At 32.6% G+C, this 72,089-nt stretch overlaps 1 protein-coding gene across 1 annotated transcript; it reads left to right on the top strand.

Moving 5' to 3' along the window:
• Positions 1 to 57,254: 57,254 nt before the first annotated feature.
• LOC124889654 lies at positions 57,255 to 58,119 on the top strand. The gene is made up of 3 exons (XM_047401629.1): positions 57,255 to 57,348; positions 57,445 to 57,603; positions 57,950 to 58,119. The coding sequence occupies exons 1-3, from the start codon at positions 57,255 to 57,257 to the stop codon at positions 58,117 to 58,119; spliced, it is 423 nt and encodes a 140-aa protein (XP_047257585.1).
• The last annotated feature ends 13,970 nt before the right edge of the window (positions 58,120 to 72,089 follow it).

The following is a 72,089-nucleotide window of genomic DNA, read 5'->3' as shown; positions in this document are numbered from 1 at the left end:
CAAATTAAGTGTACCTTTTCCAAGCTATCCTTGTCACACCAACTAAAGCTAAAGTCACAGTCCTAGCAAAACAATCTAAGACAACATGATAAGGATCCAAACAATCCATATCCAAAATAACATCAAAATGGACCATATCTAACACAAGCAAGTCTACCAAAGTTTCACATCCAGTAAAAGTCACAACAATAGATCGGTACACCCAATCCACCACTAAAGAATCACCTACCGAGGTAGATACACCAGTAGGCATGAGAAGAGGCTCCCTAACAGAATCAAAACTCGAAGAAAAATATACAGACACATAGAAAAAAGTCAATCCAGGATCAAATAATAACATGCAGGTCTGAAACAAATAGAACGGTATCTGCGATCACAGCATCTGAAGCATCCACCTTAAATCTGACTGATATAGAGTAGCACTATCCATGACTACCATCTGGCTGAGTGGCCCCATAACCACCAACACGGGCTCTACCATCTCTACCTCTAGCACCTTTGGTAGAACACCTACCTCTCACAGCTAAAATAAGGTTATCTCTAAACACGCGGTAAGAACAGTCCTTGACAACATGGCAAATCTCATCACACACATAACAACCTCTATGACTAGTCTCCATAGAAGAAGGTATAATTAGGCCTGAACGGTCACCCTGAACTACTGGACTAGAAGGTCCACCACCTAAACTCTGTAATGTTTCCTGTACTGGCCTACCATAGTATCCATGAGAACCTCTAAAATTTCTGCCTTGAGAGGTCTAACTCCTAAACTCACAAAAATATCGTGCCTTGTTGGGGCCCCCCTGGGATGCACTAAGAACATCCTCTGTCATCTTAGCATGGTCCACAGTACTCTAAAAAGAAGCCCCAAACACAACTATATGAAATGTAGCCAACAGAAGAAAGATAACCCAACCCTTCACAAACTTTTAAATCTTATCAAACTCAGTGGAAATGCTATCTTAGAAATATCAAGATAGGGTACGAAAGCATGCCTTATACTCAAAAACTGTCATGGAGCCCTGCTCCAAATTATCAAACTTGTCCCACATATGATCTCTCAAACTAAAAGGCACAAATTTCTCCAGAAAGGCATCAACAAACTGGTCCCATGACAATTCTGGAGCATTAACAAGCCTAAAACCAACAAATGATATCCAATAATCGCTCACTACATCACTCAACTGATAAGAGGTATAAGAAACTCTATTCGCATAGAAAGAGTGAAACACAACTTAGAATACATGGTATGGAAGAATTTCGCATGATAAAGAATAAAATGAGAGAATTTTCCTAAAGACATCCTATAGCCTCTCGAAGATAGATATGAATGTCTATGTACCGATCCGCGAGACTCTATTAGATATCCCGTTCTTACACTGTTGAGATGAATGAACCTGGCTGCTCTAATACTAATTTGTCACGACCTCAAAACGAGGGTCGTGATGGCACTTGTCATGGCGTACCTTGACAAGTAAATCGATCCCCCAAATTGATACGAATAGAGAAAAAGATAGAAATACCTAAGGTAAGGCTTCTAGAATGAAGTCAAAATAATCATAACAATATGGAAAGAACTTATTCAAAACACCAATCATGCCCAAAACTAGGTGTCAATAGTGTAGGAACTACTAATACAATTCAAGAGTCAAATACATTAGAAAAATAACCACAAAGGAATAATGACAGTCTCCGAACACTAATAAAGACATAACTAGTATAGAAAGATAGAGGTGAACTTTGGATGCATGATCCGCTACCTTGGAAGCTCCAACAACCGCCCGAATCAAGTAAGCTAAGGCGCACTCGAGCTAGGACCTGCACCAAAAGGGCGCAGTAGGCATGAGTACGGTCCACTTGTACTTAGTAGGTATCATAGGCCAACTAAGCAAAGTAGTAAATAAGGCATACAAAATATACACTAAGGGCACGTCACCTATAATTAAAAAATATCCCACAACGATAGCCCACACCATTTGCACTAACAGTTCTAATGTATCTCACATATATTGCAAAAACACATCAAGATATAGAACACAAGTATAAATTATGTCACATATAAAATATAGCAAAAAAAAACAAGTAGATACAAGATCATCAAATACAAGTAAAGAAAGGTAAGATAAATACATAGATAACAAGTCAATAAGGCAATACAACACAACATTAACACAATAAAGTAAGTGGAATGTATATAATAATGATGATGATGATGCACGAGGTTGTCGCACAACCTCCGAGATCGTCTCACAATCCCCGTATACACCTACGGAGCCAAAGCTTCCCAATGTAGGACCTATGAGGGGTTCGTCAACCCATATACAATCCACATATCTCATAGCTCCTTTCCATAACATCCCACGAAAAGGGTTTTATAAGCTGTTATAATATTTTTAAAAAAGTGTTGCCAGTGTTTCTCAGATGTTGCGACAGTGGTACCAATATTTCACGAATGAGTATGATATGAAGATGTAATGATCACAACCAATCACAATAAGTATTTCAACAACCAACCATATGATATATTTCCACAACCAACCATAATAATATATTTCCACAACCACATGAACCAATATTCACTCGTTATTTTCATTTCATCCATGAATTTCCACATATCTCATATGCCAGTAAAGTATGAATATAATCACAATACGCCCATGGTACCACATTAAACAATACAATACAATTACTCACATGTATTCAAGGCTATCAATGTCACATAGGATCCCACACGGTCAAACATATCACATAATATTTTAATTTCGACAATTACATCACATTTAGGCCCCCACACGGGCACAACACATAGATAGCTATTTTTCATGATTAGTCCCCACCCTTAACATACATTTTGTACCATCATTTACTACCCATCTCAGTCTGAATAGTTAAGTGATAACCTACCTCGAAAACCAAAACCGGTCCGCTACACTTGAACCCGCGACCTACCTTTTCACGAACAATGCCAAACTTTACTAAAAACATCAAATATGAAATCTACGCATCAAAATAAAACCAACGACACCCATATTGACTACTTTTGGTTCGGGGTCAAAAAGGACTCCCAAAATAGGTTTCCAAAAAAGAATGGCAGAATTGGAACTTTACTTCAAAAATATGTTCCCCATATTTTTAGGAACCTAAATCTGAAAACCCAAGTTAAATTGAGTGAAAAATGGGGTTCAAATCGAAGAAAAATTATTTTTGAGCTTTACCGGGTAAAATGCTTTAAATCCGGGTTAAAATCAAGAATCAGAGTTGTTTTAAAGGTTAAATTTTGTTTTAAAGGTTAAATTGATGAAAAATAAATAATTATAAGATGAAAATATTATTCAAGTGAAAGGGGATGAAATTTGGGTTTAAAATCATGCGCTAAGATTTTTGAAGTTTTGAAAAATTTATCAAGAAATTTCTAAGAAAAGGGTGAATTCTTACCTTAATTCCGTAATTAAAATCAAGAAATAGGTGTTAATTTAGCTTCTCAAACTATCACAAACTTCACTTTTAAGCTCCCAAAATATTTAGGGTTTAACTCTCAAGAGACAAGATGAAAAATGAGCAAAATGCGCCAAAAATGTGAAAAAGTTGCTATATATATTGCAGATTTTTCTGCATACTGAGCAGTTTTTATTCCAACTCGAAATGAACTTCGACGGGGTGCTAGGGATTCGCTCGGAGTCCGATTTATGCAAACGAACTATGCAACCACACTAAATTCGACATTCCGGACGTGATGACGATACCAGATTTTTTAGAAAAATTCGTTTTCACAAAATTGATCCCCGAGACCCGAAATCATAATTTTCCAAATCGAGGGTCGAAATGAGATTTAAAAGCCGTAAAAGCATACCAAATATGCTAACACACTAAAATATACATTACGGATCTGTTGACGAAGTCGTATTTTCCATACGAGGTCGTTTCAATCAAAAGTGGGTCCCACACCCAACTTTCCAATTTTTCAACTTTCCGACTAATAGGTTGAAATGAACTCGGGTGAACCAGGACCCAAACCAAAGGTCTATCCAGCCTAAAATCGATATTCCAGAGTTGTTGGAGCAATCCGTTCGGTCATCCATCCCACAGATCAAAATACAACCACATAAGTCCAAAACAAGGCTCTCAAAGTCATTAAAAACCACAATATTGCATAAATAATACCAAAATGCATAAAAAATTATGTCAACCACTCCCACACCCCAGAAATACCATAACGCAACTTTGGGGAGCGGTAAAACAGTTAAATCACACAAAATCACAAATTTCATAGATTTCATCAAATTTTTTGTCATTACACAATGTGTCATTAATCATCTTTATAAACTTAAAGCAACGTGTTTTCTCATTAATTGAGTGTTCCAAATTATTTTATGAATCTTTTGAGAAAAAATTAACAGAAAAAGCTCAAAAAAAATGACAAAAGAAAGATAAATAATATTCTTTGATTCTTAGGCATGCCGTGTAGGATGGGTTAAGAGTCTCCTTTATATATATACTAGTATAGGTACTCGCGTGATGCGTGGAGTAACCCCCAATAAATTTAAGATTTTTTTCTTTTTTTAGATCTTTTTTCTATCCCCACCCCCAAAATGCCACGTACATCTACTACTCCGCCTATCCCCGCCTACCTAGCCTAGCCCCCACCTGCACCCTGCCCATCCCATCCCGTTCCGACCACTAATATTTTGTTCCCTCATCCCCCCTCCACCCTCACAATACTATCAATATATTTTTACTAATTTATGTTGTTTCTTAATAATACTTCAAATGTGTTAAATCATATTACTTTAAAAGAAATGGTCCAACTATTTATTTAATATTTATGAGGTATTTGTATATATAATATATAGAAACTTCAAAGTTTTTAGTTACATCTATAACAAAAGATAATTATAATACTAATTGAAAACATCAATAACATAATAGCAATAATAAAAAAATTAACTTGTAACATAAATTTTCTTGATATATTCCAAATACATGGTATGTTACTTTTTTGGATTCATCAAATTTTACCATATTTCGCATAATAAATCTTATTAGGTAATTTCAATTGCAACATTCCATAGAACATCTTGCCTTCATGAATATTTTTGAACTAACATCATACCTCTATTTAAGATCTTCAAATTTTGCAATTTGACCAACTGAACATACTGCATTTCTGAACAATATAAGCAAATTTATATAATAATAATTAATAACTTTTTATGCAATTTCTTAATGAAGTCAACATATTTGTACAATTTCTCTTACTTTTCTGCGTATAATATAATGCAACTATAATTATTGAAAATAAAAATTTGAAGCATATAAAAGGCTATTCACCTGTTGCTATCACATATTAATATTATTTTTTCAATGTACTTCATGTCAAGTTGTTTGTATTAACTGCGAGAAAATTAATTAACACAGTAACAATTAAGAAGATAAATATTTAATTTCATTAAACTAATCAATAAGATATTTTTAAACCTCAAAATTACACATAAATAAAATCGTGGACATTAACAAACATAAACTGAACTATAAAATAAAATGAAATTAAAAAAATGAGAAGATGCACTATTTGTTAATAGTAGAGAGAGAGAGACGGAATGGAATATATCCTCATTTATATTGCTAGTTGACATATTGAAACTGTAATTTCAAAATTTTAAAACAAGAGATCGTATGTGATTACAATATCAGGTAGGATAAGCTTAAGAGAGTTGTAAAAGAGTTCCAAAATAAACTATACAACATATTTTTGTTTCATATTTAGAGAGTTATTATCTCTAGTTCTAATAAATTAATAAAGTCATCTCTTTATATTTCAAAGCTTATTTGTAATATTTTTTTATATCTTTTAATTTAAATTAAAAAGTTTAAAAAGTTACTAAATAGCTAACTAAAAATTTGCATAGTATTTTCAAATTCAATTTTGGATATGATCTTTATCTTTTATTCAATTCAAACATTTATATGTTTTATTTTAAATTTAAATTTAAAATTAAATTTTTACTTATCAATTAAATATTTTTGTTATAATTAAAAATAATAACCCTAACATAATCTCTACCATTTATTGAAACACCCAAGGTTGCTGGCCCTTGGAATTTTTTTTGGATATATAGTCTTTGGACAGGATATGATTAGGGGAAAAAACTCGTACACTAGGATATGAGTGCCATGGGTTAGTCATATGCTAACCAATGTTGGTTGGTGGGTTGGATTTGGTTTTTGGAATGGGTACGAGTCGTATAGGTTGATACGAATTATTTGGTTACTCCACTTAGTATGAGACTTGGTAACCTAAGTTGGATCTGAGTACGAGTGGCTTACCATGATCTGTAAGCCAGGGTATGAGTCATACCATGGACTTGTATGGTGGTCAGTGTTCAATTCTCTTGGGATTTTATTTTACCAGGGGTACGAATCATGGGTACTAGTCGTATACTTGGATACGACATGGTTTGGGGTGAGTTAAACGTTGGACAGTGCTGGGTCCAAGGGAAATGGCCTTGGTTATGAGTGGTGGGTACCACTCGTATTGTAGGGTACGACAAGTATGGATAGACATACCTACCTAACAAGATTTTTGGGATTTTAAGTGAGGGCAATCTGGATATTTTTTCACCTAACCTAATAAGGCCCCACGACGTATATTCCTATTGGGAGGTTATTTGCCTTATCATTCTATTCATTAACACTAAGACATTTTTCTTAAACACTCTACAATTCTCTCTAAATCTTTTGGGTAAAGGAAGGGTAGGGTTTTATCTTAAGGATTAATTTGGGACTTGTGTTGGTGATTTCTCTCCATCATCTTTTTGGTTTAAGGCATATTCTCTTCCCTCATTATTAGTTTCAACTAAAGTCGTAGTTTTATACAATATTTTTATGGTTTGATTATTGTATGGTTTTGGATTTTCAAATATATAATTTGGGGGATTTGGTTATAAATGTTTGATTATGGTTTTCTTATTTTTTAACTATGCTTTTATATGCTTTAATGGTGGTTTTGGATAATTGGTCGCTTGGGAATGGTTATTTGGTAATTGGATTTATTTTTGGATATACTATGCCCCCAATGTGTTTAATAAAATACCTATGAGAATGTTTTCACTACATTGATAGATTTAATGGAACTAGTGCATGGTTTAAACTTGGTAATGGAACGCTAAATGGCTAGATGGTTGGAATGGTTTAAATGGAATGATTTGTTAGTCATGGTTGTGGTTAATTTAACTCCTTATGAGGTACATGGAACTCCCCCAAGCAACTTAATAATCACTTGTGGGTATATGGGACTCCCCCAAGTTAACTTGGTAAATAGATAGAAGAGAATCCCTATACCTTAAAAGATTTAGATAAGGATAATACTTAAAAGCTATAGTCGTATGATGAAAACACTACTCATAGCCTTGGTAAATAATAAATAAAATAATGGTTTGGTTGGTTGGAAATGGTTTTAATTATGCAATAGTGGAAAGATACGATAGCTAACCATGAAAGTGGGAGTTCCATGAACGAACACTGGAAACTCATGTTTGCCGATATGAGGGGTTGGTCATGCTGACCCTTTTATGATACTATGAGCTATGCGGGAATCCTCTAAGTACATTGTACATATGTATCATGGAGGGTGAGGGTACTTGGGAATCTCTTACCCTTATGGTATCCCTGATTTGTGTGACTACACGCATCGGGGCCTGTTCTGGGGGTTACACTGGACCTATATAGACAGTGGGTAGTTAAGTATGTTTAAGATTCACATACCTAGGTAAATGGTTTTAAATGCATGCTAAACCCGATTCCTTTCCTAGAATGATTATATATATGTATGGTTTGTATGCATATGGTTGGTTCACTTGGTTTTACTTGTTGGCATTATTTATTCTTAACCTGAGTTCATGCTAGAGTTCACCTGCTAACCCATCTTTAGGCTATTGTATCCCCATGCAATGCAGGAACCGACCATTCTACTCCTCCTACTTAGCTTCAAACATTTGGGATAAACTACTAGATTGAAGTGGTGAGCTTCTATCTTTTTGGAAGGCTCTATTTCATGGATGTTATTTCATACTTTGGTTTATTTATGGATATTGGTATTGTCTATGGCTAGGTGAATGTCCTAATCAAATTTTGGTATCCTTTTGGATAGAGGCTTCTGTGGAACTACTATGGGTTGGTATGGGAGGTATCGGTATTAATGTTAGCCTTAGCATTGGTATTGGTATTTAGGCTGATACTGTAGGACTAAATTTCTATAACGCCCTAAATTTGGTACCCGGAATGCTACACGATGCTCATGATCCTGAAGGACCACAAGCCCTATGACTGATATTTGTACCTGTACATTGCATACATCATGTAAAATGCAGAAATAGTAGGCTGAAACATGCCATAAGGTTCAAAAACTGAATAAAACATCTGATAAAACCATCTCCGAATAATGTGGTATCACAATACCAAAATTAAAGTAAATATCTAAAAATACTGAAGTTTGAATCTAGTTCAAAAGCCTCTAACTGACTGAATTGTCTGAATAAAGAGTTGATGGGACATGTCCCTAACTAACTCTATCTACTAAAAACTAAGCTGATATAATGAAATAAATAATCATATCATTCTCGAATGATGAGGACTCACTGCTAAATCTGGCTGCTGAAATCTGGAATGCTACTGATGCTCTGGAGCTCGTACTTCTAAACCTATGGTATAAAACACCATAGCATAAATGCATTAGTACGATTGAATATATTATTATGCAAATGAGGTAGGTTGAATGCAAAGGGTTCAAATGCATGAACAATTCTAACTGACTGTATAACATGAATGTGAGGGTGCATGCAAGAATAAGTGACTGTAACTGAGTTTGTGAGATTACTGACTACTAAATCTAAATACTGATACTATGAGTTACTGATAACTAATATAACTGATATTGATCGATTATGTCTGACAGTCTAGGGTCTGATGGAACTAGCTGAGTTTTGTACTGTTCTAAGTTGACTGTATCTGACAGTCCTGAAGGCTATAAAACTATCTGAATTCTATTACTGAGACTGAAATTGTAACTGTAACTATGCAAAGTAGTCATCTATCTGACATTCCCCAAATAAAGCAATATAGCTGAATTGGGGTACAATCTGTAACCCCAATTAGAAGGGTGTCAATACCGCACCACTGGTAAGGACAAGCTGTGAGTGATCCCTCATATAGCAGGTACTCAAAGGAGAACGGTGGGACCCTCATATAATAGGTTAAGACACCTTATCTACCCTTAAAATAGTAGGTTTGATGTCTCAACCTATGCTGGCTATGTAGTTCTGGAGCGCAAGGACTGCTTCTAAGAATCACACCCTCTAATAACAGGGGAGTTCCCATCCTTAGGATCACTCGGTGTTGAATCCTACTTCTATCTGAATGGACAATGAACATGATTAACTGAACTAAACTGGACTGAGTTCCTTGGGTTCCGTGGTTGATGGAATACTACTGAGATTTACTGAATTACTGAGTTTTCTGAGTTTAATGGAGTTACTGAGTTTTCCTGAGTCACATGACTGATTGAGTTCTATGGTTCATGGCTTGATTGAGAGTATCTCGAAAACATAACACTGGCTTTAGGCACACAGCTATATTTTTTGGGTACAAGTACCCCCAGGACTCGATAGAGGGAAACTGACAAGGCATGACACTTTTGAATACATGACCAACATCAACAATCCATAATACAATAAGTTGGGGATTTCATGAAGTACATGGTTATCATAATCTTATACATGGTTGGAATGCATATAATCAATGTCATAATTCCATATTCTAGCATCATGAGCATTTCAACAAACATCTACATTACACATCAATAGCATGGGAGTAATTTGAACATAAGGGTAAAATATGAATCTATCACTTAAGTCACAATTAAGCTAATATTACATAATTTCTAATCTCTTAGGTATTTTATCAAACACTTAGGTTGCATGACTTAGGGCATGGCATAATCATCAAATTAACATATCATAACCAACTAAAATTCATGGTTTTCAACTCACATACTAACATATTTTTATAAAAACACTTAAAGATTCCAACTTGGGAATCATACAACAACAACCACATGAACATAATCAACCCATAGCATGTATACCAAAATTCATAGTTTTAAAACTTGATTCTTAGACTTCATGGACGAAAGGAATCCATGAATGAACACTATGCATATCTTGGATGGAAAATTCTTGAAAATTAACGGTAGAATCTCTTGAATTTGAAGCTCCTATGAAAACCCTAGACGTTTTCTTGAGAGTATTTGAGAGAAACAACAATATTTTGGTGAAATAAGGGCTGAATCTCATATTTTTGGACTTATATAGGGCTGGAAAATTGACCCTTTTGCCCTTAAAACCATGGACATTTAAAGACTGAAATTGGGTATCAACGCGATACCTGACGCGTCATGCCCTGATCGCACCAAGCCTCAGTAGTTTTACTGGCAGTCCCTATAAAAATGTTAACCAACATGATGGGCGACGCGGCGCGCCAAGATCGTGTTGGTCCACTATTTTGGGACACCAAACGTGTTCTAATCGAGGTCCAAAAAATCCAAAACATGTCCGGGAACACCTATTGACCTCTCTGATCATGAATTAACAATGACTATTAAAGGATATTAAGGTGGCAAAATGAGATTTCCAACTTTCAAAGGCCAAAAATAAAATAAGTCTGGGAACTTAGCTAGAGTTTTCTAAGTCTGGGACCCCTTGACAAGCTTAAAGGACTGAATGAAGCTTAAAAATTTTGCGGGGTCTTATAATATCTCCCTCTTGGGAATATTCATCCTTGAATAAAACTGACTAAGAGAGGAGACATGATAACTTAAGTGCATATGGGACATGAATAACTGTATTATGATTACATGACTGATAAACTGAATGTATCATACTGAACATGTATATCTGATGCATGCGTAACTAATTCATAAATGCATGACTGCGATTTCTGATAAGCTGAGTTTCTCATAATGAGGATGCATATCTAATGTATGAATATATGACTGGATATGCAATGGTAATTTAATACCGAGTTTATAATGAGAATCTGAGCATGAAAATGAATGTCAAGTAGTAACTAAAATTTGGACATGAAGCATGAATAAGCTTTAAGGAAAGCTATTACCTTGGGCTGAGTATGAATTAGCACAGAAGAGGTGAGGATACTTGGTCCGGATGTCTGCTTCTGCTTCCTAAGTAGCTCCCTCAACGGACTTATTCCACAAAAGAACTTTTACTAGAGGAACTTCCTTGTTCCTTAGTCTGGTAGTCAAGAATTTCGATTTGAATCTCTTCATAAGAGAGGCTGTTCTGAATATCTACGCCCTCAACAGGGACTACGACTGCTATGTACCTATACACTTCTTGAGCAAAGAGACATGAAAGGCTGGATGAACTGAGGCTAGATTTGAAGACAATTCGAGCTTATAATCTACCTTGCCGAAGCGACTGAGACTTTTGAAGGGACTAACATATCGGGGACTGAGCTTTCACTTCTTGCCGAATCTCTTCACTCCCTTTATAGAAGAGATCTTTAGATAAACAAAGTCACCAATCTCAAATTCGAGATCCTTTCTACGCACATCTGTATAAGAATTTTGTCAACTCTGAGCATCCCAGAGTATTTCTCTGATCAACTGGACTTTTTCTAAGGCATCGAAAACTAAGTCAGGCCCTATAACTGAGGCCTCACTAACTTTGAACCAACTGATCGGAGATCTGCACCTCCTACCATAGAGAACTTTGAATGAAGCCATCTTAATACTAGAATAATAGATGCTGTATTCAAACTTAATTAAAAGCAAGTAGTCATCCCAACTACCCTTGAAATCAACTACACTCGTTTGCAACATATCTTCTAAAGTCTGAATGGTCCTTTCTGCTTAACCATCTATCTGAGGATGGAAGGTTGTACTAAGATTAACTTGGGTACCAAGACTCTTTTGGAATGCTTTCTAGAAATAAGAGGTGAACTGGGTACCTCTGTCTAAAATAATAGACAACGAAACACCGTACAATTTGACCAACTCTCTGATATAGAGTTTGGCATAATACTCAGCTGAATAAGAGGTATGGACTTGAAAAAAATAAGCTGACTTGGTTATCCTATCTACAATGACCCAAACTGAATCATGCTGATGACAAGTACGAGGCAAACCCATCACAAAGTCCATGTTCACTTCTTCCCACTTCCAAGTAGGAATTTTAAACTCTTGCATAGACCCACTAGGCTTCTAATGCCCTATCTTAACCTGCTGACATGTAGAGAACTTAGCCATAAACTCTACCATATTTCTCTTTATCCCACTCCACCAATAGATTTCCCGCAAGTCTAGGTACATCTTTGTGGACCTGATGAATAGAGTAGCGCACACCATGAGCTTCTATAAGAATTTGCTGCCTCAAGTCGTCTACACCTGGTACACACAGACGACTTTGGCAATGCAATACACCATCTACCCCTTGGGAGAAAACCTCTACTTTTTTATCTTTGACTGACTCTTTCAACTTGACTAGGCTGGGATCTCTATCCTATTTTTATTTTACCTCAGAAACTAGAGATGATTCTAAACTATTCTAAACCCATATACTACCCTCTAAAGAATCAACAAAACTAACACTTAGTCCGGTAAGCTGATAAACTTCCTGAGCTAGCTTCCTCTTACTGTCCTCAACATGAGAAACACTACCCATGGACAATCTACTGAGAGCATTGGACACTACGTTGTCCTTGCCTAGATGATAAATAACACTCATGTCATAATCTTTCAAGAGCTCTTACCACCTTATCTGACGAAGATTGAGATCTTTTTGAGAGAATACATACTGAAGGCTTTTATGATCTGTGAACATATCTACATGAACTCTGTATAGATAATGGCTTCAAATCTTTAAGGTAAAAACTATGGCTGCTAACTCAAGATATAAGTAGGATAATTCTTCTCATGAGGTTTAAGCTGTCTAGAGGCGTAGGCTATGACCTTACTATGCTGCATGAGAACACAACCCAAACCTACTCTAGATGCATCACAATACCCAATGAAATAATCTCAACTATCTGGAAGAGCTAAAACTGGAGCTGAGGTGAGTTGAGTCTTTAACTCCTGAAAACTCTTCTTGTAAAGATCTGAACACTGAAACTTGACTTTATTCTACGTCAATTTAGACATAGGGGATGCAATAGAAGAAAATACCTTAACAAACCATCTGTAATAGCCAACCGAACCTAAGAAACTCCTAATATCAAATGGAGAGACAGGTTTGGACCAGTTTCTTACTGCTTTGGTCTTTTGAGGATCTACTCTAATGCCTTCACCGAAAATGATATGACCAAGGAATGTTACTGAACTTAGCCAAAATTTTCACTTACTGAATTTGGTTAATAGTTGATGATCTCTGAGAGTCTAAAGTATGATTCTGAGATGGTCTGCATGATCATGTTCACTATGGGAATATCATCTATGAAGACTATAATGAACATATCCAAGTACTGCTTGAACACATGGTTCATCAAGTCCATGAAAACTACAGGGTCATTAGTAAGACTAAAGGATATGACTAGGAATTCAAAATGACCATACTGAGTTCAGAAAGCTATTTTTGGAATGTCACATTCCCTGACTTTGAGATGATAATAGCCTGATCTGAGGTCTATCTTAAAAAAATAGCTGGCACCCAAAAATTGGTCAAATAAATCATCAATTTAGGGAAGTGAATACTTGTTCTTGACCGTGACTTTATTGAGCTGACGGTAATTAATACACATTTTAAGAGAACCGTCTTTCTTGAGAACGAATAAGACTGGAATGCCCCGCGAGGACACACTGGGTCTGATGAATCCCTAATCTAAGAGATCTTTCAACTGATTTTTCTATTCTTTGAGTTTTGCTGGTGCCATTCTGTATGGTAGAATAGATACAGTGTGAGTACCTGGTAGAAAATCAATGCCGAAGTTTATTTCCCTTTGGGGAGGAATCCCTGGAAGATTTTTGGGAAAGATATCTAAATATTCATTTACTACTAGAACTGATTCAAGACTGGGAGTTTCGGAACTAGTTTTCTTAACTCGAACAAGATGATAGACACATCCCTTAGATATCATTTTTTATGCCTGAAAGTTTCTAAAAGCTGAAGTACTACCCTTCCAATCTAGGATAGGTTCATTCAAAAACTGAAATTGGACAACTCTACTTCTGTAGTCGACTGTGGCATATTAGGAAATGAATCCAATCCATGCCGAGAATGGCATCAAAATCAGTTATCTCTAATTTGACTAAGTCTACTGAGGTGACTTTCTGAAATATCATAACCGAATAGTTCCTGTATACCCATCGGGCTATGATAGCTTTACCCACTGGGGTAGAGACTGAAAAGGGCTCTGCTAGAATTTTGGGACTGACTCTAAAATCAACTGCTATGTAAGGAGTAACAAAAGATAAAGAAGCTCCTGGATCTAGCAAGGCATAAATATACAAGTGAAAGATCTATAATGTACCAGTAACCATATTAGGAGAATTTTCCTAATCCCGTCAGGACTGAAGAGTATAAAGTCTATTTGGGCATTGCCCACTAGTAGCATTGGGGGTGGCACCCTGCTGATTTGAGCTACTAGACTGAGCTGAGAAACGATTAAGCTGACCCTGAGGACCTGGATGGGGACAATCTCCGACTCTGTAGTCTGGTTTTCCATATCCAAAACAAATACCACTATGCGCTCTGTAAGTACCCTGATGGTGCTTGCCACATGTCTGACAAAGAGGATAGGTTCGGACAGTGTTAACACTGCCCTGAGATTTAGAGCTTGGCACCCTATCTCTATTATCATCTCTGGATTTTGACGTTGGAGAAATAGATGAAGAAGGAGCTAGAACTAATGACTTAGGATGAAACTGAGAATGGTTTCCTCTCTCTGACTTAGGATGAGCAAATTTAAAACTACCTATTCATACTCTCTTATTCTGCCTTTCTCTCATTTTAATCTTTTTCTCTTCTACCTGCTGAGCATGGGTCATAAGCCTGGCTATGTTCATGTCACTATTCAACATCGTCGACCGACACTCTTTGACCATACTATCATTCACTCAGAAATAAACTTACTCATCTTGGCCCTGCTATTTGCAACCACATAAGGATCATATCTCGCTAATTGAGTAACTTAAGAGAATACTCTTTCACCATCATATTACCCTGCTTGAGGTTGATAAATTCTAACACCTTAGCTTCTTCAGCTCTTGGGGAAAGAATCTATCTAAGAATGAAGTGACAAACTCCTCTCACTCAATAGGCCCTGCATCAACTGAACTCTTTGACTTTATTGTTTGAACCATGTGTGAGCTACATCCTGTAACTGATATGCATCTAGCTTATCACTCTCAACAGCTGACACTCCCATGATATTTGTTACCTTCTAAACTTGATCAAGGAATTCCTGAGAGTCCTCATCTGTCTTAGACCCAAATAAGAATAGAGGATTCATTCAGGTAAAGTCCCAAATCCTGGCTGTAGCTGAATTGGCCACTGGGTTGGCAGGAATGATAGCCGGCCATTCATTCTAAGTAGCAACTGACTGAGCAAAAGTAGTGAATGCAGCTCTAAACTCTGCATGAGATACATATTTACCCAAAGGATCTTTGGGCTGAGGGGCTAACTGATTTCCAGTTCTCTTCTTGGGAGGCATGTTCTATAAATGGAAGAGAAAAGGATTAGACTAAGAGATTAACTTGAGATTATGATCACTGGCACGACATGAATACTGAAAGAAGGAAAACTTTTCCAAAAATATCTTATAGCCTCCTGCACATAAATGTGGCACGCCATACACCCTTGTACAAAACTCTACTAGATACAGGTTTCAGACTTCCTGGGAGTCTATTGAACCTTAGGATTTAATACCAAGTTCGTAACTTCCCAAATCTAGTACCTAGAATACTACACGGTGCTCATAACCCTGAAGGACCACAAGCTAATCCATGACTGATATCTGTACCTGTACACTACATACATCATGTAAAATGCAAAAATAGTAGGCTAAAACATGCCGTAAGGTTCAAAAACTGAATAAAACATCTAATAAAACCATCTCTGAATAATGTGGTATCAAAATACCAAAATTAAAGTAAATATCAAAAAATACTAAAGTCTGAATCTAGTATGAAAGCCTTTAACTGACTGAACTATCTAAATAAGGAGTTTATAGGACATGTCTCCAAATAACTCCATATATTGAAAACTAAGCTAAAATTATGAAATAAATAATCATATCGTCCTCAAATGATGAGGACTCACTGCTAAATCTGGCTACTGAAACCTGGAATGTTATTGATGTTTTGGAGCTCGTACTTCTGAACCTATGGTATAAAACATCATAGCACAAATGCATCAGTACAATTGCATGTACTGGTATACAAGTGAGGTAGGCTGAATACAAAGGTTTCAAATGCATGAACAATGCTAACTGACTGTATAATATAAACGTGAGGGTGCATGCCTGAATAAGTGACTGTTACCGAGTTTGTGAGATTACTGACTACTGAGTCTGAATACTGATACCATGAGTTACTGATAACTAATATAACTAATACTGAGTGACTATGTCTAACAGTCTAGGGTTTGATGGAACTAGATGAGTTTCGTACTGTTCTGAGTTGACTATATCTGACAGTCCTGAAGGCTATAGAACTCTCTGAGTTCTATTACTGAGACTGAGACTGAAACTATAACTGTAACTATTGGAGGTAGTCATCTATCTGACATGCCCTAAATAAATCAATATAGCTGAGTTGGGGTCCAATCTGTAACCCCAATTGGAAGGGTGTCAATACCGCGCCACTGGTAAGGAAAAATTATGAGTGATCCCTCATATAGCAAGTACTCAAAGGAGAATGGTGGGACCCTCATATAACAGGTTAAGCCATCTTATCTACCTTCAAAATAGCGAGTTTGATATCTCAACCTACACTGGCTACGTATTTTTGGAGCGCAAGGACTGCTTCCAAGAATCGCACCCTCTAATAACAGGTGAGTGCCCATCCTTGGGCACACTCGGTGCTGAATCCTACTCCTATATTAATAGACATTAAACATGATTAACTGAATTGAACTATACTGAGTTCCTTGGATTCTATGGATGACAGATTACTACTGAGATTTACTGAATTACTGAGCTTTTTGAGATTAATGGAGTTACTGAGTTTTCCTGCGTCACATGACCGACTGAGCTCTATGGTTCATGGCTTGATTGAGAGTATCTTGAAATCATAACACTGGCTCTGGACACACAGCTATATTTTTTGGGTACAAGTACCCCCAGGACTCAATATAAGGAAACTGACAAGGCATGACACTTTTGAATACATGACCAACATTAATAATCCATAATACAATAAGTTGGGAATTTCATGAAGTACATGGTTATCATAATCTTGTACATGGTAAGAATGCATATAATCAATATCATAATTCCATATTCTAGCATCATAAGTATTTCAACAAACATCTACATTGCACATCAATAGCATGGGAGTAATTTAAACATAAGGGTAAAACATGAATCCATCACTTAAGTCAAAATTAAGCTATATTACATAATTTCTAATCTCTTAGTCATTTTATCAAACACTTAGGTTACATGACTTAGGGCAAGGCATAATCATCAAATTAACATATCATAACCAACTAAAATTCATGATTTTCAACTCACATGCTAACATATTTTTATAAAAACACATAAAGGTTCCAACTTGGGAATCATACAACAACAACCACATGAACATAATCAACCCATAGCATAAATACCAAAATTCATAGTTTTAAAACTTGATTCTTGGACTTCGTGGATGAAAGGAATCCATGAATAAACACTATGCATACCTTGGATGGAAGATTCTTGAAAATTAACGGTAGAATCTCTTAAATTTGAAGCTCTTATAAAAACCCTAGACTTGTTCTTGAGAGTATTTGAGAGAAACAATAATATTTTGGTGAAATAAGGGTTGAATCTCGTGTTTTTGGACTTTTATAGGGGTGGAAAATTGATTCTTTTGCCCTTAAAAATGCGGACATTTAATGACTGAAATTGGACATCGATGCGATACCCAACATGTTGTGCCATGATCGAGCCAAGCCTCAGTAGTTTCACTAGCAGTCCCTGTAACAATGTTAACCAACGTGATAGGTGATGCGACGTGCCAAGATCGTGTTGGTCCACTATTTTGGGACACCAAACTTGGTCTAATCGAGGTTTAAAAAATTAGAAACTTGTCCGGTAACACCTATTGACCGCTCTAATCATGAATTAACAAACATACTGACCATTAAAGGACATTAAGGTGGTGAAATGAGATTGCCAACTTTCGAAGGCCAAAAATAAACTAAGTCTAGGAACTTAGCTAGAGTTTTCTAAGTCTGGGACCCCTTGACAAGCTTAAAGGACTGAATGAAGCTTAGAAATTTTACGGGGTCTTACAATTTCTCATTGATCCATCTTATTTTATTTTTGGATTATATATATTTATTATGGAACTCATACGATTATGGTTTGGTTGGTTTTTCTATTAGTTGGACTCAGACGGTTGGACTCGATTGGGTCAATCTTGATAACAGACATATCCCAGAATTTGTTAATTGGATAGTTATGCTATCTTGTTATATACTTAAAATTCATCCAACGCAAGGTAGGCAGATGAAGGTTGGGTTGGGTAACAAGTGTGGTCTCTGATCCTGAATTGACTTAGGACGCCCATTACGACAAGGCCCCGAGTTGGGTCGTATCAAGTTGTTATTAGAGCTTTAGGTTTATATTCAATTCGGAGTCCACAAAGTCATTTTCTAGTAGAGTCTATTTTAGGGGTGTGTAGTGTGCCTCACTCATAAGAGAGAGGCTATAGGGCATTTAGAAATGTTTTACTTTCTTAGTATTCTATTTTCAAGCTTGGAGTCTAAGTCCTGGAATTTTTTTTAATCCTTGTTTGTTTGCTTTTCAGATCATGCCTCGTCGATCTGGAATAAAATAAAATCCTTCTATCCCATCCGGGGATGATATTGATAGAGTACTCCCTACACCTAGAGTTTGCACTCGATCTCAGGGTCCTATCCTTGATTTTACTGGAGTTCCTCTTATTGCTACTAGTCCTCCTCAATGTGAGGTGACTAATACATAATTTTGTCAGTCGATTCATACTATTGCTCGATTGTTGCTTAGGTTGAGCGGGATACATCTGGTGTTCTATCTGCTGAGGCCATAAGAGTTGGCCAATTTATGAAAATAAATCCTTCTACTTTTACTCATGTGAAGGTGGAAGAGGATTGTCAAGGTTTGTTAGACAAAATGGAGAAGATATTTAGAGTGATGTAGGCCACTACTGTAGAAGGGGTAAATTTTGCAGCTTATCAGCTCAAAGATATTGCGTACCAATGGTACGAGGAGTGAGATAGGGATAGATATGATGTAGAGGAGCTATCTTTGTGGGAGGCTTTTTCTAATGCCTCATTGGATCATTTCTTTCCTCAGGAGCTGAAGAAAGTAAAGATAGAGGAGTTTGTGAATCTTTAGCAGGGAAAATATCTGTCAAGGAATACGCCTTGAAATTTCATCAGCTGTCAAGTTATGCTCAAAATTTGATGGCTTATATGATGGCGAGGATGAGAAAGTTCACTTCTGGGATATCTCACAATTTGATCCTTATAAGCAAGATTACTTTTTTGATTAAGGATATGGATATTTTGAGATTGGTTATTCATATGTAGTAGGTAGAGGATAAGAAAGAAAGATTGGTAGAGTTTGGGAAATGGCAAGGTAATAGGAGCAAGTTCTCTAAGTAGGGTGGTGCTCAGCATCAGAGTGGTCAGGATGGCGACAAATAGCCAAAAAATAAGTGGAGAAGTTCTAGTTCCTTCTCTACTGCTAGTGCTCCTTACTCGAAGCACTCGGGTGACAGGCGTCAACAAAATGGTGAAAATTTCTGGGCACAGAGTGCCCAATCTCAGGCCAGTGGGGCACAGTTGGCTTTTACCAATTTTTTGGTCGTCTTCATTGGGGTTTTTATGATGATGGGAGGTACAGATGTTTTAAATATGGCCAGCGAGGACATATACTCATAAACTATCTGGTTGGTAAGGGTGCTTCGGGAGAGATCAAAGTCTGGTTGCTTCATCTTCTGCTCCTACACTAGTGGTGCTGCTTCAGCATCTTCTCCTGCTTCTAGTACTCGTACTGGCCAAAATAGATTGTATGTTCTTATATATCGGTAGAAATTTGAGGCATCACCTGATGTCGTAACTGGTAAGTTACAACTCTTTTGTCATGACGTGTATTTCTATTTGATCTAGGGTCTACTATTTCCTATGTAACCCCATATATAGCTATGTGTTTTAGTTTTGATCCTGAGGTTATTTTGGTTTCTTTTTCTATTTCTACCTCGGTAGGTGATGCAGTTATTGCTAAAAGAGTCTATAGGGTGTGTGTGGTATCTTTTGGTAGCAAATAGACCTTGGCGGATCTGTTTGAGCTGGATATAGTGGATTTTGATGATATTTTAGGGATGGATTAATTACACTCTTATTATGCATCCTTAGATTGTCAGACCCATAAGGTTATCTTTAGCTTCCCTGGTTATAGAGTGGGAAGGTGGTTCCCTAGCTCCTAGGGGGAGGTTTATTTCTTATCTTAGAGCTCAAAGATTAATCTCCAAAGGATGTCTTTTATCAGCTAGTCTGAGTTATAGATTCTAACTCAGAGAATCCTATTTTTCACTCAATTTCAATGGTAAATAAGTTTTCTAAGGTTTTTTCGGTTGATCTTCTTGGTGTTTCTCACCAGATAGGAAAATTGAGTTTGGTATTAATTTGGTTCTGTACACTCATCCAATATCTATTCCTCCTTATAGAATGGCTCCTGCTGAGTTGAGAGAACTCAAGAAGCAACTTAAGGATCTCTGGATAAGGGGTTTATTCGTCCTGGTATATACCCATAGGGTGCACTGGTGTTGTTTGTATGCAAGAAGGATGATTTCGTTCGGATGTGCATTGACTCTCAGTAGTTGAATAAGGTAACAGTTAAGAACAAATATCTTCTTCGAAGAATAGATAACTTGTTTGATCAGTTACAAGGTGCCAAGTACTTTTCTAAGATAGACCTTTGGTCTGGGTATCATCATCTTAATATTAGGGGAAGGATATCCCTAAGATGACTCTTCATACTTGGTATAGGCACTTTGAATTTTTGGTAATGTCATTTGTCTTGACTAAGGCCCCAACGGAATTTATGGATTTGATGAACATAGTTTTCAGGTAGTTCTTAGATTTGTTTTTCATTGTGTTCATTGATGACATCTTAGTGTATTCTAAAAGTAAGGTGGATCATGTTAATCACTTCCGTGTGGTGTTATAGACCTTAAAGGAATAATAGTTGTATGCCAAGCTCTCCAAGTGTGATTTTTGGTTGAACGCTATAACTTTCTTGGGTCATATTATTTCTAGTGAGGGGATCATGGTGGATCCTCAAAAGGTTGTGGTGGTGAAAAGGTGACTCCAACCGACATTCGGAGCTTCTTGGGTTTTTTAGGTATTATAAGCGGTTTATGGAAAGCTTTCTTTGATAGCTGATCCTTTGACTAAGTTAACTCAAAAAAAAAAAAATTCTTGGTCAGAAACATGTGAAGAGAGTTTTGAGAAGCTTAATATAAGCTAACTTTGGCTCTAATTTTGACATTTCCTAAAGGTAATGAGGGGTATGTGGTTTATTGTGATGCATCTAGGGTGGGACTTGGTTGTGTTTTGATCCAACATAGAAAGGTAATTGCCTATGATTCCAGGCAGTTAAAGGTGCATGAGAGGAACTATCCTACTCATGTTTGGAGCTGTTGGTGGTGGTTTTTACTTTGAAAAGAGGGCAGTATTATTTGTATGGAGTGCACATAGGCCTCTTTTCTGATCGTATAAGACTGCAATATGTGTTCACTCAGAAAAAGCTAATTCTCAGGTAGAAGAGATGGTTAGAGCTTCTCAAGGACTATGATATGAGTCTTCACTATCATCCAGGTAAGGTTAATATTGTTGTTGATGCTCTTAAAATATTATCCATGGGGAGTTTAGCCCATGTGGATAAGGAAAAGTGGGAATTAGTGAAAGATATTCACCGCTTGGATAATCTTGGAGTTTATCTCTTGTACTCCGAGGATAGTTGTGTATTTGTACAGAAAGCGGTTAGATCATCTCTCAGTGCAGATATTAAGGAGAAGCAAATTCTATATACTATCTTGATGAAAATAAAGAGTGATGAAGGTAATGGTATTCAAAATCTATGGTAATGGTACTTTACGGTACCAAGGGAGGTTGTGCGTTCCTAATGTCAATGGGTTATGACAAAGGATCTTGGCCGAGGAAAATGAATCGCACTATGTTGGTTATCCTGATTCCACAAAGATGTATCATGATCTCAAAGAGATATATTGGTGGAAAGGTATGAAAAGGGATGTGGCTGGTTTTGTAGCCAAGTGCATGGTGTATCAACAAGTTAAGGTTGAGCACATGAGGCCTGGAGGGTTGTATCAAGAAATTGATTTTTTCGAGTAGAAATGGGAAGTGAGCAATATAGATTTCATTATCGGTCTTGCTCGGTCGTGGAACTAATTTGATTTGATTTGGGTCATCGTGGATAGGATGACAAAATTTTCTCTCTTCGTCCCAATAAGGACTATATTTTTGATAGAGGATTATGTGAAGTTGTATCTTCAGGAAGTTGTGATTCTACATGGGGAACTTGTTTTTACTATCTTTGATTATGGTATGTAGTTTTCATCTCATTTCTGGAGGTATTTTCAGAAGGGATTGGGTACTAAGGTAAGTTTGAGTACTGTTTTTCATCCTCAGATTGATGGACAAGCGGAGACAACTATTCATACATTAGAGAATATGCTTTGGGCATGTGTGATTGATTATGGTGGCAATTGGGTTGAGCATGTACCTTTGGTAGAGTTTGCTTACAATGATAGCTTTCATTCTAGTATTGGTATGGTTTCTTTTAAGAAATATTATGGTAGGAGGTGTAGATCTCCTATTGGATGGTTTGACCTTGGTGAGGCAAACATGTTTGGTCCGAATTTGGTTTATCAGGCTATGGAAAAGGTAAAGGTGATTGAGATAAGCTTAAGGCTGCCCAAAGTTGCCAAAATTCCTATACGGATATAAGGCATAGAGATTTGAGGTTTGAGGTTGGGGATAAAGTGTTCCTAAAGGTATCTCCCATGAAGGGAGTGATGTGGTTTTGTAAGAAGGGGAAGATCATTCCCCAGTTTGTTGGTCCTTATGTGATTTTGCAGAAGGTTGGTAATGTTGCTTATGAATTAGAGTTGCCTTCAAGCTTGAGCTCCATTCATCCAGTATTTTATGTTTCCATGTTGAGGAAGTGTTTTGGTTATCCTTCTTCGATGGTTTCCTTAGAAGGATTGGGTATCTCGGATTCTCTGTCTTATGAAGAGGTCCAGGTTAAGGTACTGCCAATTGCGGATCATGGATGTGGCCTCGATTAAGGTTCTATGGCGGAACCACAAGGTGGAAGAGGCTACATAGGAAACGGAAGAGTACATGAAGTCCAAGTATCTGCATCAGTTTTTTGCTCTTGGGATTCGTACGGAAGGTATGTATTCTTGAACACATCTTTATTTTCTAAGTTTTTTAAATAAAAGATTAATATGTTTGCAGCTTTGTTTCCTAACTTGGTTAAAGGTTGGATTGATATTTGATAATGCAAATGAATCGTGCTTGTGGTTACCGTACCTTGCCCGTCATTTGAGGATGAATGTTTCTTATGGGGGAGACTGAAACATCCTAAGTTTCTAGCCCTTGGAAAATTTCCTAGATTTATGGTTTGTAGACAGGATACGACTAGTGGAAATGACTTGTACGCTAGGATACGAGTGGTATGGTTAGTCATATTTTGACCAGTGTTGGTTGATAGATTGGATTTGGTTTCTAAAATGGGTACTACTTGGGTCGTATGAGTCGTATCGATGGATATGGGTTGTTTGGTTACTTCACTTAGTCATAGACTTGTTAACTTTAAGTTGGATCTGAGTATGAGTGGCTCACTATGAGCCGTATGCTAGGGTATGAGTCGTACCATGGACTAGTAGGGTAGTCAGTGTTCAATTCTCTTGGGATTCTGTTCTGCCAGGGGTACGGATCATGGGTACTAGTCGTATACTTGGATACGACACGGTTTGGGGTGAGTTATACCTTGGACAATGTTAGGTCCAAGGGAGATGGCCTTGGGTATGAGTGGTGGGTACCTCTCGTATTGGGAGGTACGACTGGTATGGATAGTCGTACCCACCTGACGGGATTTCTGAGAGTTTAAGTGACGGCAATCTGGATATTTTCCTACTTAACCTAATAAGTCCCCACGACTTACATTCCTATTAGGAGGTTATTTTCCCTATCGTTCTATTCATTAACACTTAGAAACTTCTCTTAAACACTCTATAATTCTCTCTAAAGCTTTTGGATAAAGGAAGGCTAGGGTTTAATCTTAAGAATTAATTTGGTGCTTGTGTTGGTGATTTCTCTCTATAATCTTCTTTGTTTAAGGAATGTTCTCTTCTCTTATTGTTAGTTCCAACTAAAGGCATGATTGTATACAATGTTTTCATGATTTAATTACTGTATGATTTTAGATTTTCAAATATAATTTGGGGGATTTGGTTATAAATGATTGGTTATGGTTTTTCCATGTTCTAATTATGCTTTTATATGATTTAATGGTGGTTTTTTGATGATTGATTGCATAGGAATGGTTATTTGGTAATTAACTTTGGTTTTGAAATACTATGCCCCAATGTGTTTGATAAAATGTTTGTGGGAATATTTTCACTATATTATTGGATTTTAATGGAACTATTGCATGGTTTAAACTCGGTAATGAAGCCCTAAATGGCTAAATAGTTTAAGTGGAATAGTTTGGTGTTCATAGTTATGGTTAATTTAACTCTTTGCGGAATACATGGGACTCCCCCAAGCAACTAATAATGGAACACTTGTAGGGTACATGAGACTGCCTCAAGTTAAATTGGTAAATGGGTACACGGGAATCCCTTTACCTTAAAAGGTTTGGCTAAGGACAATACTTGCAAGTTATAGTCGGTATGAAGATACCAGTACTCATAGCCTTGGTAAATAATAAATGAAATAATGAAGTAGTTGGTTGGAAATGATTTTAATTGGGCAATAATGGCGGGGTGTGATAGCTAACCGTGAAAGTGGGAGTTTCATGAATGTACACTGGAAACTCATGTTTACCGACATGAGGGGTAGGGCATGGAAATCCTTTTACGATACTATGAGGTATGAGATAATACTCTAAGTACATTATACATATGTATCATGGAGGGTGAGGGTAGTTGGGAATCGTTACTATTATGGTATCCCTGGTTCATATGGCTACACGCATCGAGGCCTGTTCAAGTGGTTACACTGGACCCATATAGCCCGTGGATGGTTAAGGACGGTAAGCTTCACATATTCAGGTCGATGGTTTTAAATATATGCTAAACTCGGTTTCTTTTTCCAGCATGGTTATATATATATATATGTATGGTTTGTATGCATATGGTTGGCTCACTTGGTTTTAATGGTTGCCTTTTTTATTCTTATCCTGAGTTCATGCTAGCGTTCACCTGTTAACCCATCTTTGGGAAGCTGTATCCCCATGCAATGAAGGAACCAGCCGTTTTACTCCTCTCGCTTAGCTATCAGACATTCAGGACCAACTACTGGATTGAAGTGGTGAACTTCCATCTTTTCGGAAGGCTCCATTTCATGGATGTTATTTCATACTTTAATTCATTTATGGATATTGGTTTTGGCTATGGTTGGGGGCATGTCTCAATCGGATTTTGGTATCCTTTTGGTTAGAGGCTTTTGTGAAACTACTATAGGTTGGTATAGGTTAGATCGGTATTGGTGTCAGTCTTAGCATTGGTATTGGTATTGAGGCTGATACCGCAAGACTAAATTTCTCACTGCTCTATCCTTTTTTATTTTGGGATTATATATAATTGTTATGGAATTCATATGGTTATGGTTTGGTTGGTTTGGCTATTGGTTAGGTTCGGACGGTTGGACTCAGTTGGGTCGATCTCGGTTATAAACATATCCCAGAGTTTGTAAATTGGCTAGTTTCGCTATTTTGTTATATGCTTGAAATTCAGCCAACTCTAGGTAGTTGGTTGGAGGTTAGGTTGGGCAATGAAGGTGGTCTCCGGTCTCGGTCGGACTTGGGACGCCCATTACAACAAGGCTCTGGGTCTGGACGAGTCATTTATCTTCATATAAATTCAAAATACCATTTACGTAGGGACAAAATGAAAAGGCTAAAACCATTTATTTATGAATGAAGGAATTATTGTTATTATTATTATTATTAACTACTGTTAATACAACTACTATCACAATCATTATTATTATTATTATTATTATTATCACACTATTACTGTTACTACACATATTTCTTTGGTAAGCACATTATACGTACTACTATGTATTTTATTATTATTAAATTCAATGTATTCAAATATATTTTATAGTATATAAAAGGAAGAAAATTATGAAATAGTTAGAGTTTATTTAGGACTCTTCAACCATAAGTTTTTATTTTTAAGCTAATGAATTTCTTTTCTTTTTAAAAGGATAATACATTTTCAAATTCAAATATTTAATATCTTTTAATTCAAAATTCTTATTACAATGACATTAAACCTTGTCCTAAAATTTGTCTCATGGCCTCTCAATAACTTGTCACTTGGCTAATTGTGGTGCTTCATCCTCTGCTTTATAATATATATGATATAGATATTGATTCTTAATTAATTTTTTTAATGTGGAGTAATATTGTGCTAAAAAAATGGGAATAAAAAGGCAAATTAACCTTTATATATCTTACACTACCAAAATATACATACATGAATCAACTATTTTAGCTTTCTTTGTGCATGAAAAATGCTTCAACACGAGTTTAATGTTTTTCTTCTTCTTTTTTGTATTAAATGGTAGCAATTTATCAAATGAGATAATGTATTGTAGTATTTATATTGATTAAACTTACTTGTATGTGCTTTATCTTAGTAAATAAAAATGATTTATTTTTTTATAGGCTAAGATTTTTCATCTTTTTTGGTTGAAAATTTATATTCTTTACATTTTATTTTTGTTAAGTTTTGATGATTCATGCTACGTCATTTATATCGAAAAGCAAGATACATACGACAAATCTACTTCAATATTGAATACATTTCTTCTAAGATAATTTTATGAACTCGATCTCTAAATTCATAAAAACAAATCTACTCCTATTTTTTGTTTTGTTATTTTTTATGATGTATAATTTTCTTTGTATATAGCGTCTATTATAATTCCTCTTTAGTTCATTCTTTGTATACTGATTACTGAAATTGTATAATAGCATATAGAATAGTATCTTCTTCCATTTCCTTATTTATTTGTTTCCTCCTCTTTCTTTTCTGTTACATTTTTCTTATCCAGTTACCTAATCAATATAAATAAACAAAAACAACAAATAACAAATAATCGAAAGCTTGTTTATCTCATTTGGATCTAAGATTATTATCACATTAATATTCTTTTCTAGATTCTTTCCAATTATCGCATATATCATGAGATGTTAAGATTATTATATTCAGTTATGGATGTTTAGATGTTTTTACTATTTATTAATATCAAGAATTATTTATTAATTCTCTCAATTTTTCGATTCTCAAATGCAGTTTTTGATCGTTATGCATAAGTGGTGCAATAAAGAAAGTCATTTATGTGGAAAAAACTGACTGCATGTTGTGTATAAAGTTTTTGTTAACAATGTTGAATCAAAATGACTTTTGGTTATTTTGGAGTAATTTTGTAGTTATGACATATATATGATATTCAAATAAGAATGTAAATGATGTATAGAAAATGAAAAGTTTTTTGTAATATATAATATAATGTAATGTTAGTTAATTTAAATAGTTATGAACAAATTATTGATACTTTACTTTTTTTTATTTTAGATTTCATGACATGTAACTATTTTGGTAGGAATGGATAAACAAGACTTACAAATCAAATATATATATATAATAAATACTATTGTTAAAACATGAAATACCCATATGTTTTTCTTCCGATACAAAAAGAAAAGGAAACGAAATGAGGTTTCTTATAAATTTTCCTCTTAAGAAATTTGAATGAAAGTATAATACATCTTCCATTTTTTCCTCCTTATATTTTACTTAAAATTAGTTTAGATATTAAACAACAGTTCTCTTTAACTTACATTTTATTTGATAGGCTTCAAAAAGAACTTAATAATAATACTGCTAATGACAATAGAAGCGGTCTATCATAAAAGTAAAAGGATAATACTTATTTGAGGTTTTCCAAACATGTTGACTTTCTTTCTTAGGACTATATAGTAGTATTCTACCTTGTTGTTCGGTTACTATTTCTCTTTTTAATATTTATCTATTTATTGAGTATATTAAGTTCCATACTTTTAACATGTTTGATGTAATTATATCTTTTATTTTTATAGGATAAAATTAAAAAAAAAAAAAAAACTTAACTCTAATATTAAAATAAAGGATCGTAAATAGATATCTAAAAAGCAAATGGAAATCATAAAATAATATTTTATAAATTTTAATAAGATATTTTATGATCGCGTAAAGAGCAACCAAGTTAACTAGTTCTAAGTAACACTGAATTGAGATTCAATTTGTAGATGTAACAATTAGTTAATCAATAATGTTTTGACGTTAATTTAAAAATTAAACTGATTCAAATAATATATCTCTAAATAATAAGATTGAATTGAGATTTGTTTTGTGCATTTAATAGTTAGCCAATACAAAAATTTTATTTTATTTGAATAGTTGAATTGATTCAATTTATACATCTGTAACGACCTGAAAATTTGAAGAAATATGCGAAATTTGTGATTTTGTGTGATCTGACTGTTCTACCCCTTTTCGTAGTTGCATTATGATATTTCTGGAGTGTAAGGGTGATTGGCATAGTTCCCGATGCATTTTGGTTCCATTTATGTGATATTGTGGTTTTTAATCGTTTCGAGAGCCTTATTTTGAAGTTATGTGGATATCTTTTAATTCGTGTGACAGATGGCTAAATGAACTACGCCATCAGCTCTAAAATATCAATTTTATGCTTAGTAGACCTTTGGTTCAGGTTTTGGTGCATCCGACCTCATTTCGACCTTTGATCGGAAAATTGAAAAATTGGAAATATGGGTGTGGGATCCATATTTAATCAAAATGATCTTGGATTGAAAATCTGATTTCACCAACAGATCCAGAACGTTAATTTTAGGGTATTTACATATTTAATGTGATTTTACGGCTTTTAAATCTCATTTCGATCCTCGATTTGGAAAATTATGATTTTGGGGATTAACTTTGTGAAAATGATATTTTTTTCAAAAATATGATATCGCCATTGAGTTTTGAGCATCAAATTTAGTGTGGTTACATAGTTCATTTGGATATATCGAACTCCGAATGGATCTTGGGCACTCTGACGAAGTCCGTTTGGATTTAGGAAAAAAATCTGCACTATATATAGTAGATTTTTCTGCAATATAGAAGTTACTTTTAACCCCTTTTTTACCCATTTTGTTCATTCTTTTACCTTGCCTCTTGAGATTTAAAATCTAACATAGTGTGAGAGCTTAAAAGTAAAGCTTGTGGGATCTTGGGAAGCTAGATTAACATCTATTTCTTGATTCCATTACGGATTTAAGGTAAGAATTCACCATTTTCTTAGTAATTTCTTGATTAATTTCTCAAAACCTCAAAATTCTTAGGGCTTGATTTTACACCCCAATTTTACTTCTTTTCACTTGAATAATATTTTTATCTTATAATTACTAATTTTTCATCAATTTAACCTTTAAAACAACTTTGATTCTTGATTTTAACCGCAATTTCAAAGACTTTACCCGATAAAGCTCAAAAATAATTTTTCTTCAATTTAAACCTCATTTTTCACTCGATTTGACTTGAATTTTCATCTGTAGTTTCCTAAAAATACGGGAAACACATTTTTGAAGTAAATTTATGATTTTTCCCTTCTTTTTTGAAAATTTATTTCGGAGGTTTGTTTTGAACCCAAACCAAAAGTAGTCAATATGGGTATCATTGGCTTTGTTTTGATAAGTAGATTTCATATTTAATATTTTTACTAGATGTCAGAATCATTCGTGAGGAGTAAGGCTTTAGGAGCAAAATCTTGGTTGTGGTATTTTGGCTTTTGAAGATAGGTTATGACTTAACTCTTTCAGACTGGTTTGGGTAGCAAATTATGGTACAAAATACATGTTAAGGATGGAAACTAATCATAAAAAACGGGTATCTATGTGTTGTATCCGTGTGGGGGCTAATATGTGATGTAATTATTAAAATTGAGATATGATGTGCTATGTGTGACCGTGCAGGGTCCTATGTGGTGTTGATAACCTTGAATATCTGTGAATAATTGTATTGTATTATTGAAATTCCTACTATGGTTTTATTGGTATATTGTGATATATCCATACTTATTAGTAAATGAGACATGTGGAAATTCATGGATGAAACAGAAGTAATGAGTGGATATTGGATCACGTGGTTAAGAAATTGTAATATTATGGTTGGTTGTGGAAATACATCATATGGATTGATTATGGAAATACATCATGAGGATTGGTGGTGGAAATACTCATTTTGAATGGTTATGAACATTGCATCATCATTCTCATGTCATCATACGCATCATTTCACTTGTTTGTTTTATTGCTTTATATATACTTGTTGTCATGTATATGTACTTGATTTGTGTCTTATGTTATGTATGTGCTTAAAAAATACTGAAAACACTAGAATACTAGATATTTGTATCAGATATTAGATTTTATGGACCATCTCCGAAGGATCATGTCGGAGAAGAGTTGTGGATATTGCCAAACTTGAGGTTGTATGCCAAACTCAAGACTGTGTGCTAATACCATGTATCATCATCATCATCATTTAAATTACACCCGCTTTATTGTGCTTATGTTGTGTTTAAATTGCCATATTGACTTGTCTTCTACCTATTTGTTCTATATCTTGACTTGTTAACATCTTATTATTCTATCTTTCTTTAATTGTACTTAATGATCTTGATTATACATGTTCCTCTTTTGTTGTACTTATATATGATATTGTGTATATTTGTATCCCTATCTTGTGGGTTATTGTATTATATATGGACATTATAGAACTGTTAGTGTATGCAGTATGGGCTACCTTCATGGGGCATTGTCTAATTGCAGGTGGCGTGCCCTTAGTATCTATTTTGTATGCTTAATTTTTTAGTTTGCTCGGTCAGTCTATCATACTTATAGAGTACAAGTGGATCGTACTTACTCCTACTTCACCCTTTTAGTATAACATCAGATTTGGGTGCTCCTCAGACTAGTTGATTTTCAGGTGCCTTCATATTACTCCAGATAGCGGTTGGACATTTATACGTTCAATGTTCGCCTCTATATTTCTTTATTAGTTATGTATTTATTAGTATTCAGAGACAAGTTTATTCCTTTGTGGTTATTTTTCTGATCTATTTGACTCTTGGATTTCATTAGTAGTTCTTACACTATTGACACTTGGTTTAGGGCATGATTGATATTTTGTATAGCTTTTTTTTGTATTGTTATAATTACTAATATGGTTTGGCTTTATTCTAGAAGCCTTACTTTGGGGGTATTTCTGTTTTCTCCATTGTGTATCAGTTTAGGTGATAGGCCTACTTGTTAAGGTACACCGCGAGAAGTGCTATCATGACCTTTATTTTTGGGTCATGAAAAATTAGTATCAGATTCAGGTTTCATTAGTCTCAATGGTGTAAGAACAAGATGTCTAATATAGTCTTTCTGATACAAGATGTCTAATATAGTCTTGCTGATTGGTACATAGATATTCGTATCTATCTTCGTGAGGTGATAAGACGTCTTTAGGAAACTTCGCTCATTTTATTTCTTATCGTCTGAAGTTCCTTCATACTTTATGTTTTGAGTTGTGTTTCACTCTTTCTTCGTGGATATTATTGCTTATACAACCTATCAATTGAGAGATATTGCTAGAGTTTGGAGGATGTCACTTGTGAGTTGTAGACCCCGTGATTCTCCCAAGATAACTTAAGATCAGTTCACCAAGGTTTTTCTCGAGATATTTGTGCCTTTTAGTTTGAGAGATCATATAAGGGATGAGTTTTATCATTTAGAACAGGGCTTTATGGCAGTTGCTGAGTATGAGGCACGCTTTTATGCCCTGTCCAGATATTCCTATGATAGCATTTCCACTAATTCTGAGAAGGTTTAAAAGTTTGTGAAGGGTTTGGATGTCTTTCTTCAATTGGATACATCTTAGATGGTTGTGCTTGAGGCTTTTTTTCAAAGTATTATATATCATGCTAAGATGATAGAGGGTATTCTTAGATCATCTTAGGGAGACACCAAGAAAGTGTGCCATTTTGATGATTTCAAGAGTCAAACCTTTTGAGGTAGAGATTTTAGAGATTCTCTTGGATACCATGGTAGTCCATTACAGGAGGATTTATAGAGTTCAGGTGGTAGATCTTCTAGTTCAATAGTTCAGGGTGACCATTTGAGCCCAGTTGTACCCTCTCCTATTAATATGGTCATAGAGGTTGCTATGTGTGTGATGGGACTGGCCATATGTCCAAGGACTTTTTTCATCGTGTGTTTAGGCTACTCTTAGTTTAGCTGTGAGAAGCAAGGTTCTACCATAGGTGCAAAAGATAGAGATGGTAGAGCCCGTAGTGGTAGTCATGGGGCTACTTAATCAGTTGGTGGTCGTGGATGGTGTTATGCTATACCATCCAGACTTGAGGTAGAGGATTCAGATACTGTGATCACAAGTATCGCCCTAATTCGTTTTAGGCCTCCATCTGTATTATTTAAACTTGGATCGACTTTTCCTATATGTCTGTGTATTTTTCTTTAATTTTTTATTCTGTTAGTGAGCCTCTTTCCATGCCTATTTGTGTATCTACCCTGGTAGGTGATTCTTTAGTAGTGGATCGGGTGTACCGATCTTATGTTGTGACTTTTGTTGGGCGTGAGATTTTGGTAGACTTTTTTATGTTAGATACGGTCAATTTATATATTATTTCAGGTATGGATAGGTTGGCTCCTTATTAAGCTATCTTAGATTATTATGCTAAGAGTGTGACTTTAGCTTCACTGGGTATGCCAAGGATAACTTTGAAGGGTGCGCTACATTCGGGTCCTAAGAGGATTATATCTTATATTATGTCTCATAAATTAGTTGAGAGGGGATGTTTATCTTACTTGGCTCATATTCGTGACACCAGTGTTGCATCATATTCTTTCTTGGATTCAGTTTGTGTTGTCCATGAGTTTATGGATGTGTTCCATATAGACATGCCTAGTATGCTTTCACATTTATATATTGATTTCATTATTGATGTTGAGCTGGCACTAAACCCATTTCTATTCCTCCTTATAGGATGGACCCAATAGAGTTGAAAGAACTGAAGGATTAGTTATAGGAGTTGTTGGATAAGGTATTTATCCAACCTAGTATTTCATCTTAGGGTATACCTATCTTGTTTGTGAAGAAAAAGGATGAGTCTATGCGAATGTGTATTAATTATCAGCAGTTGAATAAGGTGATGGTTAAGAATAAGTATCCTTTTCCTCACATTGATGATCTGTTTGATTAGCCTCAGGGTGTTGCGGTGTTTTCAAAGATTGATTTGAGGTTTAGTTATTACTAGTTGAGGATTAGAGCTTTGGATGTTCCAAAGATGACTTTTTGGACTCGATATGGTCATTATGAGTTTTTGATCACATCCTTTGTGTTGACAAATGCCCCTTTCACGTTCATGGAGTTGATGAACCGGGTGTTTTAACTGTATCTCGACTCTTTCATTATTGTATTTATAGATGATATCTTGGTTTATTCCAAGAGTGAGGTTGATCATGAGGAGCATTTGCGGATTATGCTTCAGAGATTGAGGGATGAGAAGTTGTATGCCAAGTTTTCTAAGTGTGAGTTTTGGTTGGAGTCTATTTCTTTTTTGGGTCATGTGATGACTAAAGAGGGTAATATAGTTGATCCAGCGAAGGTTGCAGTAGTTCGTGATTGGGCTAGATGTACTTTACCTATCGAGATTTGGAGTTTTGTTGGCTTGGAAGGTTATTATAGGCATTTTGTTGAGGGATTTTCATCCATTATATCTCTATTAATCAAGTTGACCCAGAAGAAGATTTTTTTTCAGTGGTCTAAAGCTTGTGAGGCAAGCTTTTAAAAACTCAAGAAATTGTTGACTTTGATTCCTATCTTGCTTTGCCTAGGGAGGGCACAGGGTTTACCGTCTTTGTAATGCTTCAGGTGTTGGGTTAGGTATTGTGTTGATCTAAGAGGGTAAGGTAATCGCGTATGCTTTTCGTCAGTTGAAGCCTCTTGAGAGGTACTATTCTACCCATGATTTGTCATTGTGCGCGTTTGTGTTTGCTTTGAATTTATGGAGGCACTACTTTTAAGGAGTTTGTTATGAGATCTTCTCAGATCATCATAGCTTTCAGTACTCTTCACCCAGCGAGATCTTAATATAAGGCAGCACCGTTGGCTTGAGTTTATTAAGGACCATGACTTAGATGTTCTCTACCATCCAGGCAAGACTAAGGTGGTTGTGGATGCCTTAAGTTAAAAGTCAACTAGCATGGGTAGGTTGGCATATCTTTTGACCTAGGAGTGGCCTTTGGCCTTAGAGGTTCAGTCTTTATCTAATCAGATGGTTAGGCTTGATATTTTGACACTTGGGTGTGTTTTCACTTTTGTAGAGGCTAGATCTTTTTTAATGGAGCAGATTTGAGCTCATCAGCTTGATGATGTTAGACTAAGGTTGATTCAAGATAAGGTGTTAAGTGGAGAGGCTAAGGAAGCCTTACTTGATTTGGATGGTATTTTGCAGATTGGAGGCCGAGTTTGTGTGTCGAGAATAGGTGACTTGATTAGGTTGATCTTAGAGGAGGCCCATTGTTCCATATATTCTATCCATCCAGGAGTGACTAAGATGTATTGTAATTTGAGACAACACTATTGATGGGGTGGTATGAGGTGAGATATGGTGGATTTTATAGCTCTTTGTATTTGTTTTCAGCAGGTGAAGGTCGAGCATATGAGACCTGGTGGATTGCTTCAAAGGTTTCCCATTCTTGAGTGGAAGTGGGAACGGATCACCATGGATTTTGTGACTGGTTTGCCTCATACATCTCATGGTTCTGACAGCATTTGGGTCATCATGGATCGATTAAACAAGTTAGCTTATTTTATTCTAGCAGGTCTCATTTAGTGCTGGAAGGTTGGCCCCTATCTTCATTCGTGAGATTGTGCGTCTGCATAGTGTGCCAGTGTCTATTATTTTAGATCAATGGTTTATGTCCATATCTTACTTTTGGAAGAGTTTTTAAGATGATTTGGGTACTTGGGTTGATCTTAGAATAACATTTCATCCCCAGACTGATGGCAAGTTAGAGCGGACTATCCAGGTTTTGAAGGATATGCTCTGCGCATGCATGATGGATTTTGGTGGCAACATTTGGCTTTAGTAGAGTTTGCATATAATAATAGCTACTATTTTAGTATTGATATGGCTCCTTTTGAGGTATTTTATGGTAGACGTTGTCGCTCCCTAGTGGGTTGGTTTGATGTTTCAGAGGTGATACCTCAAGATACGAACTTGCTTCATGAGTCTTTGGATAGAGCTTGGGTCATTCAGGATAGACTTAGAGCGGCTCAGAGTAGGTAGAAGTTTTATGCTGATCATAGGCTTCGTGCCTTGAGATTTGGCATTGGGGATCGTGTTTTACTTCGATTTTCACCCATGAAGGGTGTGATAAGGTTTGGAAAGAGGGGAAAACTTATACCCACGTATATTGGTCTATTTGAGATTCTTCGAACAATTGGTGATGTGGCTTATAAGTTGGCTTTTCCCCTTGATCTATCAGTTGTTCATTAAATTTTTCATTGTTTATGCTTCGTCGTTATATTATTGATGAGTATCATGTCATTAATTGTGAGTTAGTTCAGTTAGATGAGTGGTTATCCTTTGTTGAGGAGCCGGTCTCCATTTTAGCTAGGGATGTTAGGCGAGTGCGCTCTAGAGTTATCTTTGTGGTTAAGGTTCAATGGCAAAATCAACCTATAGATGAGGATAATTGAGAAGTCGATTCTGATATGCGTAGTTTTTATCTCCAGCACTTCGTTGATTTAGGTATTTCTTTGCCTTAGTTCGAGGACTAATTAGATTTTTAGTGGTGGTTAATATAACGACCTGAAAATTTGATGAAATATGTGAAATTTGTAATTTTGTATGATTGACTACTTTACCCCTTCCCAAAGTTGCACTGTGGTATTTTTGGGGTGTGGGGATTATTGGCATGGTTCCCAATGCATTTTGATACTATTTATACAATATTGTGGTTTTTGATGGTTTAAAGAGTTGTATTTTGGATTCATATGGATATCTCTTATTCCATGCAATGGATGGCTGAATGAACTATGCTAGAAGCTCTAGAATATCAATTTTAGGCTAGGTAGACCTTTGGTTCGGATTTCGGTGCACCCGAGATCATTTCGACCTATTGATCAGAAATTTGAAAAATTAGAATTATGGGTGTAAGACCCACATTTGGTCGAAACGACCTCATATTGAAATCTAACTTCTCCAACAGATTCAGAACGTCAATTTTAGAGTGGCAAAATATTTGATGTGATTTTACGACTTTTAAATCTCATTTAGTCCCTTGTTTTGAAAAATTGTGACTTCGAATTTCGGGGGTCAACTTTGTGAAAATGATATTTTTTTCAAAAATCTTTTATCTTCATTGAGTCTGGAGCATCGAATTTAGTGTTGCTACATAGTTCGTTTGCATATATCGGGATCGAAACAAATCCCAGACACTCCATCAAAGTCCGTTTGGACTTAGGAAAAAAATCTGCACTATATATAGCAGATTTTTTCTGCAATATAGCAGTTTTGTTTAATCACATTACCTCTTGAGAGTTAAACCCTAAAATAGTGTGAGAACTTAAAAGTGAAGCTTGTGGAAGCTTGGAAAGCTAGATTAATATCTATTTCTTGATTTCATTACGGATTTAAGGTAAGAAGTCACCCTTTTCTTAGTAATTTCTTAATTAGTTTCTCAAAATCTCAAAAATCTTGGGACTTGATTTTAAACCCCAATTTCACTCCTTTTCACTTGAATAATGGTTTTATCTTATAATTACTAGTTTTTCATCAATTTAACCTTTAAAGGAACTCTTATTCTTGATTTTAACCTGGATTTCAAAGACTTTACCCAATAAAGCTCAAAAATGATTTTTCTTTGATTTAAACCTCGTTTTTACTTGAGTTTTTAGTAGTGGGTTCCTAAAAATATGGAAAACACATTTTTGAAGTAAAGTTATACTTTTTTCTTCTTTTTTGAAAACCCATTTTGGGAGTCCGTTTTGATCCTGAACCAAAAGTAGTCAATATGGATATCATTGGCTTTGTTATAACGCATAGATTTCATAGTTGATGTTTTTAGTGTATTTCGAGACCGTTCATGAGGAGTAAGGCTTTGGAAGTATTTCGGCTTTTAAGGTAGGTTATGGCTTAACTCTTTCAGACTGGGTTGAGTAGTAAATGATGGTACAAAATGCATATTAAGGGTGGAAACTAATCATGACAAATTTCTATCTATGTGTTGTGTCCGTGTGGAGACCTATATGTGATGTAATTATGGGTGCGGATAACTTGGGTAATTTGCGTGGATAATTAATAGATAACTAGTACTTACTAGTTCTATCATGTTAATTGAAATGCTATGTCATAGTATTCCTTAGTTTTTTGTTTTAAACTTATTAATTCTTATATATTATTTTTAAGGTATTCTATATGTTCCATATCTCTAGTTCTTAGGTAGTTAAGTAGATTCTTTTTCATAAGTATTTTTGTTAATCTTATTTTCTCCATATATTTTCTCCAATATTCTAAGTATTCGTAGTTTATCATCTTATCCTAAAGTAGTTGTAATACTGCAAATTTCTTTGTAATAATTTATTCTGATTTTACAATATCTGACATTAAATGATAGGTTATCTATTTTGTTAATTATCCTATCTTTTTCTTCTATGAATAATTCTATGTCTAAATCATATTCTAAATTGTCTTTTAATTCTAGTTGTTTCATGGTTTTATCTATCTAAATTAATTTTTCTTTTAATTGTTTTTTTCCTCTTCTAAGATGGTTTCTATAATTAATATTTTTGTATAGCCAACTTTGTTTTTCTCTAACTCTTTTAATATATTCTAACATTTAATCTGTATAATATCCATCTGAGTAATAACTATTATCATCTGAGTAATAACTATCTGAATAATATAAGTTAATATCATGCATATCTTCTAACCATTCTAGACTTGACGATTCTTCATGAAATATTTTTTTCCATATTATTTTCTTTATGTCTTCTATTTCTAAGTCTTTAATGATATATAAAACAAGTATTTTAATTCCATCAGATATATAGCTTGTCATATTATTCATATGATGTTTAGGTTTCTACGAATAACTTGGATAACTTGGAATTAGATTTATGGGTTATTAAATGCTTTATTATAATATTTACTGGTTGTTTGTTTTAATATTAATAATTCTTGTATATTTTTCATTAAAGAATTCTATATATTTTATATCTTTAGTTCTCATATATTTGTTTCTAGATTTGTTTTCATTAGTTTTTCTATTAATTTTATATTTTTCATATCCATTTTCTAATATTTTAAATATACATAATTTATCATGGTTGATGAGTAGGCTTGGTATGTAGATATTTGTATGAGTAGGTAGGTAGGTATGGTATATAATTTATTCTAGCCATAAAATATTTATCAAATATTTTTTCCCATATGATTTTTGTTATATCTACAATTTCTATATCCTTAAGTACATAAAAAACAAGCATTTTAAATTTATCTACCATTTCATCAGATAAATAAGTGTTCATTTTTCATATGATGCTATTTTAAAATATTCTTTTCAATCATATATATAACAAAATATGGTCATCTTAGATCACTATATACTAGATTATTCTTAAATAATTATGTTACTCTATCACTATTAGCATGGTAGTCTGTATACTTTTCCCTTAAACAGCGTCTCTACACTGGTTACTCCCCTATCGCGGCCTTCTTGCCTCATCGGTTTCACCTTTAGGATGGCATAATCCTAGGAATTTTTCTCTTTTTCCTCTTTGCTAATAAATTTTGTAACATATTATTCTTTGAATAATCTACTATATAGTAACTAACATGAACTTATTTTATCATATCATGATTGTCAGAAATTTATGAATTTAGCTATTCATAATCATAAATAAATATACATGTTCTGGTAGGTTTGATAATTCTGGGTTTTGTTCATCCATAGCTTTTCCTTTGAAATATCAAAAAACTAAGGAATACTATGACATAGCATTTCAATTAACATGATAGAACTAGTAAGTACTAGTTATCTATTAGTTATCCACGCAAATTACCCAAGTTATTCGCAACTCCCTACAATTGGTATCAGAGCCTATGTTATTTAAAAACCCTACAAGTAAAAATGTGTTAATTATGAGAAAAATTATAAAGGTTAATTTATTTATATTTATTAATTATGAGCTATTATTATTTGTGTTGTTATTTATTTGTTAAAAATGAGTAAATCATTTAAAAATAACGAAACTTTAACTAGTTACTACCCAGAATATACGAAGTTAATTAAAAAAAAAAATTCCCACAGATTAGCTTACTTAATTACCTTAATATCTAGCAGTGAGTCAAAATTAATAATCCATTTAAAATCTAGAAAAATGAGATACATACCACCTAATTATGATAAAATCAGATTTCGGTATCCACCAAAATATTATAAATATTGTACAAATGAATAACACAACAAAATTTCAAAAATATAAAGAACTAAAACAAATAATATCTGAAAAATGGAGAGAATTAAAAATAAGAAAAGAAAGACTACAATATAATATGATTGTAGGAGTATGTCAAAAATTAATAAAAGCACAAAAAGAAGAAATATCATATTTAGAATCACAAATAGATAGTCTAGAATACATATATCAACATGACCTATATACTGTCAAGTAGATAAAATGAACAAAGAAGAATTTATAATAGATGAAAAACATATGAAAGTCATGAAGGATTAAAAATATGGATAGTATTTTTCAATTTAGGAAGAAAATATAAGAAAATAGGTGAACATTTATATTTAATGTTAGAAAAAGAAGAATTAAAATTAGAAGATAAATTAATAGATATGATAAGAATAGAAAAAGAAAATGAAGAAATAGAAATAAAAAAAAGAAATAGATAAAATAAAACAATAGACTACAGAAGAAATACGAAAAATAGAGGAAACTAAAAATAGTAGGATTGCTTAATTAGAAAAAGAGAAAAGGATAAAGAACAAAAATTATTAATTGAGATAAATCAATTTAAAGAAAAACTAGAAGAAGAAAATAAAAAATTAGAAACTAATGAAATAGAAAAAAACACAATAGATGCTGAAGAAACAGATAATTATGATTCGGAAGATAGTGAAACATATATAGAAATCTTAAGAAATATAGAAAAATTAGAAATTAATGAAAAACAAGAAGTAATTAATAAAGAAAACTTAGAAAATACAAACACGGAAATAAATACTCTTGATAAAGAAGACGATGAAAATATAATATCTAGTACATAAGAAATAAGAAAACCTACATATTATTATAAAGATAAGTTTAAAAAATATAACCTAAAAAATGAATGTAACAAATGGACACCAAAGTAAATAATTAATTAAAATTATAACTTCTTAGACTTAGACTGTGTAATAGATGTAGATAAAATGATACAATTATGGATAGGCTAAATAGCAAAATAATTATTAGACAATGGTATTGAAATTTATGTGAAAAATACAGAGAAAAAATATAAATGGAAAAACATTAATAAAAAATTTAGCATGTTGCAAAGATAAAATAACACCTCAATTTGGATGTGAAGAAAGATATTATAAGAAAAGAAAAAGACATAAGAAATATAAAAATTACAAAAAATCAAAATATAAGTATAAGAAACCAAGAAAAAGATATTATGTAAAATATTATAAACATAAAAGACAATATAGGAAAAAGAAATCTATAAAAGAATATACTTGTTATAATTGTGGAAAACTAAGACATTTAGCTACAGATTGTAAAATACTTAAAGATCCAAAAAATAAAGAAATATCATAAATAAAGATAGAAAATGCAGAATATATGCAAAGAATATATGCAAATAGATTATATAGATTACGAATTAGAAAGTGAAGATAGTATATATAAAATTTCAAAAAATGAAACAGATAATGAAATAGATAGTGAATTAGATGAATCAAATGACTGAAGAAGATATAAAAATAATAATAAAGGAAGAATATTTAAATGAAGAAGGAACTGACCAACAAGTAATATTTGACAGTAATATATTTGAAGAAATAAAAGGAAAATAGTTAGACCTAAAAGTAGAAAAAATATTTAAAATACCAACAATAAAAAAATATATTTAGTAGAAGAAAAGAGGAATACTATGTAGTAAAGCATGTAATAGATTGTAAATATGCAAGAGGTAAACCTAGTATACCACTAGTAACAAAAAGAATATTTAATACTCATAAATACAGGACAGGAAGAAAATTACCTAGCAAAATATCTAGTAAAAAATGCAGAACTAAATCCAATAGTAATATGTGTGCAGATCTACCAAGGAGTCTAATAAAAATTAAAGATATAACAAAAAAAGAAATAATAATAGAAGTTAGAAAAATAAAAATAGAATTTGAAATAAAGGAAAATATGCAAAATGCAGACATAATATTAGGATTAAAATGGTTAGAACAAGTAAAACCCTACAATATAGAACATACACAAATAACCATAACCTATAATAGAGAAAAATTATTAATAAAGAGAGCTTTAACATGATATTAAAATATATGTACTTATGAAAATAATAGTAGAAGGATATTATAGTAGATATTATACACCAATGATAGATAAAGGATCAAAAGCCAATTTAAGTAGATATAATTGTTTACCAGAAAGTAAATGGAATAAATTAAAAACACCAATAGTAGTTAGAGGATCTAATAACGAAGGAAGCTTAATTACTTATAAGGCTAGAAATGTAAAAATATAAGTATGAGATAAGATATTAACAATAAAAGAAATCTATAATTATGAACTAACATCAAAAGATATACTTTTAGGAATGTCATTTTTAGAAAAATTATACCCACATATAATAACTAGAACACACTGGTGGTTTACAACACCATGTAAATAAAAAGTAAGAGCAAAAAGAGTTATTAATAAAATAAGAAAGAAAACTGATTGGATAAAAGAAAGTAAAAAATCACACAAAAATTAGAAAATATAAAAAATACTGAAGACATAATAGAACTAGTAATATTTTCAATAAATAAATAAGAAATAACTATATTTTCAATAGATAAGGTAGAAATGATAAAGAAAAAATTAAGGCAACTATACAGTGAAGATCCATTAAAAGGATAAGAAAAAATACAAAACTACTGTAAAATTGAGCTAATAGATAAAAATAGCATAATAACCCAAAAACCATGAACATATAAGTTTGATAATTTAAAATAATTTAAAATGCATATAGATGAATTATTAGAAAAACAATACATACAAAAAAGTAATAGTAAGAATAATAGTTCAGTATTTATAGTAAATAAACATAGTGAATAAAAAAGAGGAAAAAGTAGAATGGTTATTGATTATAGAAACCTAAATGCAAAAACTAAGACATATAATTATCCAATACCAAATAAGATATTAAAAATAAGACAAATATAAGGATATAATTACTTTAGTAAATTTGATTGTAAATCAGGATTTTACCATTTAAAGCTAGATGAAGATTCTAAGAAATTAACTACATTTACGGTACTACAAGGATTTTATGAATGAACGAATTACCATTTGGATATAAAAATGCACCAGGTTGATATCAACGTTTTATGGATAGTTATTTTAAATAATTACCTAATTATGTAGTATACATAGATGATATACTACTATACACAAAAAACAAAGAAGAACATTTAAAATTACTAGAATAATTTACAGATATAATAGAAAAATAAGGAATAAGCTTAAGTGAAAAGAAAGTTGAAATTATGAAAAATTAGATAGAAATTTTAGGAATACAAATAGATAAGAGTTGAGTAAAAATGCAACAACATATAGTACAAAAAATAATAAATTCAAAACAAGAATTAGATACAAAAAAAGAAATTACAATCATTTTTAGGATTAGTAAACCAAGTAAGAGAATATATACCAAAATTAGCAGAAAACGTAAAGCCATTATAGAAAAAAATTAAAAAAGGATGTAGAATATAATTACAATGAAGAAGATAAAAAAACAAGTCCAGAAAATAAAAATACTTTGTAAAGAATTAGCAAAATTACAATTTCCAGACGAATATAAAAAATGTACATATGTAGTAGAAGCAGACGCAAGCGAATAAAGTTATGGAGGAATACTTAAATATAGATATGAAGAAAAAAAATTATAACATCATTGTAGATACTACTCAAGCACGTTTAATGAAATAGAGATAAAATGGGAAATAAATAAAAAAGAATTATGCTCATTATATAAATGTTTATTCGCATTTGAGCCATATATTGTATATAACAAGTTTATTGTATGAACAGATAATACGCAGGTACGTTGGTGGTTAACAAAAAAAATACAAAATTCAGTTACTACAACGAAAACTAGTCTTGAACATATTAAATTTTACATTTACAATTGAAGTAACTAGTACTAACAAAAATGTCATTGCAGATTACTTGTCACGACAAGGCTACTCAGACTGATTTAATAATAGAAGAAGTTACTATTGAAGTTACTCAGAATGATTTTCTAGTTAAATTATTTGAACAAGTGAAATTATTAAAAGAACAAGTTATTCTACTGACTACTGAAGTTGCAGAATTAAAAGTGCAATCTGAGCACTCTATAAAATAGGAAAAAGCCAAAGGTACAGATATAGTTCAGGAAGAGCACTTTAAAAAACTAAACCTAGAAGGTGACGTTCGGACATACCTTAAAACCAAAATGGTTGTTACATGTGCAGGAACATCAGGTACAACTAAGGAATTACCCACTACAAAAAATTTACCAAAATCCGAATTACCAAAGAAAAAGAATTACAACCTAAATAAGATATTTGAAAAACCTTATGCACCACCAAATATCCAAAAGAATGAATTATTTGTACCCCCGCAGTTATACCCTTATTCAGAAGCAATTAACCAGAAAAAACAAGCTTAAAACCATTTAACCCGTGTTTATATTGAAAATTTATATACAATCCAAACCTTACTAAATATCAAACCCGTCCAATATATTAATCCAGCCCAAAAACACCAAGGCTATATAACCCAAAAGTTACAAAATTATAATAAACTTATTGCGCTCCCAGGAACCAGGCCAAATTTAATCACTACATGTTATTCTTATGGATTATTATCAACAGTATATACAACAGATGGGAAAGAATTAGCCATGATTCCCGAAGTACATAAAGGAATTATGACGTATATAAAAATTACAAAAGGACAACTATTTTATGTAAGATTTCATTCAGCCTTCGCTGAGATACTATTTGATGAAATTAAACCAGTGGTTACAGTAGTAAAAATTGGTATGACAAGGGACTACATTATACTAAATCTGAACAAGACAAAATACAGAAAACTGAGATACCAGACTTTTTCAAGAACAAACGAGTTATTGTCTTGAGCACAATTATACAAGAGTCAGCACATAACTATTTGAACCGTATTCCAGTTTGAAATTATTATTCTAGAGATCATTTATTGGTTTATTCAACATGTAAAGACATAAAAGAAAATGACATGAAAGAAATTCGTAGATCGATAATGACATTATTAAAACCAGAAGATAACCCTCTCACAAGATCTATCAAGAAAGGGGTAATTTCTGATAAACTTATGAAACAATTCTGCAAATTAATGAGAGATATCATCAATGCCGCTGTTGTAGCAGACGACATAATATTATTCCAGAAGTAACTACAATAGAAGCAAATGGAAAAAAACCAGCAGGAGAGACACGGCAAAAAAGATAAACAACGGAGCAATAATGGGAGAGTTAAAAGACAAGATATTAAATTATGAAAGCGACATGTGAACAAATTAGATAACTATCTTTACGCAAATAATTGTATAGGAATTATTAGCTTTTAGTTTTTGTGACTTTTTAGCAAGGCTTTTAATAAGTCTTTGTCTCTTTAGGCTTTAAAGTCTTTCTTAATTTTTGAAAAGTTGTAAGAATTTAGGACAAATGTAAAGACTAGAAACAGTATATAGAATACGTGTAAAGTAGGAACAGTATAAAGTAGTTTACGCATTTTCTTTTTAGTCTATAAATATGTAAACTTTCGGCAAGTTAAAGGCAAGACTTCATGAGTTTAAGTAAGCCTCCTCTTGTACACAAACAGCTTTTGAATATTTAATAAAAACAAAGATATTTCAAAGGAAAAGCTATGGATGAACAAAACCCAAAATTATCAAACCTACCAGAATGGGTATATTTATTTATGATTATGAATAGCTAAATTCATAAATTCCTGACAATCATGATATGATAAAATAAGTTCATATTAATTACTATATAGTGGAATTATTCGAAGAATAATATGTTACAAAGTTTATTAGCAAAGAGGAAAAGGAAAAAAAATCCCTAGTACTATGTCATCCTAAAGGTGAAACCGGTGAGGCAAGAAGGCCGTGATAGAAGAGTAACCAGTGTAGAGGTGTTGTTTAAGGAAAAAGTATCCAGACTACCATGCTAATAGTGATAGAGTATAATAATAATTTAAGAATAATCTAGTATATAGTGATCTAAGATGACTATAGTTTGTTTGTATATGATTGAAGGAAATATTTTAAAATAGCATCATATGAAAAATGAATACTTATTTATCTGATGAAATGGTAGATAAATTTAAAATATTTGTTTTGTATGTACTTAAGGATATAGAAATTTTAGATATAAGAAAAATCATATGGGAAAAAATATTTGATAAATATTTTATGGCTAGAATAAATTACATACCACACCTACCTACCTACTCTTACAAATACCTACATACCAAACCTACACATCAACCATGATCAATTACGAATACTTAGAATATTGGAGAAAAGATATGGAGGAAATAAGATTAACAGAAATACTTATGAAAAAAAATCTACTTGACTACCTAAAATAATATAGAAGAATTAATAAGGTTAAAACAAAAAATTAAGGAATATTATGACATAGCATTTCAATTAACATGATAGAACTATTAAGTACTAGTTATCTATAAGTTATCCACGCAAATTACCCAAATTATCCGCACCCCCTACATTTGGTATCAGAGCCTATGTTATTTTAAAAACCTACAAGAAGATATGTGTTAATTATGAGAAAATTACAAAAGTTAATTTAGTCGTATTTATTAATTATGAGCTATTATTATTTACGTTGTTATTTATTTGTTAAAAATGAGAAAATCATTTAAAAATATAGAAACTTTTAGAAAAATTAAAGAAACTTTAACTAGTTACTACCCAGAATATACGAAGTTAAATAAAACAAAAGAAAATCTCCATAGATTAGCTTACTTAATTACCTTAATATCTAGCAATGAGGTAAAATTAATAATCCATTTAAAATCTAGAAAAATGAGATACATACCACCTAATTATGATAAAATAAGATTTTGGTATCCACCAAAATATTATAAATATTGTACAGATGAATAACATAACAAAATTCCAAAAATATAAAGAACTAAAACAAATAATTTCTGAAAAACGAAGATAATTAAAAATAAGAAAAGAAAGACTACAATATAACATGATTGTAGGAGTATGTCAAAAATCAATAAAAGCACAAAAAGAAGAAATATCATATTTAGAATCACAAATAGATAGTCTAGAATAAATATATTGTCATGATCTATACACTATCAAGTAGATAAAATGAACAAAGAAGAATTTATAATAGATGAAAAAACATATGAAAACCTTGAAAGATTAAAAATAAGGATAGTATTTTTCAATTTAGGAAGAAGATATATGAAAATATGTGAATATTTATATTTAATGTTAGAAAAAGAAGAATTAAAATTTGAATATAAATTAACAGCTATGGTAAGAATAGCAAAAGAAAATGAAGAAACTGATAGGAAAAAAAATAGATACAATAAAACAATAGACTACAGAAGAAATACGAAAAATAGAGGAAACTAAAAATAGAAGGATTGCTGAACTAGAAAAAGAATTATAAATACTAAAAGATCTGTATGAAAAAAGTCAGAAAGAAAAAGAAGAAAAGGATAAAGATAAAAATTATTAATTGAGATAAATCAATTTAAAAAAAAATTAGAAGAAAATAATAAAAAATTAGAAACTAATGAAATAGAAATAAACATAATAGATGTTGATGAAACAGATAATTATGATTCGGAATATAGTGAAACATAGACAGAAATCTTAAGAAATATAGAAAAAACAAGAATTAATTAATAAAAAAAACTTAGAAAATACAAACACGGAAATAAATAATCTTGATAAAAAAAACAATAAAAATATAATACCTAGTACATCATAAATAAGAAAACCTACATATTATTATAAAGATAAGTTTAAAAAATATAACCCAAAAAATAAATATAACAAATGGACACCAAACCAAATAATTAATAAAAATTATAACTTCTTAGACTTAGACTGTGTAATAGATGTAGATAAAATGATACAATTATGGATAGGATATATAGAAAAATAATTATTAGACAATGGTATAAATGCAATAGATACACCAGAATATATCAAAAGAACACTAATAGGAACAACAAAATTATGGTTTTTAAATTTAATTGAAAATAGTAAACAAGTATTAAGGAATGATAAAGAAACAGAAGGAACAATCGTAACTAAACAAACACCTATAGACATATTGAAAAAATATGAAATGACTATAAGAGATGAATTTTGCATTATGGCAATAGAAGAATAAGAACAAAACAAAGAAAAAGATACAAATAAGAATTTAATGTTAAAACTAGCAATATGTAATATGTGTTATATAGATGAATATACATGCGGATTTAAAGAATACTATTATAAAGGAGCATATAATGCAGAAGAAAGTAAAGAAGTGAGAAGATTATATTTTAGTAAATTTCCTGAACCATTTAGTTTAAAAATAATAAAGAGTTGGGATGAAACAAATATAGTAGATACTCTAGGAGCAAGAATAAAATTTCTACAACAATGGTATAGAAATTAATGTGAAAAATACAGTGAAGAAATGAAAATGGAAAAAACATTAATAAAAAATTTAGCATGTTGCAAAGATAAAATAGCACCTCAATTTGGATGTAAGTAAGATATTATAAGAAAAGAAAAAGACATAAGAAATATAATAAATACAAAAAATCAAAATATAAGTATATGAAACCAAGAAAAAAATATTATGCAAAAAATTATAAACATAAAAGATTATATAGGAAAACAAATCTATAAAAGAATGCACTTGTTATAATTGTGGAAAACTAGGACATTTAGCTAGGAAGTGTAAAATGCCTAAAGATCCAAAAGATAAACAAATATCAGAAATAAAGATAGAAAATGCAGAATATATGCAAATAGATCATATAGATTACGAATTAGAAAGTAAAGATAGTAGATATGAAATTTCAGAAAATGAAACATATAATGAAATAGATAGTGAATTAGATGAATCAAATGACTGAAGAAGATATAAAAATAATAACAAAGAAAAAATATTTAAATGAAGAAGAAACTGACCAAAAAATAATATTTGACAGTAATATATTTGAAGAAATAAAAGGAAAAGAGTTAGAACTAAGTGTAGAAAAAATATTTAAAATACCAACAATAAAAAAATATATTTAGTAGAAGAAAAGTGGAATACTATGTAGTAAGCCAAAAAGAACATGTAATAGATTGTAAATATGCAAGAGGTAAAGCTAGTATACCAAAAGTAACAAAAAGAATAATTAATAAAGAAATAAATGATATAAAAAGTAAAGACCCAATAAAATATGTACACCTTAGAGGAACAGAGATATTAATAAAAGTATGTTTTAGAGAAGGAATAGATACACCACTAGAACTATATTTAGCAGATGATATGATTGTAAAACCTATAGAAAAAAACATAATTAGTGCCATAAAAGGAAATTTAATATACAAAAAATTCTAATTTATAATAAGTGCAAATTATTCAGTACCAATAACAGATAAAAATATAGATAAATCATTAGTATTATATTGGAAAATATCAAGAATAGAAGTAACCCTAGGAAGTAAAATATTTATAGCAAGATGTAAAAATCTATATGTATTAACAACAAAACATAAAATAATGGGAAAAAATAAAATTAATAAAATACAAATAGAAAGTCCTTTTGAACAATTTGTAAAAATAATTGATAATAATGATTATTGTTACCAAGAAATAGATATAAAAGAAGATTTAGAAATAATAAATAACAGAATAAGTAGAACAAAAAGAATAGCTCATGAAATATCAGAATCATCAAGCTCATAAAAAAGAACAAGTTATGAAATAACTTCAACAGTTAATTTAAATCAATATTATATAGCAGGAACAATAAATGAAAAAGAATATTTAATACTTTTAAACACAGGACAAGAAGAAAATTATATAGCAAAATATCTAGTAAGTGAAGAAATAAAATCTAATAGTGATATATGCCCAGATCTACCAATGAGTCTAATAAACATTAAAGATATGTCAGAAAAAGAAATAATAATAAAAGTCAGAAAAATAAAAATAGAATTTAAAATAACGGAAGAAATGCAAAAAGCAGACATAATATTAGGAATAAAATGGTTAGAACAAGTAAAACCATACAATATAGAACATACACAATTATCTATAACATATAATAAAGAAAGATTATTCATAAAAAGAACTTTAACATGATATGAAAATATATGTACTTGTAAAAAATTATAGTAGAAGGATATTGTAATAGGTATTATACATCTATGATAGATACAGGAGTAGAAGCAAACTTATGCAGATATAACTGTTTACTAGAAAGTAAATGAGATAAATTAAAAACACCAATAGTAGTCAAAGGATTTAATAATGAAGGAAGCTTAATTACAAATAAAGCTAAAAATGTAAAAATATAGATATGAGATAAAATAATAACGATAGAAGAAATCTATAATTATGAACTAACATCAAAAGATATGCTTTTAGGAATGTCATTTTTAAATAAATTATACCCACATATAATAACTAAAACAGATTGGTAGTTTACAACACCATGTAAACAAAAAGTAAGAGCAAAAAGAGTTATTAATAAAATAAGACAGAAAATCGATTGGATAGAAGGAATTGAAAAAAATACACAAAAGTTAGAAAATATAAAAAAATATAGAAGACACAGTAGAACTAGTTGTATTTTCGATAAATAAAAAGGTAATAACTATATTTTCAATAGATAAGGTAGAAATAATAAAGAAAAAATTAAGACAATTATATAGTGATGATCCATTAAGAGGATGGGAAAAACATAAAACTACTATAAAAATTGAATTAATAGATAAAAATAGCATAATAACTCAAAAACAATTAACATATAATTTTGACGATTTAAAAGAATTTATAGTATATACAAAAAAAATAGTAAACACAATAGTCCAGCATTTATAGTAAAATAACTGGAAAGCATAAAATTAATAAAATACACATAGAAAATACTTTCGAACAATTGATAACAATGATTATAGTTACAAAGATATAGACATAGAAAAAGATTTAGAAATAATAAATGATAGAATAAGTACAACAAAAAGAATAGCTTATGAAAAATCAGAATCATCAAGCTCATCAAAAAGAAAAAATTATGAAACAACTTCAACTGTTAATTTAACTCAATATTACATAATAGGAATAATAAATGAAAAAGAATATTTAATACTCATAAATACAGGACAAGAAGAAAATTACCTAGCAAAATATCTAGTAAAAAATGAAAAAATAAAATTCAATAGTAATATGTGTCCAGATCTACCAAGGAGTTTAATAAAAATTAAAGATACAATAGAAAAAAAATAGTAGGAGTTAGAAAAAAAAAATAGAATTTGAAATAAAGGAAGATATGCAAAAAACAGACATAATATTAGGAATAAAATAGTTAGAACAAGTAAAACCCTTCAATATAGAACATACAAAAATAACCATAACCTATAATAGAGAAAAATTATTAATAAAGAGAGATTTGACATGATATGAAAATATATGTACTTATGAAAATAATAGTAGAAGGATATTATAATAGATATTATACACCAATGATAGATACAGGAGCAGAAAACCTAAAGCCATTACAAAAAAAAAGGATGTAGAATATAATTACAACGAAGAAGATAAAAAACAAGTCCAGAAAATAAAAATACTTTGTAAAGAATTAGCAAAATTACAATTTCCAGACGAAAATAAAAAATTTACATATATAGTAGAAGAAGACGCAAGCGAATATAGTTATGGAGGAGTACTTAAATATAAATATGAAGAAGAAAAATTAGAACATCATTGTAGATACTACTCAGTCACGTTTAATGAAACAGAGATAAAATTAATAATAAATAGAAAAGAATTATGCTCATTATATAAATGTTTATTAGTATTTGAGCCATATATTATATCTAACAATTTTATTGTACGAACAGATAATACACAGGTACGTTGGTGGTTAACAAAAAAAATACAAAATTTAGTTACAACAAAGAAAATACGGAGACTAGTTTTGAACATATTAAATTATACATTTACAATTGAAGTAACTAGTACTAACAAAAATGTCATTGCAGATTACTTGTCATGACAAAGCTTGTCATGACAAAGCTACTCAGACTTATTTAACAATAGAAGAAGTTACTATTGTAGTTACTCAGAATAATTTACTAGTTTAATTATTTGAAGAAGTGAAATTATTAAAAGAACAAGTTACTCTACTGACTACTAAAGTCGCAGAATTAAAAGTGCAATCTGAGCACTCTAAAAAATAGGAAAAATCCAAAGGCACAGATATAGTGCAGGAAGAGCACTTTAAAAAATTAGACCTAGAAGGTGACGTTCGGACACACCTTAAAATCAAAATGGTTGTTACATGTGCAGGAATATCAGGTACAACTAAGGAATTATCCACTACAAAAAATTTACCAAAATCCGAATTACCAAAGAAAAAGAATTACAACCTAAATAAGATATTTGAAAAACCTTATGCACCACCAAATATCCAAAAGAATGAATTATTTGTACCCCCGCAGTTATACCCTTATTTAGAAGCAATTAATAAGAAAAAACAAGCTTACAACCATTTAATCTGTGTTTATATTGAAAATTTATATACAATCCAAACCTCACTAAATACCAAACCCGTCCAATATATTGAGCTAGCCAAAAAACACCAAGGCTATATAACCCAAAAGTTACAAAATTATAATATACTTATTGCGCTCCCAGGAACCAGCCCAAATTTAATCGCTACATGTTATTATTATGGATTATTATAAACAGTATATACAGCAGATAAGAAAGAATTAGCCATGATTCCTGAAATACATAAAGGAAATATGTCATATATAAAAATTATAAAAGGAAAACTATTTTACGTAAAATTTTATTCGGCCCCTGCTGAAATACTACTTGATGAAATTAAACCAGTGGTTACAATAGTAAAAATTGGTATGACAAGAGACTACATTGCACATAACTATTTGAACCGTAATCCAGTTTGGAATTATTATTCTAAAGTTCATTTATTGGTTTATTCAACATGTAAAGACATAAGAAAAAATGATATGGAAGAAATTTGTAGATGGACAATGACATTATTAAAACCAGAAGATAACCCTCTCACAAGATCTATCAAGAAAGGAGTTAGTTCTGACGGACTTATGGAACAATTCTGTAATTAATTGGACAGAGATATGATGATCATCAATGCAGCTGTTGTAGCGGATGACATAATATTATTCTAGAAATAACACTACAATAGAAGCAAATGAAAAAAAAAGCCAATAGGAGAGACATGACAAAAAAGATAAACAACGGAGCAATAATTGAAGAGATAAAAGACAAGACATTAAATTATGAAAGCGACGTGTGAACAAATTAGATAACTTTCTTTATGCAAATAATTGTATAAGAATTATTAGCTTTTAGCTTTTTTGACTTTTTGGCAAGGCTTTTAATAAGTATTTTTCTTTTAAGGCCTTAAAGTCTTTCTTACTTTTTAAAAAGTTGTAAGAATTTAGGACAAATGTAAAGACTAGAAATAGTATATAAAATACGTGTAAAGTAGGAATAGTATAAAGTAGTTTAAACGTTTTCTTTTTAGTCTATAAATATGTAAGCCTTTGGAAAGTTAAAGGCAAGACTTCATGAGTTGAAGCAAGCCTCCTTTTGTACAGAAACAACTTTTGAATATTTAATAAAAATAAAGATATTTCAAAGAAAAAGCTATGGATGAACAAATCCCAGAATTATCAAACCTACTAGAATAGGTATATTTATTTATGATTATGAATAGCTAAATTCATAAATTCCTGACAATCATGATATGATAAAATCAGTTCATGTTAGTTACTATATAGTTGAATTATTCGAAAAATAATATGTTACAAAGTTTATTAGCAAAGAGGAAAAGGATAAAAATCCCTAGGACTATGCCATCCTAAAGGTTAAACCGATGAGACAAGAAGGTCGTGATAGGGGAGTAACCAGTGTAGAGGCACTGTTTAAGAGAAAAGTATCCAGATTACCATGCTAATAATGACAGAGCAACATAATTATTTAAGAATAATCTAGTATATAGTGATCTAAGATGACCATATTTTATTATGTATATTATTGAAAGGAATATTTTAAAATAGCATCATATGAAAAATGAATACTTATTTATCTGATGAAATGGTAGATAAATTTAAAATGCTTGTCATGTATGTACTTAAGGATATAGAAATTATAGATATAAGAAAAATCATAAGGAAAAAAATATTTGATAAATATTTTATGGCTAGAATAAATTACATACCACACCTACCTACCTACTCTTACAAATACCTACATACCAAACCTATACATCAACCATGATAAATTATGAGTTTTTCTAATAATTCATCTATATGCATTTTAAATTCTTTTAAATCATCACAGTTATATGTTAATTTTTTTCGGTTATTATGCTATTTTTATCTATTAGCTCAATTTTTACAGTAGTTTTATGTTTTTCCCATCCTTTTAATGGATCTTCATTGTATAGTTGTCTTTATTTTTTCTTTATTATTTCTACCTTATCTATTCAAAATATAGTTATTTCTTCTTTATTTATTGAAAATTTAACTAGTTCTATTGTGTCTTCTGTATTTTTTATATTTTCTAATTGGGAAAATTTCAGAAATAACAACTATAGAGCCTTAATTGTAAGTTTTATAGCAACCCTTTAAAAATTACAAAAAATAGCAGTATGTATTTTGTATTTGAGTAAACTGTTGCTTGTTAAATACATATACAATTAAAGATTGTGCTCCTAATATATCTCCAATCGGTTTGATTTTAATATGGTAAAAAACAGTTCCTTAAATTAAGGAACATTTAATTTGATAGATTTATTAACCTTTTAAAACTCTATTGTTACCACAAACATTAAATTACATCTTCAAATTCAAATTCAAAAACGGTTACCATATTCAGCTTTGTAATTCAAATCCAAAAATACTCATTCAAATTGAAAAACGTTTTTCTTCAATTTTTTTGTTATGATGATCGAATAACGTCTTAAAGAAAATATCAAAAATACAAAGGTGCAAATACAGGTATTTATCAATAAATTAATTTTTTATTTGTCGTTTAAGTAAAATATAATGCTAAATTTACTGAAGAAATTCCTATTTTTTTAAGCAATCGTTGGTTTGAAAAAAATTTAAATCATATATTAATTTTAGTCGTTGTTGGTGTTATAGTACTTATATCATAGTTATTAATATTTTTATTGTTTTAAAATGTCTAGAGATTGACAATGGGAAGTATAGTTGTTCTTATTAAACACTCTGGTAGATGGACATATGAACAACAATATGAAGATTACACCAGTGATGCGATATTGTTGAGCATAAACTCTATGTATGACCAACTTTACACAGTACTGGGTACTCACATTGATGTTGATTTGACGTACAAGTGTATTCAAATCGAATATCAACTAACAGATAGTGCAGGTTAAATACATATACGTAATGACATGGGTTTGAAGGTCTATATTATGCAGAAAAAGGAATTGAAGGATATTAGTATTTTGCCTTTGTACGTAAGTATTTTTGAAAAGGAAAATTTTGGCACATTGATATGTTCATCGTTGAGTATTAGCGAACCTATGAAGATGTCTATCACTGATAGTAGCTTGGTAAATACAAGTACTGAAAGAGCGTTAACTATTTCTGCTTCAAATCAATGTTTGGATGCATTTGAAATGGATACAACTAAAGTTATTATCTCAGACCCACATCACAAACATATTGAGGTTGATCAAGTTTATATCTCGAAAAGTGTATTAAAATCGGTAGTGAAAGCTTATACAATTCGAGAGAAGTTTCAATCACTATCTGCAAGATCTAGTAAAACATAGTAAGTTTATTGTGAATTTTAATATTTTTTTTAATATGTGGTAATTGTATTTGAGCATATGTCTTTGTTTTTGTTTGCAGTTATACATTGTTGTGCAGATCCAGAAAATGTGAATTTTTATTCCGTGCATCTGCTATCGGCGAATCTACATTATTTTACGTAAGAGAATTTTTACCTGAACATACCTGTCCAATCAAAGATAAGATTTATCCTAAATTGCATGGTACTAGTAAGTTGATTGGTGGTATAGTCAAACCAAAGTTTAAATGACACAAGAGGAAATACAGTCCATCCGATAACAAAAGTGACATGAAGGAAGACATGGGTATGGATTTAACATATATTATGTGTTGGCGAGCTAAGGAACAAACACTTGAAGATTTAAGAGGAAAACCATCAGCATCGTACAAAAAACTACCTACATACATACATGTGTTGGACACAAGTTATCCAGGTTCACATATAAGAATGAAAAAAAAATGAAGACAATGAGTTTTTATATATATTTATAGCACTAACTTCATTCATCCAAGGGTTTGATCATTGTAGACCTGTCATAGTAGTTGATGCAAGTCATCTCAGGGGACTTTATACTGGCAGTTTCGTAGCTGCGTGTACCATGGATGGAGCTGGTAAGATATATGTGATAAGTATTTGACTACAAATATATTTCAGTTGAATGTATTTATAATATACATATATGAGTTATGTTTATGTGATCAGTGTCAGTTGTATTTGAAAATATACATGTGCAGTAGAGTTTTGATTGTGCACTGGAAGTAGTTTACTTCACAAAATATGTCCAGGTGAATGTATGTATTTATAATATACATGTGCATAATTTACATATTTAATAGTTCTATTTGTGCACTGGAATTTAAGTATTTCACTTCACATATGTTTCAATATTTATGTATGTATTTATAATATACATATGCATTATTATATTTTAAAAAAAATATTTAAGCTTTATTTTTTTTCCAATATACAGGACATATATTTCCTTTGGCTTATGGTGTACTGGACTCTGAAAATGATGCATCTTGGAGGTGGTTTTTGAGAATTTAAAGGAAGCATACGGTGAAAGAAAAAATATATGTGTCATTTCTGATCGTAATGCAAGGATCATAAAAGCTGTCAGTGACGTGTATTATGAGGTACCACATTATGCATGTATGTGGCATCTATGGGGAAATGTGAAAAAAATTCCGAAAATCACATGATGCATTATCAAATGTCTTCTATACTATGGCAAAATCATATTTGAAGAGTGAATTTCACATGTTAATGGAGAAAGTAGAGGCAGTTGATGCTAGAGTGAAGAATTACTTGAAATTGACTGGTTATGATAAGTGAGCTAGATCGTATGCATCCGTTCATAGAGGATGGACTTTGACTTCAAACATTGCCGAGTCCATTAATGCTGCGCTGGTTTCAGCTAGAGAACTACCAATATATGATTTTCTGGAGGAAGTTAGATTGATGTTTGGAAGATGGAACTGTGAAAACAGACAGCAGGCATTGTATACTTTTACGGATCTTATTGGTAAATTTCAAGAAATTCTTCAACAAAATGAAGCAGTGTACACGTATGAAGGTATGATGAATTTTTGTAATCATTTTTATATATGTAATAGTATTTTCATTTTTTATATGAACTATATTTGTTTTTCATATAATAAATTAAGGAAAATATATTCTGTAAAACAAATACATATGCAGTAAAGAAATACATATTTTGCTGACTTGCAATATACATACATTGAGATGAATTTTTTCTTAATAATTAGTTTTTTTTTAATAATTTCAGGTTATACCTGCATCAGAGCACATCTATACAGTCCATGACAAGGAGAAACATTTTATTGTTTGTCTTAATGAAAAAAAATGTTCTTGCAATGCATTTCAATTGGATGAGATACCGTGTGTGCATGCTTGTGCAGTTTTTTATAACAAGAATTTCAAGAAGGGGCCATATTGCTCTGATCTATACAAGCCAAAAACCGTCCTAAGAACATATGATCTTCCAATTTATCCACTACCACACAAAGATGACTGGGTGATTCCGAAAGAAATTATGGATAAGATTGTTCTGCCGCCGAAATACAAGTGACCCCCTGGAAGACCTCCGAAGAAGGACCGTGGAAAATCCGAACGAGATATGTTTGGAAAGAAGAGCAAAAATTATTGTAGTTCATGTGGTTTAAAAGGTCACAATAGGCGTTCATGTAGGAAATACAACAAATGATAACTTGATTGACGTATTAAGTGAATAAACAACTGAAGATTTTTTTCATTTATGAAAAATATATCTGATTTTCAATTTTGATAAATATTTTTTATATTATTGTAATTGTAATTGTTAAATTGGTGATATAATATGTAAGATACTTTAAGATAAACATAAATCTGGAAAATACATACTATACTCTTTTAAGTACGTATGAACATATATAAAAATTAATAATAAGTTTACTTATTATTCATAAATATATATATATGTAAAGGATTGATGATATGAATTATTCCTAAATAAATACAAAAAATTAAATATATATGTAGAACATTAAAGTTACACATTAACAAGAAATGAAAAAATATGTACAATATTAAACAGAAATGGTTATGTAGAACACAAATATATACGTAGAACCACTATTAACTGTAACATAACAATCAAGAACCAATAGTATATATTTGTACATTAAAACCTACTGAGTGAAAATAAGAAATATATGTAGAACACAAATATATATGTAGAACCAATATTAAACTGTAGCATAACAACCAACAAAACATCAAATTTCATTAACTTAAAAGTTACTGATTTAAAATAAGAAATATTCAACTACGTGTTTGTCCAACTGATGTTAAATAATGTAAACTACGGCAAAATAAAATAAACATCAAATTTCATGAACTTCAGTGTCTTCTGTTAAACCAATTTCACGAAGAGGTCTCATTGGCGCCTCATCATCCCTTTGTGCATTCTCTTCTTCTTTCTTTAAACCATAATTCCACAAAATAGAAGCATATCTCGTACGAATCAGATCTGGATCAAAATCAACATGTGAAACAATATCTCCAAAGGTGAGACACTCGGCATATGTCACCATATATAAACCACAATCCCTTCAAATACATATATAAAGAAATAAGAATTTGTTCTATAAAAATAATATATATGTATATAGTATATGTTCTATATTGTAGGGTTTTACTTGTTCTAACCATTTTATTCCTAATATTTTCCAATATAATACTAATGATTTTTCTATATTTTTATCTGTTATTGGTACTGAATAATTTGCACTTATTATAAATTAGAATTTTTTGTATATTAAATTTCCTTTTATGGCACTAATTATGTTTTTTTCTATAGGTTTTACAATCATATCATCTGCTAAATATAGTTCTAGTGGTGTATCTATTCCTTCTCTAAAACATACTTTTATTAATATCTCTGTTCCTCTAAGGTGTACATATTTTATTGGGTCTTTACTTTTTATATCATTTATTTCTTTATTAATTATTCTTTTTGTTACTTTTGGTATACTAGCTTTACCTCTTGCATATTTACAATCTATTACATGTTCTTTTTGGCTTACTACATAGTATTCCACTTTTCTTCTACTAAATATATTTTTTTATTGTTGGTATTTTAAATATTTTTTCTACACTTAGTTCTAACTCTTTTCCTTTTATTTCTTCAAATATATTACTGTCAAATATTATTTTTTGGTCAGTTTCTTCTTCATTTAAATATTTTTTCTTTGTTATTATTTTTATATCTTCTTCAGTCATTTGATTCATCTAATTCACTATCTATTTCATTATATGTTTCATTTTCTGAAATTTCATATCTACTATCTTTACTTTCTAATTCGTAATCTATATGATCTATTTGCATATATTCTGCATTTTCTATCTTTATTTCTGATATTTGTTTATCTTTTGGATCTTTAGGCATTTTACACTTCCTAGCTAAATGTCCTAGTTTTCCACAATTATAACAAGTGCATTCTTTTATAGATTTGTTTTCCTATATAATCTTTTATGTTTATAATTTTTTGCATAATATTTTTTTCTTGGTTTCATATACTTATATTTTGATTTTTTGTATTTATTATATTTCTTATGTCTTTTTCTTTTCTTATAATATCTTACTTACATCCAAATTGAGGTGCTATTTTATCTTTGCAACATGCTAAATTTTTTATTAATGTTTTTTTCATTTTCATTTCTTCACTGTATTTTTCACATTAATTTCTATACCATTGTTGTAGAAATTTTATTCTTGCTCCTAGAGTATCTACTATATTTGCTTCATCCCAACTCTTTATTATTTTTAATTCTCTCTGTTTTTCAGATATTATTTGTTTTATTTCTTTATATTTTTGAAATTTTGTTATGTTATTCATCTTTACAATATTTATAATATTTTGGTGGATACCAGAATCTGATTTTATCATAATTAGGTGGTATGTATCTCATTCTTCTAGATTTTAAATAGATTATTGATTTTGCCTCATTGCTAGATATTAAGGAAATTAAGTAAGCTAATCTGTGGGGATTTTCTTTTGTTTCATTTAACTTCGTATATTCTGGGTAGTAACTAGTTAAAGTTTCTTTAATTTTTTTAAAAGCTTCTATATTTTTAAATGGTCTTCTCATTTTAAAAAAATAAATAACAACGTAAATAATAATAGTTCATAATTATTAAATACGACTAAATTAACTTTTGTAATTTTTCTTATAATTAACACATACCTACTTATAGGTTTTTTAAATAACATAGGCTCTGATACCAATTGTAGGGGGGTGCCGATGACATGGGTAATTTGCGTGGATAACTAATAGATAACTAGTACTGATACCAATTGTAGAGGAGTGCGGATAACTTGGGTAATTTGCGTGGATAACTAATAGATAACTAGTACTTACTAGTTCTATCATGTTAATTGAAATACTATGTCATAGTATTCCTTAGTTTTTTGTTTTAACCTTATTAATTCTTCTATATTATTTTTAAGGTATTTTATATGTTCTATATCTCTAGTTTTTAGGTAGTCAAGTAGATTCTTTTTCATAAGTATTTCTGTTAATCTTATTTCCTAAGTATTCATAATTTATCATGGTTGATGTGTAGGTTTGGTATGTAGGTATTTGTAAGACTAGGTAGGTAGGTGTGGTATGTAATTTATTCTAGCCATAAAATATTTATCAAATATTTTTTCACATATGATTTTTCTTATAGCTGCAATTTCTATATCCTTAAGTACATACAAAATAAGCATTTTAAATTTATCTACTATTTTATCAGATAAATAAGTATTCATTTTTTATATGATGCCATTTCAAAATATTCACTTCAATCATATACATAACAAAATATGGTCATCTTAGATCACTATATACTAGATAATTCTTAAATAATTATGTTACTTTGTCACTATTAGCATGGTAGTCTGGATACTTTTCCCTTAAACAGCGCCTCTACACTAGTTACTCCCCTATCACGGCCGTTTTGCCTCATCGGTTTCACCTTTAGGATGGCATAGTCCTAGGAATTTTTCTCCTATTCCTCTTTGCTAATAAACTTTGTAACATATTATTCTTCAAATAATTCTACTATATAGTAACTAATATGAACTTATTTTATCATATCATGATTGTCAGGAATTTATGAATTTAGCTATTCATAATCATAAATAAATATACTTGTTCTGGTAGGTTTGATAATTCTGGGCTTTGTTCATCCATAGCTTTTCCTTTGAAATATCTTTGTTTTTATTAAATATTCAAAAGTTGTTTGCGTACAAGAGGAGGCTTGCTTCAACTCATGAAGTCTTGCCTTTAACTTGCCGAAGGCTTACATATTTATAGACTAAAAAGAAAACGCGTAAACTACTTTATACTATTCCTACTTTACACGTATTCTATATACTGTTTCTAGTCTTTACATTTGTCCTAAATTCTTACAACTTTTCAAAAAGTAAGAAAGACTTGAAAGCCTAAAAAGACAAAGACTTATTAAAAGCCTTGCCAAAAAGTCCAAAAAGCTAAAAGCTAATAATTCCTATACAATTATTTGCATAAAGAAAGTTATTTATCTAATTTATTCAAATGTCGCTTTAGTAATTTAATATCTTGTCTTTTATCTTTTTCATTATTGCTCCGTTGTTTATCTTTCTTGTCGTGTCTCTCCTGCTATTTTTTTTCATTTGCTTCTATTATAGTGTTACTTCTGGAATAATATTATGTCGTCCGCTACAATAGCTGCATTGATGATCATAATATCTCTGTCCAATTAATTTGCAAAATTGTTCCATAAGTGTAACTCCCGGCAACCGGGGTCCCGAATCGTCACACGTTGCTTAAGGCTACAAGTATCCCCAAGCTAACCCTTTGAGCCTTCTACTTCATATATTATCTTACTTAGAGATAAAATGCATGAACTCAACATTGTGACATCATAAAATGAGTAGTATAAATGAAATACTCAATCTGAACAAACTACAACTCAAAGAAAATCTCAAAGTGTTGATAATCTGATGACTAGTCTGACAAACCTCTACTACTCCAAACTAGAAAGCCATTGGGACAGGTCCCCAACTGACTCATACTTAACTGACAAGAATAAGCATCTACTAAATAAAACTGGAAGTCTGAGAATAACCGGTCCCTGAAACATGAGGACTCAACACGACTGATATGTAGATAGGAGAGATCGAAAATATCACTGGTGAGGCGGAGACTGAGCACCTGACCTACATTATGAGAATATATGGCACACAGACAAAATATGTTGGTCAGTACATTAGGAATGTACTAAGCATATAGGGGAGTGTGCAATTAAAATACTCAATATCATAAGCTTTTATAGAAAACCTGCATGGTGTAAAACATACTCACATAGCTTGAAATAAATATATGCCACAAGACTCATAAATCATCATGCTTTTACTTAAAACCTCAAATTATCATGACACCTGAAATTATTAGGACCATAGCTTTCAAAACACTTATACTTTCAAAACTTTGTAACTTTAAGACTAAAACTCTTTGAAACTTGGAAGACTTTAGAACTTAGAGAACTTTAGGAACTTAGGGAGTTTCTCTTAACCGACATAAATCATGTGAGCTACATAGAGTCCAAAGTCTTACCCAAGTTGGGGAGAGCTATTCTATCCTTGACATCGGATAAAACGTTAACTTTAGTGATTAATATCTTAACCCACTTGGGGTTTATTAAGAACCTACGAAGGCACGTAGTTCTAGGGCATGAGATCTCGGAATCAAGCACAACTCGGTGCTAAATACTACTTCCTTACTTAGCTCAGAACTTTAGAAAATCCACTTTAAAACAATTCAACAATATATATATATATATATATATATATATATATATAATGGGAGCCAAAATGCATCCCCTTTACTTTAAACTCAGGAATGTGGATTTCTATCTTAACTTATAATCAAAATTCACTTCTTGATATTCTTTAAAAATCGCTAACATCTCATTCTCAAACTCATGCTTTAACCATTAGGTTCAATTCACAACAATAGGACATAAAATTCTCAAAACATGATATAGACGTTGAATTATGCAACTTAAACCATAAATTGACAATTTAAACCTTTAATATGCATAATAATATTATAACTCAAAGATTGGGTAAGACATAGTTTCATAAAAACTCACAATATAATAACATGATAGGAATTCCCTAGGAATTTATGAAATACTTTACGAAAATATGTAACTTTTGGGCACAAGAACAAAAGGGTGTTCTTGTTCAAAACCACATACCTTAAACTTGAAGATTTTAGATGACTTCAAAAATTTTGGAAGGTTATTCACAAACTATTGGGTGTCCCTCATAGCCCTCTTAACGGGGAATTCAAATATGCAAGAATTATTGAATTCTCATGGTTAAATCTCTAGATAAATAGGTTTTTAAGTTGAAACCCTAAACTTGTGGTTGATGTTGTGCAGAGAATTTCAAGATGTTTAACTAAAGAGAATAGAAGAAAATACGTTCTTTGGGGGTTATAAGTCATGGGAAGTGCAGGAAAAAGACCAAAATACCCTTACTAAACCACTTCTCAATTGCTGAAAATCTAAGGCTGACGACATTTGTGATAGGCCGTCAGACTTGTGATAAGTCATCACAAATGTCGTCACTGGGGGGTTGGAATTGATGGATTTCTGCCTAAGGCTGACAACATTGGTGATAAGTCGTCACACTTGTGATAACTTATCACAAAATATTGTCACTAGGGGTGGAAATCTGCCTAAGGCTGGCGACATTGGTGATAAGTCATCACACTTGTGATAACTTATCACAAAATGTCGTCACTGGGGGTAGAAATCTGCCTAAGGCTGATGACATTGGTGATAAGTCTTCACACTTGTGATAACTTATCACGAAATGTCGCCAGTCAATTTTTCAGGCTGACATGCTGGAGTAAAATGGGCATAACTTTTTGCTCCGGTATCGGATTTAGACAAAATTGGTATCATTAGAAAGATAACTGAATTATCTATCTATTGGTGGGCCATGAATATATATATATATATATATATATATATAACACTCAATTATCTATCTGTTGGTGGGTCATGAGCTCAGAAATTCATGGTATAATAAGAGATATGCTCACTTGAAGTTGACTATACCAATATCCATCTCAAGAATTCAATGGGCAAGGAATGTTTTGATTTGTCAAATAGCTAGGACACTTTTGAGGCCTTAATACTCATCAAGCTAGATCATGTAGCTACCAAAGCACTAAATTTATTTATAACAAGCTTGAAATAGGGTTCTACTATTAGTTGAAATTCTTGGGGTATTACAATATCTCCCCCTTGGAAACATTCGTCCTCGAATGTCACTAGTTAAGCTGGGAATGCAAAGAAACTGAGGATGCACTGTTGGAATAGTTCTATGAATTGAATCTATGTCATTCTAAAATTTTGAGTATTTCTGAGAGTGTATAAATTTGCAACAAAATAGCTATATAGCTAAATCTTTTGGTTAGATATGGTCTGAATTAAGAAAAAGTAATACCTTTGGCTTGCTCTGAACTTGTGAAGAAGAGGTATGGGTACTTGGATCGCATATCTGCTTTGGCTTCCCAAGTAGCACCCTCAACTAATTGGTTCCTCCATAAAACCTTGACCAATGGAACTTCTTTGTTCCTTAGTCTACGAACTTTATAATCTAGGATCTCAACTGGAACCTCATCAAACAAAAAGGTTATTCTGAACATCTAAGCTATCTGAAGAATCAACAACAATAGCATCACCAATATGCTTCCTAAGCATGGAAATATAAAAAATAGGATGAAAAGCTGACAACTCTGCAGGTAACTCAACTTCATAGGCTACATTCCCAACGCGGGTGAGAATTCTATAAGGGCCAACGTAACAGGGACTAAGTTTTCCTTTCTTCCAAAACCTTTTCACCCCTTTCATGGGAAAAATTTTCAGATTTGCATCACAGCACCAGGTCTTTAGTGCTCAACCTTAACCTGTTGACATGTTGCACACTTTGCCACAAAATCAGCTATACCCTTCTTCATACCACACCACCAATAGATTTCCCACAAGTCGCGGTAAATCTTGGTAGTGCCGGGATGAATAGAATACCACGCACCATGCACTTCAGCCATAATTATCTGCCTTAGATCACCAACATCAGGAACACATAATCTACCCTTTAACCTCAACACCCCATCTCCCCCTTGAGATAAAACCTCTACCTTTTGGTCCTTGACTGACTCCTTCAGTCTGACCAAGCTAGCACCTAAGTCTTATTTCTTCTTCACTTCTAAAACCAAAGAGGATTTGTGTAACGCCCCAGTTTTTCTGAAATGGAGTGCCACACGATGCTTATGACCCCGAAGGACCACAAGCCAACCTATGACTGATATCTATACCAGTGTACTATAATATATGACGTAATAATGCGAAAAATATGAATAATAGGCCACAAGGTTCAATTGCATAGAATATCTGACAAATCATAACATCCATATAGGGTAACGAATACCCAAAACAACTAAAATCTAAATCAAATCTAAGCTAAATCTGAAAGCCTCTAAATACTGTCTGAATAAGGAGTTGAAGGAACATGTCTCCAACTAGCTCCGTCTAGCAAAACTGAATTGAAATAATAAATGAAATAAATAATATCGTCCTCAAATGGATGAGGATTTACTACAACTCTGCGATTGGAATGCTACTGCTACTGCTGATCTAGAGCTCGAATCTGTGAACCTATGGTGTAATGTGAAAGAAAGTACCATAGCACAAATGCGTCAGTACAACTGGAAGTACTGAGTATACGAGTGAGGTAGGCTAAATGCAAAAAGGATTTATACGCATGAACGATGCTAACTGACTAATTGATATGAATATAAGAGTCCAAACATGCATACGTACTAATTGAGATTGTGATTTTGTGATATCCAGATGTGGATACTAATACATGATCTACTGATATCTAGTATGAACAATACTAAAATTCTGATAACATAGATGACTGTGTCTGACAGTCCTGAATCTAATGGAACTATTTGTGTTCCGTTTTGTAATTGAATTGACTGTATCTGACAGTCCTGATATACTGAAATTTGAAGAACTATCTGAGTTCTTTTACTGAGACTGGGACTAAAACTGTGGGAGGTAGTTGTTTGACCGACATGACCCAATAACGCATATAGCTAAGTTGGGGTCCAATCTCTGCCCCGACTGGAAGGGTGTCAATACCGCGCCACTGGTAAGGACTGCTATGAGTAACCCTTAGCTGGAAGGTACTCAAAATGAGAACGGTGGGAACCCTAAACTGATGAATTAAGCCACCTCGTCAACCCTAATCTGACAAGTTAAGATGCCTCAACCTACGCTGGCTACGTAGTTCTGGAACACAAGGATGATTACTAAGAATCACACCCTAAACTGACAGGTGAGTTCCCATCCTTGGGTTCACTCGGTGCTAACTTCTACTCCCATCTGAAGAGACTGAACGTGATTCAACTGACGGTACATGGATTGAGTAACTGACTTCTATTGAATAACGGATTAGTGCTACTATTTGAGAATTAACTTAGATCATGAGATTGTTGAGGTTTCCTGAGTCACATGCCCGACTGAGTTCTATAGATCATGGATTGACTGAGATTATCGTGATAACATGACATGTCTCTAGGTACACAACTATATTGTTCAGGTACAATTACCCCCAGGACACAATGGAAGGAAACTGACACACATGACTGACTTGATCATAAGAGTAGAGTCCACAATTTACCATATCATGAGTAGGGGTTTTCACACTAAGCATACTTGCATAGCTTTGATATCATGGTCAATCCATATCACAACAACAACGCATATCACTCACATGGAATTCATGGGAAATCGTAAAGCATAGAGCATGGACTTGTCTTTTAAGCTCTATTAAATCATGGGACATGAATTAAATCATCTAGGCATATTATCAAACACTTTGCATGCATTCTTTTAGCCTAAGTGTGTTCATGAATTTCACCATATTAAACCACATAAGGATCATGGGTTTCAAGTAGCAAGCATATATACTTCATGAAAACACCTTTAGATATCATCTTGAAACTTAACCAACAATCATCAACATGTACATGCTTATATCACAACAAGACAATCACAAAATAATATTTAAAACATGGTTCTTGAGCTCTATGAACGAAATGGATCCATAGATGAATACTATGCATACCTGACTCAAGGTTCTTGATATTTTTGAACTTGAAGGATTTGGAATCCTTTGATTTTTTAAGAAGATTGGGTTTTGTTCTTGGAGATTAAATTTAGAGAGAAACCCTATTTTTTGTTTGTGAAATAATAATGAGCAAAATGGCTAAATTTAGACTAATCTGGGTATATATAGGCGAGTGGTAAGTGACCAAAATACCCCTGTTAAAATGGCATGGAAGTAAACTGAACGTGGCGTATGACGAACTGACTGATGGTCTGTCATTTCGATTGTCATACATGGACCAGAAATGGGGTTCACTGGATAAGAGTTGATCGCCTGGATGACGGTCAGTCAAAAATCTGACGGTTCATCAACTCGTCCGTCAATCCTTATCCAAAACGTGGCCCTACTGGCTTGGCCGTGGCGGTCAAAGTGGCGGTCCATCACTTGTTTGGAGGTCCATCAACTTGGACGTCGCACCTGGGCGTTTCGGTCAGTTCTGAGTAAAACATCCATAACTTCCTCATCTGGTGTTGGATTTGGACAAAATTGGTATCGTTAGAAAGATAGCTCAATTTCCCACATGATAAAAAGTAGAAATCTCAAAAATACCATGGGTACAAAAATAGATTTGTATTTCAAAGAAAGTACTAGCATTCTTGAGATAATTTCTAGCTAGGAATAAGCACGGGTATTATAATTCAGAACTACTCTGCACGAAAAAATTTCCCTCAGTAAAATCAAGAAACTTAACACCGAGTCTATCCAGAAGATGCACATCACGAGCCAACTCTTTCTTACCTTTCTCCACATGCGAAGTACGACCCATAGACATCCTACTAAGGGCATCTGCCACAACGTTGGCCTTACCCGGATGATACAAAACGCTCATATCATAGTCTTTTAACAATTCTAACTACCTCTACTGCCTAAGATTCAACTCTTTCTGAGTCAACACATACTGCAGGCTTTTTTGATCAGTAAAAACATCAACATGCACACTATACAAATAATGTATCCATATTTTCAGAGCAAACACTACAGCAACCAACTCTAAGTCATGGGTTGGGTAATTCTTCTCATAAGGTTTCAACTGTCTAGAAGCATAGGCTATAACTTTACCCCTCTACATTAACACACAACCCAAACCAAATCTTGAAGAATCACAGTATACCACAAAACCATCTATACCATCAAGCAAAGTCAGCACAGGGGCAGAAGTGAGTCGAGTCTTCAACTCCTGAAAACTCTTCTCACAGAAATCCGACCAGAGAAACTTAACTTTATTTTGGGCCAGCCGAGTCATGGGAGACGCAATAGAAGAGAAACCTTCAACAAAATAGAGGTAATAGCCAGCTAGACCCAAGAAACTTCTAATATTAGACGGACAGATAGGCCTAGGCCAATTTCTTACAGCCTCTGTATTTTAGGGATCAACTCTAATACCTTCAGCTGAAATAATATGACCCAGAAATGCTATAGACCTTAGCCAAAACTCACACTTACTGAATTTGACGAAAAACTTATGATCTCTAAGAGTTTGCAAGACGATTCTAAGATGGTCTGCCTGATCACCCTCACTTTGGGAATACACAAGGATGTCGTTGATAAGCACAATGATGAACATATCAAGATATGTCTTGAACACTCAATTCATGAGGTCCATGAAAGCTGCTGGGGCGTTAGTTAGACCGAAAGAAATGACAAGAAACTCAAAATGACAATAGCAGGTTTGGAAAGCTGTCTTCAGGATATCACACCCCTTACTTTAAGTTGGTGATAGCCGGATCTAAGGTCTATCTTGGAGAAATAACTCGCACCTTGCAATTGATCAAACAAATCATCTATTCTTAGAAGAGAGTACTTGTTCTTAACTGTGACCTTATTAAGCTAATAATAGTCAATGCACATACGTAAAGAACTATTTTTTTGCACGAAAAGGACAGGTGCGCCCCAAGGAGATACACTGGGCCTTATAAAACATTTTTCTAAGAGATCTTTGAGTTTTTCTTTCAAATACTTAAGCTCTGCAGGTTCTATACGATAGGGAGGAATGGAAATATGATGAGCGTCGAGAAAAAGATCGATCCTTAATTCTATCTCTCTATCGAGGGTACCCCTAGGAGAACTTTTGAAAAAACATCAGGAAACTCATTGACAATGTTGATTGAATGGATACTTGGGGTTTCAGACTTAGTGTCCTTAACTCTAACCAATGATAAAAGCAACCCTTAGATATAAGTTTCCTGGCTTTGAGATAAGAAATAAAATGACTCTTGGGAGGTACTGAACTCCCTGACCACTCAAAAACTGGTTCATTAAGAAATTAAAATTTGACTACATGAGTACGACAATCTATAGAAGCATAGCAGGAGTGAAGCAAGTCCATACCCAGGATAACATCAAAATTAACCATCTCAAACTCTATCAAATCAGCAAGTGTGACTTTATGAAGGACTGTAACAGGACAATTCTTGTATACTTGCTTAGCAACAACAGACTCCCCTACTGGAGTAGAAACTAGAATAGGCTCAGAAATACTTTCAGGACTCTTCTCAAACTTCACAGCAACAAGTGGTGTCACATAAAAAAACTTGACCCAGGGTCCAATAACGCATATACATCAAAATGAAATACACGGAGCATACCAATAACAAAATCAGGAGAGTCCTCCTACTCATTACGGGAAGGTAGGGCATAGAACCTATTTTGGCGCTGACCGCCAGCAGTACTAGAAGAAGCTCCCTGCGGAGGAGCTGGACGGGCTGCGGAAGCTGATACACTAGTGGCTTGGGTCTGGGATCGGGTATCTCTACTTCCCTTCCTAGCATGTGGGCACTCTCTAAGCCTATAGCATATTTTTCTACACCTAAAATAACCACACTATTCAGCCAAACACTTACCCGGATGGGTCCTACCATACTTGACACAAAGAGAGAAGTTGCGCTTGGTACTCATACTCTGCTGAGGCCTGGACATAGAAGACCTGTTTCCCTGCTATGGCCTATCTCTAGGCACTGGGAAACTAGAGGATGAGGGCATTAGGATAGAAGAACGACTCTGGAACTGAGGGCAGTTCCCTCCCTGGGATCTAGCCTGACCATACTCGTGCTGTTCAGACCTGGCTCTCTTGTTACCTCTTACTCTATCTCTTTCCCTTATATTATCCTCCTCTATTTGTTGTGCATAGATCATTAGCATGGATAAATCCATCTCCTTGTTCAACATAGCAGTGTGGCATTCTTTCGGTACTAAGCCCGACACACCTGTCACAAACTTTCTCATACCAATTCGGGCATCGAAGATCAAGTTAGGCACATATTTTGTTAGCTGATTGAACTTTAAGCAGTACTCCTTAACAGTCATGGAGCCCTGCCTCAAGTTCATAAACTCTTCAATCTTCGCCTCTCTTAACTTTAAAGGAAAGAACCTATCTACGAATGAATCTTAGAACATCTGCTAGGTAATAGGAGCATCATCCTTCCCTCTACCCTTCCTCCAAGAAACCACCTAGTCATACACAATGTTCTTCAACCTGTAAGATGCTAACTGCACATACTTTACTTCAGACACACGCATTACCTGTGTGATCTTTATTATCTCCTCAAGATATAACTGTGGGTCTTCCCCTACCTTTAACCCATAAAACTCTGGCGAACTTATCCATATAAAGCCACGAATTTTGGCAGTAGCTAAGCCACCTCCCTGCTGCTGAGAAGATGCGTCCTGATTGGCCTAGACATTGATAGCTTGGGCCAGTGGCTAGAAGGCTGCCCTGAATTTGGTGTGGGACACATTTTCATTCAGAGGATCAACGGCTTGAGGTTGCTGATCATTGTTATTTCTTTGAGCTTGGTGGGGAGGCATATTCTGAAATAATAGAGTACAAATTAATAGCTGAGAGAGACAACTTAAGCATGATGGACTTGAGAGAAGGAAAAGACTTGTTCCTAAAATATTGTGTAGCCTCTTGCTCATAGATGTGGCGCGCTACACACCGATGATCAAGACTCTACTTAACGCGGCTTGTCAGACTCCCTAGGACTCTCTAAACCTTAGGCTCTGCTACTAAGTTTGTAACACCCCGCAACTGGGGTCTTGGAACGTCACAAGTACTTAAGGCTACAAGTAGCCCCAAGCTAACCCTTTGAGCCTTCTACTTCATATATTAGCTTACTTAGAGATAAAATGCATGAACTCAACACTGTGACATCATAAAATGAGAAATATGAATGAAATACTTGGTCTGAACAAACTACAACTCAAAGAAAATCTCAAAGTACTGATAATCTAATGACTAGTCTGACAAACCTCTACTACTCCAAACTAGCGAGCCATT

Source organism: Capsicum annuum, chromosome 12 (genome assembly GCF_002878395.1).
Source record: "Capsicum annuum cultivar UCD-10X-F1 chromosome 12, UCD10Xv1.1, whole genome shotgun sequence".
Lineage (NCBI taxonomy): Eukaryota > Viridiplantae > Streptophyta > Magnoliopsida > Solanales > Solanaceae > Capsicum > Capsicum annuum.
This window is presented reverse-complemented; position numbering and strand designations above follow the sequence as displayed.

Bases quoted from the DNA above. Each gene is read 5' to 3' on its own strand.
- LOC124889654 (XM_047401629.1), top strand. From the start codon at position 57,255: ATGGCAAAATCATATTTGAAGAGTGAATTTCACATGTTAATGGAGAAA. The intron at 57,349-57,444 runs GTTATGATAAGT...CGCTGGTTTCAG, and splicing joins GAATTACTTGAAATTGACTG to CTAGAGAACTACCAATATAT. The intron at 57,604-57,949 runs GTATGATGAATT...ATGCTTGTGCAG, and splicing joins AGCAGTGTACACGTATGAAG to TTTTTTATAACAAGAATTTC.